Source organism: Panicum virgatum, chromosome 3K, assembly GCF_016808335.1.
Source record: "Panicum virgatum strain AP13 chromosome 3K, P.virgatum_v5, whole genome shotgun sequence".
NCBI lineage: Eukaryota > Viridiplantae > Streptophyta > Magnoliopsida > Poales > Poaceae > Panicum > Panicum virgatum.
Genome location: NC_053138.1, coordinates 28,746,460 through 28,818,548, shown reverse-complemented (window position 1 = coordinate 28,818,548; position 72,089 = coordinate 28,746,460). Strand labels below are relative to the sequence as shown.

Here is a 72,089-nt window from a genome sequence, read left to right as displayed (position 1 = left end):
GATATAGTATTTTTATTATTAGATATTAACTAGAATTTAATTATAGATATATTGTTACCAATATTATATAGAGATATTTTTAGAATCTAATTATAGATGTAGTATTTTTAGAATTTGATGTCCTTATTCAATGTACATGTAGTATTTTTTAATACTTTATCTCCCGGTGCCAAAGACTTGTATTAATGTATTTATCATGTATTTTCTGTAACTCATGTATTTATCATGTAACTCATGTATTTATCATGTAACTCGTGTATTTCTGTAACTCATGTATTTATGTATTATGAATTCTTCATTCTTAATTATGAAATCAAACACGACGCTCTCTCCTTCTTAACGACTTCTTAACGGCGATCGGTCTCTCGCTAACTCTCGTTGTCTCCTTGTCCCCGACGCTCTCTCGCTGTCCCCCCTCGACTTCGCAGAAGCCTCGTACCCCTTCGCTCGGGACCGCACGATCACGATCCAACGGCCCAGAGCCATTTGACCCGGCCGCGTACCGGTCAGCCCAGGCAGTTTTGCTAAAGAGCCCCTCTGTTTATTACAAATCAACCCGCAGTCCAGCGTAGTTCAAAAATAATTCTAGATCAGCCCAATTTTTAACGTTTAGGCCCCTGACCTTTTTAAAAATAGGAACCACCGTCCAGCCCCTGTCTTTTTGCATGTTAGACCCTAGATCTAAGGTTTAATTACATTTTAGTCCCTGGTTTTTGCGCAGAAGCCCTTGGAACCTTAGTTTTTCTCGCAGTTTAGTCCCTAGACCTAGTTTTAGCTCTAGTTTTCACGTTCTAGCTCTGTTTTAGGTGTTCTTTTTGTCCACACGATCGTTGTAACGCGTAGAATAGCTTTAGCTCAGTTTTGGTTGCCTCCTATACTCTTTTCCTCTTATTCTCTTTGGAGATACTCTACTGCTGCTCAGTTCCCGGCGACGCGGAGGAGTTCACCTAGAGCTACCAGGAGTACGAGGACTTCTAGGCGGTCGTCTCCCAGTCGACGTCCCTGTGGCGCACAGCTTTCGAGTTTCGGACATGTTTTATGCTTCCGCATACTCTATATCATAGATTTGTCATTTATGTAATAAATAACATTCGTACTCGCTTTATTATATCTTTTACGTGATATGTGCTGTGATATACTGTTCATTCTGTTGTATATACGTCTGACTTGATCCTGGCACGTATATGATTGTGACTAAGCATATAAAACTCACGCATTCGCCATCCCTCGACTCTCGACCTTGACCCTCGACCCCGACTCTCAACCCCGTCCCTCGACTCTCGACCTCGACCCTCAACCCTAGACCTCGACCCTCAACCCTCAACCCCGTTCCTCGACCCGGTTCCTCGACCCCGTTCCACGACACACACTCCCACTAACACACACACACACACACACACACACACTCACTCACACTCTAACACAATTGTATAAAGTATCGACCCTCGACACACACACACACACACTCACACTAACACACACACACACACTCTAACACACACACAAACACACCCTAACACACTCTAACACATTTATATAAAGTATCGACCCTCGACCCTTGACACACACACACTCACTCACACACACACACTGACTCACACACACACACACACTAACTCTCTATCTCTCTTTCTCTATCCCACAAACACACAAACACACAGACACACACACCCACCCACCCACACACTGACTCACACACAAACTCACTAACTCTCTCTCTTTCTCTGTCCCTCTAACATACATACACACACTCTCTCTCTCTCTCTCAAACACGCATATTCGTTCAAAGAATTGAATTCTCCTACTTCATTTAAGGATGGACACATACTCTGACACATTTTTACGGTTTCAGTTAAGGATGGACCCCTTCGGTGATGACGAGGTCGCCAACACATACATGTTGGACGCAATAAACGAAGATACGAGGGCCAACACCACCTAGCCAATCGCTAAAGAAGATGCTCGGACAGCTGATTCGTTCCTGAATATGTCTGGAGATGCCGATGAAGAAGATGATGACTTTGCGCCGCCGCTCAATCAACAGCAGCATGTTCCAGTACGAATCTTAAAACTATATGCATGGTGACTTCGGTAGATTATTTTTGCAATTAACATATCATTTCTGTAATTTAGTCGACCTCCGCATCGACTTCATTGAGCCAGTCAAAAGGGAGACGCCGGCCAACCAAGGAAATGGAGGGAAGACAGGTCGTCACAGAAGTGGACGCAGAGGGCTGTCCAAGTGCTCCAGAGGCTGCTAGCACAAAATTTGTCAACCAATGTGGGGTTATTATTCGGGCAAGAATTCCGATCACCACAAGACTATAGAAAACGAGCAAACCCGAAGAACAGCAACACGCCGTGCCTGCACATCAGAAGAAAATGCTATGGGCAGAACTCAAGGATATGTTCACTCTTCCTGAAGGAGTTGACCAAGAACTTGTGAAGAAATGTGCCTTGAAAAAGATGGCCCTTGCCTTTGCAACTTTCAAGAAGAAGTTGTACATCAATTACATCAAGAAGGATAAGGAGCCGAACTGGGACAATCTTCCTCAGGTTAAACCATACTTGGAGGAGTTCAAACAATACAAACTATCAGAGGAAGCCCAAGAAAAATCCGAACAGGCCAAGGTGAATGCAGCAAATAAGAAGTACAGCCACCACCTTGGGGCTGCCGGGTACAAGAAGTCAGTTAAAAAATGGCAGAAGATGGAGCAGGACCTTATGGATAGAGGCACCAGGCCGACGACTTGGGATTGGCTGGATAGATCCAAGTGGTGGTTATTTGCTAATGGCGTGACACTAAACCAGTTGGATGGAAGTTTGGTCGTGACTGAGCATATGCAAGAAGTGTCCCGCGATCAAGTTGCTGCAATAGATGAGACCCAATAAGGAAAATTCCAGCCTCAAAGGGAGAATGATGAGCTGACAAGGGCATTAAAGAATTCGTAACACCCTGGACGAGCCCGCGGCATCGGCGTGGTCCCATGGAAAGTTGCTTGGGCCAGAGATTCCTCTTACAAGACTCACCGAAAGAGCAAAGCCGAACAGGAAGAGAAATTTCGTGCCATACAAGAAGAGATGAACAGGAAGGTTGCGTCCTTGGAATCTCAGATGGACGCCAGGCTCAATGAGGCAGTGCAGCTTGCTCTGAGCCAAACGGCCACTGCTGGGTCGCACCCGGATGTTGTGATAAGCCCGGCCTCTCAGCGACGCAGCAGCTGTGCATCCACGGTGGCGCCCGACGTACAAGCGGAACAGCAACCCCAGATTGAGCCAACGGCGGTAGATGACCAGAGGTATCCAGTGGATGATGTCACCATGCCGACACCGTGCGACCTTCATGTGCGAGCAAGAAATATATCCATTCATGTCGCATACAGGTCAGCCCTACCCCTGAATCCTTCTACTACAATTCATGGAACGCCGATACCCCCTGGCTACACCTCCGTCACAGTCGAGCAGATAGTTGGAAACAATGAGGATATTGAGCTCGACTTCGTTGGAGGGGATGGAGAGAAGACATTGGGAGACACACTGCACGGGGTCGTTCTATGGCGCAAGGCCGACATCAAACTTACTGCAAGCACAACAGCTCCCATGCAGACCGATCATCCGTCTCCGCGGCCTCCCTCACCGCAGTCCCCACAACCACCTCCTTCACCACCGTCTCCGCCGGCGCAAAGGGCCACGAGTACTCCAACTCCTCCTGCACCAGAAAACAGAAAGAAAAAGACAGCATCCCTCCCTGTGGCTGGACCCTCAAAGAAGAAGCAGAAAATGGTCGAAAGAAAATTAACCTACGAGAAAACTACTGAGGAGTTGGAAGAGGAGACTGCTCGATATATAAAAGAACAATTGAAGCCTAAAGTCCCCTCACCGAGGGAAAAGGTACCTCTAGAACTAGGGAAAAAGCTTCTCGCAAACCTAAACAACCCACCAAAACCGAAAAGCTTACCCTCGGACTATGATCGTACTCTGACAAAGGCACACAAGGTGAGAAATCTGAAGAAAAAATGTGGCAAGACCATTCCTCAGCTTGGCACACAACAAAAAGAACTCGAGCCCCTCCGGGTGCCAGGGTTGCCACTCCTACACCCGACGAACGTACAACTCCAGGCGGACCTACAGGCCGTGATGTTTCTTTCTGAAACGGGATTAACGCTAGAGGAGGCAACGGGGCAAGTGGAGGCGAAAATCCATGTCGCTCCCGTTCTTACTCCACTCCAGCATGGGAAATCTTTTGTCAATGAGGAAGAGGAGAAAAGTCTAGGCACGCAGATGTTCAATTTGCATAGATGGTACCTGCGAATGTCGAATGACGAAGGGAAAATATTTGGAGTCAAGTATTGTGACCATGATTTCTTCCGCGGGGAGGACGACTTCTGGGTGTACTTCGAAAATTTATATCACATTTACCATTGACAAGCCCTCGACGCCTCTATCATCACCAATTGGGTTTTGTAAGTATCACTTACCTCTACATTAATACTTTTTTGTTAACAAGAACATAATTATATGTGTGCATTATAAAATTTCTATTGTATCGTTTAGACAGGAGATCCAAAGAAGCCGAAAACATGGATGGCACCATCAGATCGGCTTCATGTCTCCTTTGCTAGTCAACCAGAAAGTGCTCAACGAAAATTACAAGGAAACGTGCCAAAACATGTACGATTCGTTGACTAGGCAAAATTACAAATCCTATATATTCATACCATACAACTTTGGGTAAGCCTTGGTCGACTCAATCTTCTATTATATTATTAAATAAATACTAAGTCGTCTAATGCATGTATGTATATATCCTATCTATATCTGCAGTTATCATTGGATTTTACTCATACTTTCTGTAGAGACCGGCAATCTTATAGTCTTTGACTCAATGAGAAATCCAAAGCCCGCAATCCAACATATCCTAGACCCCTTGAACAGGTAAGTTCAGTTTGCACAATCAAATCCTTTTTTTGTTAATAACAATTCCTGAATATCAAACTTAACTTTGAGCGCAGGGTTTGGAAAATTTTTGTGAAAAATAACAAAGGATGTGGTCAATGGAGGCCCGAACTGAACGTTAACATGGATTATCCGGTATGTTGATTCATAAAGATTTGTCTAGTTAAGTATATAATTCCAAATTGTTCTAAATTGAGTAATTTATTTGTTTCTCCTTAAGTGTGCGAGACAACAACAAGGAACTGATTGGTGCGGGTACTACGTATGCGACTACTTGCACATCATGACTCCATGCGGGAAGGCTACAGATGAAGACACGAGAGTACGTCCAAACCGTTCATTAGTATATTTTCATAATTATACTAACACACATGATGTTAATCCTTTTTTCCTAAATGATAGATATCTCAAATGTGGGATGAATGTTACTCTACTGATCGGATCAACGCCGTGTGCGAGCAGCTCGCCGGATTTATTTTGAACGAGATCTTGGATCCTAGAGGCGAGTTCTACCACGACGGTCACATCCATAGAGGACTTCCATCGACCTCCTGAGGGGACCAGTAGTTGGACTACAAACATGATTTGTACATTTGTAAATATTTTTAAACGTTATGCCTTGATGTTTGTAAATTTGTAAATATATTAGGTCATCTAATTAGCTTAATTATATGCTCGCATTTCACTTTTAGTTAGTTTCAAATATTCTCTGAAAACGAACACAAACGACCAATGAACGTATAGTACTGTAGAGCTTGAGTTCGTTTAGCAATTATAAAAGAATAAACAGTAATAAATATAACAAACAAAACTGGATTTGAGAGAAAAAATAAAAAAGTCATTGGTACCGGTTGGAAAAACCAACCGGTACCAAAGGGGCTGCCACCTTGCGTCAGCGTGGCAGCCTTTTTAGTACCGGTTGGTATTTCCAACCGGTACCAATGAAAACTTAAGGCACCGGTTGAAAAACCCGGTGTCTAAAGGCGGGACCATTGGTCTCGGTTTGCGGAAACCGGTTGGAAAACCTGTGCCTAAAGGTGTTTCTAACCGATTTCATGTCGTGTTTTCTAGTAGTGCACGCTAGATACTGGTGGAGATAGATGCTAGATTCGGGTGGAGATTATAGGTTTGGTGAGGCGAGATTAAGTTGAGCTAGGGAACAACACAATAAACTAGGTAGGTGGTGCCGGTGGTAGCTCTTTATGCAAAGTTGGGTGGATCATTTCTTTTGTGCTGAGATCAGTACGTGGGCCGGCTGCGACTATGTTGCCCTCTATTGGTCGATCACTGTCACTGTCAGTAGTAAGTTCCAAGTCATACGATTTTTCGCGCAAATATACATGTGTACGGTGTTCCGGGATTTGAACCCGCGATCTCACCCTTCTTCTGTACTCCCTCCATGCTGGTAAAAGAAGTCGTTTAGGACAAAGTCTCCAAAAACATAACTTTGACCCCTTATTATTATAAAAATTTTTATAGAAAAGTGAGATATGTATAATTTTATGAAAGTATTTTTCAAGAAAAATCTATTCATATAATTTTCACATTTGCAAACACAACAATTTAAAAGTTATTGATAATTTATATTCCCAATATTTGACCCAAAATATGTCCAAAACGACTTCTTTTACCAATATGGAGGGAGTACTAAGCTACACCATCACATGTGACTACTGACTAAAGATGAGATATTTTTCTTTCCGCATCACTTTCAAATGTCTTATATGACCCATTTGATGGCCATAGTAATTTCAAATAAAAATATTTTTAACTACAAAATTATAAATCTGGTCTCGATCTACAAATTATATATATATATATATATATATATATATATATATATATATATATATATATATATATATATATATAAATTGTCCATCGGAGGTCATTTGAAAATTTTGAAATTTTAAATTTAAAACTTGAATAGTGTATTTTGGTGCCAAAATGACCTCAAATGAAAAAAAAAAATTCTACTACAAAGTTGTAGATCTGATCAAAACCTACAACTTTTGTATAGACTATTTTTTTTCCAAGACTATTTGAATTTTTCAAAAATCGCGTGTTCAAAATTTGGATGGTTGATATCAACCGGTAGGGAATGGGTGGTTCAAAATTTGGGTGTTCAAAATTGTGTGTTCAAAATTTGGGATACCCTTGAAGGCATCCTACCAGTTTGACGCGTTCTTAAGTCAAACCGGTAGGATGTATGTATATTGGATTTAGGATCTACACAGTTAATCAATATTATTTATCTCTACTCTTTATTATTTATCTCTACTCTTTCTCATTATATCATAAATTTAAGCAGCAAACTTCTAACACTTAAAATTGCTAGCCCGTGCAGGAGCACGAGTTGATGGGGTAGTTATGATGGTGTAGATCCATCAGCTCTAGTTGTGCGACTTTGATACTATTTTAAGCGCTCGGGATGCAAAGAAATCGATTTGATATTAGGACTTAGCTAATGTCATTGACCTTGAAGATCTTGATTAATAATGTACAAATTTGCTGCCTTGCTTAGCTTGTCGGTCGATCTCCTCTTTTCAAGGTTTTAAATCTTCTGCTACAGCTTTCGCTATAGCCTGCTATAGCTGTTTGAGGCATGGTAGCGCTATGTGAATTCATGTGTAATTTAGCCGTTATAGCCCGCTATAGCCTCATTTAATCCGGTATTAGCTGTTTTTTAAGTCCAGCCGCTAAATCCCTTGACCTGCTATTTAGAACCGCCTCTTTTTAACCCCATCCCCGGATGCTCTGCCGACCCCCGATTTTAAGCATTTGCAGCTAGCACCGGTTGCTAGCATATACCACCCACTCCCAAAACAAACATCTCGAAGGAGAGAACGAGGGAGAGCAATGCTTGGGGCGGACGCCCTCGTGGTTGGGCTGGCCAAGTCGGCGGTGGAGGGGACGGTGAGCAGGGCCAGGGCGGCGATCGAGGAGGAGAAGAAGCTGCAGAAGAGCGTGCGGTACGACCTGAAGATCATCTCGGACGAGTTCGAGATGATGAAGTCCTTCCTCAGCGTCACCAAGGGCCATGTCACAGATGATATGACGGGGACCTTGGTGAGGCAGGTCCGTGACATGGCCTTAGACGTAGAGGATTGGGTCGAGTTTGCTGTCCACGTTGACATGAATCCCAACTGGTGGCGCTGGACCAAGAACTGGTCGCGCCGCATGCTGCGGTCCTGCGTGGAGTTCGTGCTGCTTGCGGAGCCTAGCACGAATCTAGACATTGCTGTTGCTGATATAGAGCTGCTCAAAGCTAGGGTTGAGGCCATGGGTCAGCGGAACCTGCGCTACAGCCGCATCGGCCACTCTGGCCCTCCGGCCGAGCAGCCTGCCGAGCTGCATCAGCAGCCGGCAGCAGTGGGCAACGCCGCAGCAGCATCGGACATTCTCGCAACCGTGAGGGGGGCTGCGAGAATTCATAGCAAGCAGGTGGGACTCAGCAGGCAGGTGGGACTCGTCGAGTTGTTCAACAAGAAGAAGAATGATGGTGCCCTTCAAGTCGTTTCAGTGTTGGGAACAAGAGGCGACCTCGGGGTGATGTCCATCAAGAATGCCTATGACCATCCAGAAACCAGCGACAACTTCAGATGGCGCGCCTGGGCGAAGCTGATGCATCCCTTCAATCCCCGTGAGTTCATCCGGTGCTTGCTGGCTCAGTTCTACAAAAACTCTTGTCCGGTACATCAACAGAGTGCCGACGTCATGAAGACGATGAAGGTGACGATGGCGACAGACGACCTACTCATCAAGGACTTCAAGAGGCAAATAGATCAGAATTATCTAGTTGTCCTTGAAGATGTGTCGACCATGGTTGACTGGGAGGCAGTCAGAGCGTACCTGCCTGACAAGAACAACGGCAGCTGCATCGTCGTGCACACGCAGCAGCTTGGAATTGCAACCGGGTGCCCAGGGCATCCACACCGAGTATTGGAGCTGGAAAAGTTATCGGCTGACCATTCTGTCTATGTCTTCTTGAAGGAGGTATGCTCAAATAACCATGAAAACACACATACGTTTCGTATTATTTTCTACTTAAATATTGCCTCCGTTTCCGCGGAAATGATATATGCCTCATGTGCGACTCCATCCTGCGCCATCACCGAAGGCCTGCTCCCCGGCTTCCGGATGTGTCCACGTCAAATTCTAATTGCACCTTTGTGGTCCTTGCGATGAGACATTTGAATTTGGATGAATTTTTTTGGAACATTTTCTTTTAAAACTAGAACAATTTATTGTGAGGCAGAAATAATGGTTCTACATTCACAATAAAATTGTTCCACCCACTTAAAAAAATGTTCCACCTAAAAGATTATCTATACACACTCAAGTGTGGTCTTGTTTTAAAGATATCGTTGCAAGGATTTTAACAGTGCGATCAAAATTTTATTTGGACATCTAGTTTGAAAACTACATATGTTTTGTTTAAATCTTATATTTGCACGGGATTCTAGACGTGGGCCCCTTGTTGGGCTGTGTTCGACTGTTCTGGCGCCGCGCTGCGGGGCCACTACTGTGGAGCTGGGCTTCAGATGATTGCTTTTGCTCAAGTCGCTAATGCAATGTATAACATCCGCCACTCCGAGTGTCATTCTAGACATTTTGAAAGAAAATTATTTAGGAAGGAAAATCGTAGACGCCTCCATAATCCATATATTATATTAATGGTACCTACCATTAGAAACAGAATTGCCGGTTGTTAAGATTTTTTATTTTGGCCCTTGTGCAGTATAATTTTTATAAATAGACCCTGACAAAATAATTTTTAAAAATGAACAATTTTCTTAGCGTCGTGTCCGTGAACACCGAGATCTATGGCTCGGCATACCATAACCTCATGTTGAGATTTGCTACATCAACGACGCCAACGTGGCTATTTGGCCGACGCTCGGCATGCAACCATTTAACGCCGAGGTTAGATACCTCCATGTATGCTCATCCCACACCGAGCTACTAAACCTGCATAGAAACAACCATAACAAATGTTTCATTTACCTACCTATGTGCTAGTTTTCAAAATAAGCACAAGATGGATTCATTTTTGGAACTATACATAATTTTATGCGAAATGAAATAGACAATCATATCAAAAGGAAGTTAGTGAACACATTTTTTTTGTCACTTAAAAGCTACCTGGCCCTCCACCGCTTAAACCGTTTTAATCGAATAAATTTAATATTACAATGTATGTCAGAGCCCAAATGTTCAAAACGGAAAATACATGCATCAAACAACACATATTGAATATACTACCTCCGTCCTAGATATATAACGGAAAATGCATGCATCAAACCAAATCAACTAATTTTAGCTGCTGGCCATTATAAAAAATTGAATCCAAACAGCCCGCTGTGCAAGCTGTTTCCGTCACTTTGTAGATGCTAGACACTGCTGCTCTTTTCGTTGCAGGATGCTACTGGAAAAGTTGAGGAAGATTCCGTGGACAAGGTGAAAACGGCACGTGAATGGCTAAAGAGACATCCATTTATTGACCGTGACATATATATAAAGAATTTATCGTCTCGTCTCACCGAGTTGTCAAATATGATTGGGCATTGGCAAGTCTTATCTGTGTGGGGGATGCCTGGTGTTGGCAAGACGTCTCTCGTCAAATACATCTACTGCAAAAAACAGATTCAGCTTGAATCTAGTAATGAATTCAAGTTCGGTTGGGTGAATGTATCCTATCGTTTTGATTTGATGGACTTCGCGCATAACTTACTTTCGGATTTGAATCCTGGCTATCTCCAAGACGGCAGGACATCAATGGTGAATGACCCGATTCAAGGGTGCCGTGAGTATCTGCATGAATGTCGTGGCTTGATTGTTATCGACAGTTTGCGGTCCACAGAAGAATGGAACTTGGTAAAAGATGCCTTCGATCAAACTTTCAAAGGCACTATCATTGCCATTACCAACGACAAAAGTGTCGCCACACACTGCGCAAGGCACATAGAACGCAATGTGTTGGAGATCAAAGGTCTAGAAGTTGACAACGCCAAACTCTTCAATCAGGTTTGTTTACTAAATTTACACTGTTCTAGATCCAGTGTAGCACTCTATCTAATCCTATGGCATTAATGCAATGCCTAAATAATTTAACATCTTATCCATATATTTCCCTCCGTTAGTTTAGCTTCTTGCGCCGTTATGAGCATTAGAATATTCCATACCAGCAGAAAGATTAGTAGAAATGGAGAAATTTATACACTTCTATGAACCCTAAAAATACAAGCTCATATAGTATGTCCCTTCTCGATTCACCAATTTATATAATTCCATCAACAACTTGGATGTGGGGTTTTATCTCCTTTCCTATTTTACCCTTAGTTCAGTTATGTCTATTGAATGAGATAGACATTCACAGCCACCTCAAATAGTTTTGAATAAAGATCACATGGTAACATAGGCGTTCTACTCTGCCACCCACCTTATTTTGGGATCGCAATATTTTACTTCATGGACTCTAGACACAACTCAATACTGTAATAATTGTTGTGTATGCAACTTCTTACATTCCTTTTTTTTAAGGGCGAGAGCTATAGCTTCGCTGTAGTAATATGACCTCTTCAGCACTGAATGTCAAGTCAAATGCCCGTAGGCAAAAGTGTGATTAGTAGTTATTTTGTTCACCAAATGTTCTGCCCTTAGTCTGAAGTCTTCTTTGGGAAATTAGGGTTTAAGGCCCCCTTTGGGAGCACTTCCGTCTCCGGCTCCGCCGCTAACTCCTTCACCAGAGCCATTTCACAACGCAGAATCCGGAGCAGCCAGAGCTGAAAAAAGCAGCTTCGCATCCTCTGCTCTCACTCCCACTGTGGAGCTAGCCGCGCGGAGCACTCCCAAAGGGGGCCTAAGAATTCCTTCCTCTGATTTAGCAAATGACTACCAAACTGAATAGAAGCCATTTGAGTACATTTAAGAAGGTCTAGAATATATTATATGGGAAGGCGTGATTAACAATTCAGCGAAATAGTCTATTTTCTTGTTACTCATATTGAAGACAGGCATGATCTGGATTCAAGTTTTGATAAGATGCATTGAAAATGCTATATTTATAATTGATGATTGGAGGCTTGGTTAATTCTCACAAGATACACTAGAAAATAGCGATGAATCATAGAAATTCTCATGAAAAACAGAAACATTTGACCATCAATTTGATAGAATATAATTCTGGAAAACACTATTTTCTAGTAGTAATAGCTATTGGATCGATACTATTTTCTTAAAAAAAACATTGCATTTTTCATTATGAAAAATAGTCCAAAGTAACCCATAAATCTAAAATGTTCCTCCTTTATTATCTTCTATTCAATGATTGATATTAACAGGGTCTTGAAAACACATATTTTATTATTACATTCATGACTACTTGTGCTTAATAATAATAATATAACTGGTAGGATAGCTCGTGCAATTGCACGACTAGTACTAAAAATCAAGGTACCACAATTTTGATGTGCATGTTTCTAGAAAACAACAGGTTAATAGTGGCCGGCAATATATTGATCGGCATAGGGGTAAGTTTTGGTTAATTTTGCATAATGATAATGGAGGTAATTTATTCATACGTATGAGGGTGTTTTTAGTTATTTTTTTTATAATGGCAATGGTGGATAATTTATTGATAGGAACATGGCATTTTTTGGTTAACTTTTTCAAATGGCAATAGTGAGTAATTTATTTGTAATGAGGTTGTGGGGAATTTATTGAGTTGCATACAGATATTTTTGTCGAACTTTTCATAATGGCAGCGGCAAATTATTATTCATTGGTATAGTTGTACTTTGGGTAAATATTTTGTATGATGCCAATAGTGTGTAATTTATTGATAGGTTTAGGGGTACTTTTAGTTATTTTCTTCTAATAAAAGTGGTGGGTAATTTTTTTCTTTTTTATCTGATTTAACATGATAATATAATCTTGAGAGCAAAAAGTGAAGGCTTATTTTGTTGGCTAAATAAGAGATATAGAAGGTGGGTAATTTGATGTATCTAGGATTGAAAAAAAAAGATAGGTTAAACTATGGGGTGACAAGGAAAATTTATGGAAGGGGTAGTGGGCAAGTCGACAAAGCCTTATCTACTCCACGTTTCAATTAACATTGACAGTAGAAAGCATGGAATGAATCGTTGGAAAGCGAAACACTTTTTAGAGCGTCTATGGTACTCAACCCTGAACCTAGTACGTATGGAGTATCTCTAGGTGAGCATGCTTAGTATTTTAGACTAAAAGAAGATCTAAATCTATTAAAACTATTTTAACTAAATGGGTCTTGTATTTTGGATCACGGTTGTTGGGGACAGTCTAATAAGTAATAACTAATCCCTCCAATCCTACATATCATAAGTCCATTTGGTCTTGGGCAAAATAATTAAGTCCAGGTATACAATGACCTGCTGTCTATCAATGTTTGTTAGAGTTAACATTGATGTCAAGCTTACGGTATTGATTAGTGTGCAAATACTACTACGTAGTAGACATGAAGGAATAGGGGGGGGGGGGGGGGGAAGGTACATTGAAGTTATGAATCTTTGATGCGTTTGAGAGAATTCTAAATGGATATATATATAAATGGGACAGAAGGGAGTAATCTATCAGTGCTGGGCCCCGAGTTCTGTATTGTACACGATGCAAGCTAGATGACCTAGTACTTGACACTCCACTTTTCGTTGCAGGATAACCTGGACAAGGCGAAAGCGGCACGTGAATGGCAAAAGGAACATCCACTTATTGGCCGTGACAGAGGTTTTTTGGATTCCTTTAAGCTCATCAATCGTTCAAGTGGCGCGGTCGCCTGTGTGTGGGGTATGTGCGGTGTTGGCAAGTCGTTTTTTGTCAAACACCTCTACAGCATATGGCAGATTGATTACGAATTATTTAATAGCTTCAAGTTCGGTTGGGTGAACGTATCCCATCCGCTCAATTTAATGGACTTTGCGCGGAGCTTGCTTTTGGATTTGAATCCTGGGTATCCCCAAGACAGCACGGCATCAACAGTCAAGGACCCGATCCAAGGGTGCCGCGAGTATCTGCATAAACGTGATGGCCTGATTGTTATCGACGGTCTGCAATCCGTGGAAGAATGGGACTTGGTAAAAGCTGCCTTCGATGGAACTTTTAAAGGCTGCATCATTGTTATTACCAATGAAGAAAGTGTCGCCAAATACTGTGCAACACACAGCGAAGATGTGAGGAACGTCGAAGGTCTACAAGCTGACCACGCCATTGAACTCCTCAACAAGGTCTGCTTACTCGATCTCCGCTGTTATAGATCTTATGCATAATCTTCCCTCGTTTAATTTAGCTTCATGCACAATCGCGGGCAGTTGTGATATTCCACGCTAGCAGAAGCACTAATATAAATGGAGAGATATATACACTCCTTCTGAAGTTTTGATCCCTAATGGTACGAGCTCTAGCATCCCTCTCACTTACGCCAATTTAGAAGCCGATCAACAACGTCTTCAGTGTGGCCTTTTACCAATTCTTTCATGTTCTGTCCTTATCTTGGGTGTCTAGTCAATGGGATATACATTCACATCTTCCTTAGTTTCAACAATGGTCAATGGGCAACATAGCCATTCTACCACCTACCTTATTTCTGGCGCAAGTTCAAATGAACGAACTTATATTTGAGACAGCAAATATTTTTAATTTCAGGACTCAACAACAACGCGATACTATTTATTATGCATGCACTTCTTATTCCCCATTTTCTAGGCGGCATGCAGCTACAGATTCACTGTAGTAATATGGACTCCAGAACTGAAAGTCATGTCCAATGCCTGTAATATGTTGAAATACATTAGTAAATTTGAAATGTATATCTTAACAGCATTTCACATACAATTGGTTCATATTTAGTCTTAATTAAACTACATCAATTACAGTGTTGTTGTGGCTAAACATCAACATAAAGCACGGTGTTTCTATCAAAATTTTCGTCTATAACAACTAACCTGGTGACCTGCACAATTGCACGGCTTGTAGAAGAATTTAAATGTGCATCTATGGTTGTGTTGTTATGTCACTGTTTAGCCTAATCCTTGATAAAAATTATTGGAATTTTGGATTTTACAGTAATGACTATGATGTGTTTCATATAGATTATTCTCCATATATATATACACCTGCTCTCATTTTTATGTTATTGTAATCGAATAATTTTTGTTTGGGTTGGGAGGTCATTCTCCATCAACAATGTGGCCTACGGACCGCATATGTTGAACGAATTTACACATTAACTAAACTATATTATCTTCATTTTGGTCGTACTTGCTTTATCTTTTAAAAAATAATGATAGAGGTTGTTGATAGTAAATAATGATGTACTTGCTTTATTTTTCTCTAAGTAACATGGTAATTTCTAGACCTTGACCAAACATGGAGACTTTCTTTATTGTATGAATACTGATATAACTAGTGAGAGATGTTTCGCGCATTTGCGTGGCTAGTATAGGAAAGAGCCAATTCGGTGTATATATATCTTTTTACCGTCCTACCTTCATTATCAATTTTCATTTTACTTTATATTGCAATCTTCTTTGTACCACTTCTATAACCATTAAAGTAGATATATAGACCAAATTTAGGTCTATCACAATGATCTTTTCATTTACTTGGGCTCTACTATCATAACTTCTCCCTAATTTCATAAATATTCCATAGTGCATGTGCTTAATTTTATTTTTCTTTACTATTCCAATAATCAACATCAAGCCATCCTCTCGCCTTATTAGTTATTACTACAAAATGCAAAAAAAATCATCAGCTAATTGAACCATCTACATCTTCTAAAATAGTGAGATAATACCTTATATCAGTTTTTTTCTTCACTGACCATACACTTGTTTATTTTTCGTGGTCATAATACATCAGTCATACTTCAAGTGAGATTTTATCTTCTTTTCATTTCATTGTGTTAATTTTGCAGTAATAGCAATGATGGATAATTTTTATATAGGCATATGAGTATTAACTTAATTTTCTTGTACTGGTACCAGCGGGTGGACTTTAAATAGTTAGTTGTAGGGGGGTACTTTGGGTTAGTTTTACATAATAACAATGATGGATGATATTTTTATTAGTAGGGGTATATTTGAAGCTATTAAATAGGATAGAGAAGAACAATGAGTATAGATGAAAACATAGAGTAATTGGTAACTAAAATATATGACATCCAAATCTAATATACATACATGCCACATTGAATAGTCATATCAAGTTTCTTGTTAAGTATGTAACCCGGACCAATATTTTAACTTTCGACTTATCACATGGCGAATGAAACTATACATAAATGTGCGGTGTAAAAAAGAAAACGTACAAATAAAAAGTCAACACATATATAGTAATTGATAATTAAAGTCTATGGTAACCAATAAAGAGTATAAATATTATTAAAATATGATATAATGAAAAAGCACAAAGAGTATTGATTAACTATGTAGGCCCTAAAATTTATCCACCAACTCCTAACACTTAAAACTGTTAGCCCGTGCACGTGCACAGGTTGACGGGCTTGTAGTATTTAATTAGGGATGTGCTAGATATTAGTCACCTAAAAATGCGCTTGATTTTAGGCAACGTTCGTCAATCGTGTCAATCGTCATATGGAGATCCAACGCTGCTGGCTCTTTCTTCAACCTCCAGACGGGCCGCCTCTTTCTTCTTCCTCCCGGGTGCCTGTACGCTCCCTCACCTCTGCCCGCCACCTTCCATCCCCAGCGGCCTCCCGACTGTTGTATTTGCCACCACCATCTGCCTCCAGGCTAACACAACGGCTATCGAGCTCCCCCGCGCTACCGCTGCCCAACCGAATAGGCCCCTGCCTCCTGCGGTTGGCGGCGCCCCCGCCGTCTCGCCGCCTTGCGCCTTCGCCGCCACAGCCGCTGGCCAAACTTCCACCTTTCTTTTTCTTCTAAGATTGGAGTTGGTAAGTTTCGGAGCCCCGCGGGCCACCGCGGCAGTGGCTGGAGCAATGGAGACGTGATTTAATTATAGAATATAGCACCAATATCCATTACGAGTCTAGCCAAATATTAAATATTATTGTCATCCTCATTTAAATAGTGAGCTTAGTCAAGAGAACTACTAGACTCGAGTAGATTTGTTACAGTAACTAAATGTGTGGGTCTTAGAGATGTATTGAGTCAGAAAGTTTCAAATGAGCGATTTATTGTAATAAATGTTATACAATAATCCAGCCAAATTGTGTATTTAATTTGAAATCAATTCTACAGAACGCTACCTGCTCTGGACCTCAGAATATTTAAGGGCCCGGTGCTTTGCCTTTTTATGAGAATTTCCTATGTATTTTTCTTTATTTAAGCTAGCAATGGGGTGTGTGATCTCCTTTTTTAATAAGATTAAATCGATTCTTGTATTGTTTGAATAATAGGAACTTAAGAAGAAGAAGTGGGACATAGTAACTGACGAGAAAATGCATACTACCTTGCACCAGTGTGGAGGACTTCCTAAGGTCATACGTGCAGCAGCTGATCTTGGATGTCCGGATAACCTTATGTCTCGATTGGCCAACATCGAAGATATGAAAGATCTGTTTGCCTGGTTGCTTTCCTACTTCAGTTCCAGCCCGGATGTCATCAAGCCTTGTATCTTCTACCTGTCAGTCTTCCCTATGAACCACACCATCCGGCGGAGACGTCTGGTGAGGCGGTGGATCGCAGAGGGATACTCCAGAAACAATAAAGAAACCACTATGGAGGAGGACGGGGAGATGTCCTTTCTTAAGCTCATCAGTCTAAGCATGGTCCTGGTGCCAAGGTTTAACCAATCGAGCCTGCGCATGCGGACGCCCTTGTGCCAAGCCAATGGTTTCTTTCTTGAATACATAAACTCACAGTCACAGCGAATGGAAGACAACCTTGTATTTGCACTGAAGGGGCATTGCAGAAAGAACTGGCAGCACATAGGACGGCACCTTGCCATAGATGAGACATGGGACAGAGACGAAAATGTATTTGGGAGCATCGACTTTTCACGGCTACGGTCTTTGACGGTGTTTGGTAAGTGGAAATCGTTCTTCATCTCTGACAAGATGAGGCTGCTCCGGGTTCTGGATCTAGAGGATGCATCTTCAGATGTAACAAATGATGATGTCAAAAAGATGGTGAAGGTACTTCACAACCTCAAGTTCCTCTCCCTGAGAAAGTGCGAGGGAATCACTCGTCTTCCAGAATCTTTGGGAGATCTGAAGCAGCTCCAAACTCTCGACATTAGGGGAACCTTTGTGGTAGAGCTACCAAAGAGTATCATCAAGATAGAGAAGCTACAATACATTCGTGCTGGTTGTGGTACCAAACTACCAGCACATGATGATGACTGCAGTAGGGTATCACCAGCATCTCCTTTGCCATCACCACCACCAACAGCAGTAGCATCGTCACCACCACCTGCAGAGCCAGAAGTGGTAGCAGTAGCAACACCAGAACCAGCAATGTCAGAAGCAGCAGCACTAGCGCAGCCGCCAACAGAAGCTGCAGCTGCAGCGCCACCACCAGCAGCACTAGAACCAGCAGCAGCAGAGAGCACATCATTACTAGCAAGATGCTCCTGTGCTACTCTGGTGCCAAACTTGCTGTCGAAGTTCCGCCGTGTTGACAAATGTTGTCACCACACTGGCGTCAAGGTGCCTAGAGGGATAGGGAAGCTTAGCAACCTGCACACACTGGGTGTAGTTAATATCAGCACCGCAGGCAGGAAGGCTATCGTGGCGGAGCTTAGGAACCTTACCCAACTGCACAAGCTCGGGGTGTCCGGCATCAACAAGGACAACTGCCAAACATTTTTTTCAGCCATCTCAGGTCTTGTCCATCTGGAATCCTTGTCACTGGAGGTGGAGATCGATGGGGACAATGAAGTAGACTTCTTGAACGAAATCCTACCACCGCCGGTGAGGAGCCTCAAGTTGTACGGACTCAGACACAAGTTACCACAATGGATCAAGAAGCTCCAGACGTCTCTCATAAAATTGAGTTTACAGATGACTATGCTACCAGAAGAGGGGACACATCTCCTTCCAATGAATCTACAGTTTCTACGTCTTTTCTTGTCGGAGGTCCAGGTTCATAAACTCCACTTCGGCGGAGCAGAACATGCTTTCATGGTGGACTTCCTCGAGATTTCTTGCAGCTCCAGGTTGGAGACTAAAATAGAGTTTGACAGGATTTCATGTTTCATTAAGGTTCTGAGGATTCGGGGCAGGCATGTGCAGATCTCTGGCCTACAGAATGCACTTGGTCTGGAGCAAATCTGGCTTAGCAGGCCTTATGATGACGCCCTCAAGCAAGATTTGGAGAGTGAGATTGCCAAGTACCCTGAAGGACGACGCAAGCCTGTTTTCAGGCTGGAGGAGCCAACCTCGCCGATCCCATGGCTGTGGACCAGCTCGTGATGTTCATACCCATCGTAATTTCCTCCATCATCCCAAGCGCATTTGCAGGGGAGAGGGGGGGGGGGGGGGGGGGGTGGGGGGGTGGGGGTGGGGGGGGGGGGGGGGGGTACAAGGCTGATGCTGCTCCTCGTACCCCCTTTCTTGTTACCCCATACTGGGTGTTCAGCCTTCTCAATAATGAAGTAGTAGTGCAAGATGCATGCATTTATTCTTTCCCATATTTTGTATAACAGTCATGAGCATGCAGTACCATATGCCACTGTGAACACTGTAATAAATAGATACACTGTTGCATCATGCATGCTTTGCCTCGCAAGCTATTATATTAGCTAGAGTAAGTGTTTGGTATGGTTCAGCCCCAATCAGTGAACGCATACCGCCAGGAGGAAGTGAATATTTACCTGTGCTCTGTTCAATTCATCACTATATAGTCTTTGCTTACAGGGATAGGGGCATATATCCTCTTCGTTCTTAAGCTCTCATGCACTACTAGAAAACACGACATGGGAACCGGTTGGAAACACCCAAAGACACCGGTTTTCCAACCAGTTCCCGCAAACCGAGACCAATGGCCTCGTCTTTAGACACCGGGTTTTTCAACCGGTGCCTTAAGCTTCCATTGGTACCGGTTGGAAAGACCAACCGGTACCAAAGAGGCTGCTACGCTGACGCAAGGTGGCAGCCCCTTTGGTACCGGTTGGTCTTTCAAACCAGTACCAATGACGTTTTCCTTTTTTTTTTCCCAAATCCAGTTTTGTTTGTTATATTTACTACTATTTATTCATTTATAATTGCTAAACGCACTCAAGCTCTACTGTACTATACGTTCATTGGTCGTTCGTGTTCGTTTTCAGAGAATATTTGAAACTAACTAAAAGTGAAATGCGAGCATATAATTAAGCTAATTAGATGAACTAATATATTTACAAATTTACAAACATCAATGCATAACGTTTAAAAATATTTACAAATGTACAAGTCATGTTTGTAGTCCAACTACTGGTCCCCTTAGGAGGTCGATGGAAGTCCTCTATGGATGTGACCGTCGTGGTAGAACTCGCCTCTAGGATCCAAGATCTCGTTCAAAATGAATCCGGCAAGCTGCTCGCACACGGCGTTGATCCGATCAGTAGAGTAACATTCACCCCCCATTTGAGACATCTATCATTTAGGAAAAAAGAATTAACATCATGTGCGTTAGTACAATTATGAAAATATACTAGTGAACGGTTTGGACGTACTCTCGTGTCTTCATCAGTAGCCTTCCCGCATGGAGTCATGATGTGCAAGTAGTCACATAAATAGTACCCGCACCAATCAGTTTCTTGTTGTTGTCTCGCACACTTAAGGAGAAACAAATAAATTACTCAATTTAGAACAATTTGGGATTATATACTTAACTAGACAAATCTTTATGAATCAACATACCGGATAATCCATGTTAACGTCCAGTTCGGGTCTCCATTGACCACGTCCTTTGTTATTTTCACAATTTTTTTCCAAACCCTGTGCTCAAAGTTAAGTTTTATATTCAGTAATTGTTATTAACAGAAAAAGGATTTGATTGTGCAAACTGAACTTACCTATTCAAGGGGTTTAGGATATGTTGGATTGCGGACTTTGGATTTCTCATTGAGTCAAAGACTATAAGATTCCCGGTCTCTACGGAAAGTATGAGTAAAATCCAATGATAACTGCAGATATAGATAGGATATACATACATGCATTAGACGACTTAGTATTTATTTAGTAATATAACAGAGGATTGAGTCGACCAAGGCTTACCCAAAGTTGTATGGTATGAATATATAGGATTTGTAATTTTGCCTAGTCAACGAATCGTACATGTTTTGGCACGTTTCCTTGTAATTTTCGTTGAGCACTTTCTGGTTGACTAGCAAAGGAGACATGAAGCCGATCTGATGGTGCCATCCATGTTTTCGGCTTCTTTGGGTCTCCTGTCTAAACGATACAATAGAAATTTTATAATGCACACATATAATTATGTTCTTGTTAACAAAAAGTATTAATGTAGAGGTAAGTGATACTTACAAAACCCAAATGGTGATGATAGAGGCGTCGAGGGCTTGTCGATGGTAAATGTGATATAAATTTTCGAAGTACACCCAGAAGTCGTCCTCCTCGCGGAAGAAATCATGGTCACGATACTTGACTCCAGTCATTTTCCCTTCGTCATTCGACATTCGCAGGTACCATCTATGCAAATTGAACATCTGCGTGCCTAGACTTTTCTCCTCTTCCTCAGTGACAAAAGGTTTTCCATGCTGGAATGGAGTAAGAACGGGAGTGACAGGGATTTCCGCCTCCACTTGCCCCGTTGCCTCCTCTAGCATTAATCCAGTTTCAGAAAGAAATATCGCGGCCTGTAGATCCGCCTGGAGTTGTACGTCCGTCGGGTGTAGGAGTGGCAACCCTGGCACAAGGAGGGGCTCGAGTTCTTTTTGTTGTGTGCCAAGCTGAGGAATGGTCTTGCCACATTTTTTTTAGATTTCTCACCTTGTGTGCCTTTGTCGGAGTACGATCATAGTCCGAGGGTAAGCTTTTCGGTTTTGGTGGGTTGTTAAGGTTTGCGAGAAGCTTTTTCCCTAGTTCTATAGGTACCTTTTCCCTCGGCGGGGGGACTTTAGGCTTCAATTGTTCTTTTATATATCGACCAGTCTCCTCTTCCAACTCCTCAGCGGTTTTCTCGTAGGTTAATTTTCTTTCGACCGTTTTCTGCTTCTTCTTTGAGGGTCCAGCCGCTGGGAGGGATGCTATCTTTTTCTTTCCTTTTTCTGGTGCAGGAGGAGTTGGAGTACTCGTGGCCCTTTGCGCCAGCGGAGACGGTGGTGAAGGAGGTGGTTGTGGGGACGGCGGTGAGGGAGGCCGCGGAGACGGGCGATCGGTCTGCACGGGAGCCGTTGTGCTTGCAGTAAGTTTGATGTCGGCCTTGCGCCATAGAACGACCCCGTGCAATGCGTCTCCCAATGTCTTCTCTCCATCCCCTCCAACGAAATCGAGCTCAAGATCCTCATTGTTTCCAACTATCTGCTCGACTGTGACGGAGGTGTAGCCAGGGGGTATCGGCCTTCCATGAATTGTAGTAGAAGGATTCAGGGGCAGGGCTGACCCGTATGCGACATGAATGGATATATTTCTTACTCGCACATGAAGCTCGCACGGTGTCGGCATGGTGACATCATCCACTGGATACCTCTGGTCATCTACCACCGTTGGCTCAATCTAGGGTTGCTGTTCCGCTTGTACGTCGGGCGCCGCCGTGGATGCACAGTTGCTGCATCGCTGAGAGGCCGGGCTTATCACAACCTCTGGGTCGCACTCTGGGTGCTACCCAGCAGTGGCCCTTTGGCTCAGAGCTAGCTGCACTGCCTCATTGACCCTGGCGTCCATCTGAGATTCCAAGGACTCATACTTCCTGTTCATCTCTTCTTGAATGGCACGAAATTTCACTTCTTATTCGGCTTTGCTCTTTCTTTGAGTCTTGTAAGAGGAATCTCCGGCCCAAGCAACTTTCCATGGGACCACGCCGATGCCGCGGGCTCGTCCAGGGTGTTCCGGATTCTTTAATGCCCTTGTCAGCTCATCATTCTCCCTTTGAGGCTGGAATGTTCCTTGTTGGGTCTCATCTATTGCAGCGACTAGATCACGGGACACTTCTTGCATATGCTCGGGCACGACCAAACTTCCATCCAACTGGTTTAGTGTCACGCCATTAGCAAATAACCACCACTTGGATCTATCCGGCCAATCCCAAGTCGTCGGCCTGATGCCTCTATCCATAAGGTCCTGCTCCATCTTCTGCCATTTTTTAACTAACTTCTTGTACCCGGTAGCCCCAAGGTGGTGGCTATACTTCTTATTTGCTACATTCACCTTGGCCTGTTCGGATTTTTCTTGGGCTTCCTCTGATAGTTTGTATTGTTTGAACTCCTCCCAGTATGGTTTAACCTGAGGAAGATCGTCCCAGTTCGGCTCCTTATCCTTCTTGATGTAATTGATGTACAACTTCTTCTTGAAAGTTGCAAAGGCAAGGGCCATCTTTTTCAAGTCACATTTCTTCACAAGTTCTTGGTCAACTCCTTCAGGAAGAGTGAACATATCCTTGAGTTCTGCCCATAGCATTTTCTTCTGATGTGCAGGCACGGCGTGTTGCTGTTCTTCGGGTTTGCTCGTTTTCCATAGTCTTGTGGTGATCGGAATTCTTGCTCGAACAATAACCCCACATTGGTTGACAAATTTTGTGCTAGCAGCCTCTGGAGCACTTGGACAGCCCTCTGAGTCCACTTCTGTGACGACCTGTCTTCCCTCCATTTTTTTGGTTGGCCAGCGTCTCCCTTTTGACTGGCTCAATGAAGTCGATGCGGAGGTCGACTAAATTACAGAAAAAATATGTTAATCGCAAAACTAATCTACAGAAGTCACCATGCATATAGTTTTAAGATTCGTACTGGAACATGCTGCTGTTGATTAGGCGGCGGTGCAAAGTCATCATCTTCTTCATCGGCATCTCCAGACATATTCAGGAACAAATCAGCTGTCCGAGCATCTTCTTCAGAGATTGGCTGGGTGGTGTTGGCCCTCGTATCTTCGTTTATTGCGTCCAACATGTATTGCTTGGCGACGTCGTCATCAACGAAGGGGTCCATCCTTAACTGAAACCGTAAAAATGTGTTAGAGTATGTATCCATCCTTAAATGAAGTAGGAGAATTCAATTCTTTGAACGAATATGCGTGTTTGAGAGATAGAGTGTGTGTGTGTATGTTAGAGGGACAGAGAAAGAGAGAGAGAGTTAGTGAGTGTGTGTGTGAGTCAGTGTGTGTGTGGGTGTGTGTGTGTGTTAGTGGGAGTGTGTGTGTGTGTGTCGTGGAACGGGGTCGAGGAACCGGGTCGAGGAACGGGGTTGAGGGTCGAGGTCTAGGGTTGAGGGTCGAGGTGAGGGTCGAGGGACGGGGTTGAGAGTTGGGGTCGAGGGTCGAGGTCGAGAGTCGAGGAACAGCGAATGCGTGAGTGAGTTAGAGAGCGAATACAAACGGGTTCGAGCTCGAGAATTAATTTAAATCAATCTAAATTACAAATGCAATTCATGTAATCAAGAATTGTACAAAAAATTATTACTCGTCGTCGTTACTCGTCATTACTCATCGTCGTCATTACTCATTGTCGTCGTCATTACATTATACAGTGAAATACATGTCGTCGTCGCCTAACCATTAAATACATGATTAAATAAAATCTTTGAATGACACAATTCTCTCTCTAAATTCTCTTCATTTCCTTCTATATATGAAATAACTAAATTCTAGATAATATCAAATAATGGCAAAAAAAAATAATGACTACATTCTCTCTAACTAAATTCTCTCCATTTCCTTCTCTAACTAAATTCTCTAACTAATGTATACAAATAAATTAAATTGCGATACAAGTACATCTAAATTACACATGTAAAGACAAAGTAATAAATTACACATGCAATACATGCAATCAAGAATTACAAAATAAAATAATAAATACTTGGTAAATTGAAGTCTTTGAATACAAGTACATCTAAGTTACACATGTAAAGAAAAAGTAATAAAATTGACATGTGTTATCATTACCGGAGGGGCGGCGGAGGACGATCTCAATTATACATGTAAAGAAAAAGTAATAAAAGGACTATCCGTCATTACACATTATACATTGTAATAAAATTAAACAAGAAAATTCTCTAAAATTCTCTTAAATTATACATGAAAATTCTCTAAAGTTATACATGAAAATTCTCTAAAGTTATACATGAAAATTCTCTTAAATTATACATTGTAATAAAAAAATATTAAGTCACTAAATTCTCTAAATTCTCACTAAATTCACTAAACTCTCTAAATTCTCTATAAATTCTCTCGTATGTCTCTAAATTCTCTCTAATTTTGCATAAAAGAAAAACATTAATTTACTGTCTATAAAATTATACATGAAAATCATTGTACATTATACATTGTAATAGTATAAAATTATAAAAAAAATGAAAAAGGGGCGCGGCGTCGGCGGCCATGTCACTTACGTCGATGGCGGCGACGGGTCGGCGGCGGTTGAGTCGGAGGCGCAGGGGAGGGGGCCGCGGCGTCGAGGAGGTGGCGCCGGCGTGCAGGGGACTCGGCGGCGGGGTGCAGGGGACGCAGCGGCGGCCGTGTGCAGGGCAAGGGGCGGCGGCGTCGACGAGGAGGCGTGTAGGGGAGGAGGCGTCGACGAGGAGGCGCGTAGAGGAGGAGGCATCGACGAGGAGACGCGTAGGAGAGGAGGCGTCGACGAGGAGGCCATGTGCAGGGGGCGGGGCGGCGGCGTCAACGACGAGGAGGCGTCGACGAGGAGGTGGCGCCGTCGACGTCGGCGGCGCGGTGGAGGGGGCCGGCGTCGAGGCGGCCGGGGAAGAGCCGGAACGAGGTGGCGGCGGGAAGGGGACGGGGCGGCGGTGGCGCACCGAAGACGCGGGTTGGGCGGGGACGGGCGGCAGAGGACGATCGGCAAAGTGTGGAGGAAGAAGAGAAGGGCCACGCCAATATATATAACACAAGGCTTCGGTACCGGGTGATAAAATCAACCGGTGCCGTAGAGGGCCTAAGGCACCGGTTGAAGTTCCAACCGGTACCTTAGGCACCACATAGGTACCGGTTATAAACGCACCCGGTACCTTAAGACTCCAACGTGCCTAAGGGCCTAAGTCACCGGTTGAAAAGCTAAAACCGGTACCTAAGGCTTCTGAACCCTCTGTATTTTAGGTATTTTGCCGCCAAAATGATTGAATTCACCGAGTATCCCAGTGGTAACCCGAAATATTCTGTGCGCCACAGCCCGGGTTCGACACCTGCGCCCACCCTTTCTTTGAACGGGGTCTTTGGTACCGGTTGAATATTTCAACCGGTACCAATAGGTTATTCATCGGATTTGTGAAATGCCCAATAATTCTATTAATTGCTTCATAAATCAAATAATTGCATAAAAAACTGACAATTGCCTAATAAATTTGTTAAATGCCCAATAATTTCATTAATTGCCAAATAAATAAGATAATTGCATAAAAAAACTGATAATTGCCTAATAAATTTGTTAAATGCCCAATAATTTCATTTATTGCCAAATAAATAAGATAATTGCATAAAAAGTCTGATAATTGCCTAATAAATTTTTTAAATGCCCAATAATTTCATTAATTGCCAAATAAATATGATAATTGCATAAAAAGTCTGATAATTGCCTAATAATTTTGTTAAATGCCCAATAATTCTATTAATTACCTAATAAATCTGATAATAGCATAAAAAATCTGATAATTTCATAATAAATTTGTTAGATATTAAATAATTTTTATTAATTGCCAAATAAATCAGATAATAGCATAAAAAGTCCGATAATTTTATTAAATGCCCAATAATTCTATTAATTGTCTAATAAATTAAATAATTGCATAAAAAATCTAGTAATTGTTTTATAAATTTGTTAAATTCCTAATAATTCTATTAATTGCCTAATAAATTATTTAATTGCATAATAAATCTGATAGTTACCTAATAAATTTGTTAAATGCCCAATAATTCTATTAATTGCCTAACAAATCAGATAATTGCCATAACAATCAGAGATAATTGTCAACCTCTACTGCAAACGGAGATACTTTTTTGTCTTTTGCTTTCTATTGGTACATGGCTGCTTGTTAGCAACTAGAGTCCATAATAAATCATTTAATTGCATAATAAATCTTTTAGAATAAGATAATTGACATAACAATCAGAGATAATCATTAAGAGCATGTTCACGAAAAATATTACAAGACATAATCATTCAACTAATGGAATATTAACAATTGTTCGCTTTACAATCGTCCCTTCATTGTGATCATGGCGTGCGTAGGGAGCCTCCTCTTCGGCTAAAAGAATACTTGTGTCAACCTCCACTACGAACGGAGTCATATCTTCAACCTTGTTGTATTCTTCTTCATCTGTGACATCGTCGATTCCCACAATTTTCCTTTTGCCTGTCAGAACTATGTGGCGCTTTGGCTCATCTCCCGCACCTAGAAAACTTGATTTATTTCTGGACTTGTCCTTTCTTGGTTTGCTAGACATGTCCTGCACATAGAAAACTTGAGTGACATCTTTAGCTAGGACGAATGGTTCGTCTCGGTAGCCAAGCTCTTTGAGGTCTACCGTTGTCATTCCGTACTCGTCGATATCGACACCTTTTCCTGTGAGTTTAACCCGTTGGCAACAAAGTAGAGGGATCTTCAACGGCCCATAGTTGAGTTCCCAGATCTCTTTAATGTAACCAAAATATGAGTTCATTTGGCCACTAGAGTCAGTGGCATCTATACGGACACCACTATTTTAATTGGTGCTCTTGTTATCTTGGGCTCTTGTATAAAATGTATAACCATTAATTTCATATCCTTGGTACATCATGATTGAATGTGCCGGACCCCTGGCCAGCCAAGCTAGCTGCTCATGAATTTGATCATTGGCCATGACTTCCTTCTGCAACTAGGTGGCGAATGTATCGTTATGTTGTTTTGTAATCCATGTCTCAGACTTCAAAGAGTACATGCTTCGCACAATTTGCATGTGCTCCTCCATGTATGGAGCCACCAAGGCTGATTGTTGCAGAACTGTGAGATGTGCTTTGCTCAACGTGGCATGATCTGTGGCATTTACTGATTTTCTTCCAAGTGTGCCCTTTCCAATCAGCCGCCCCTCATGACGTGATACTGGAATCCCAATTGGGCAGAGTTCTTCCACATAGTCAACACAAAACTCAATGACCTCCTCTGTGACGTAACCCTTCGCAATGCTTCCTTCTGGACAAGCCCAATTATGAACGTATTTCTTTAGGATTGCAAAGTATCGTTCATAAGGGAACATATTATGAAGGAAAACAAGACCGAGAATACCAATCTCTTTGACCAGGTGAACTAGAAGATGCGTCATAATATTGAAGAATGATAGAGGAAATATCATTTCAAGACTGACTAAACTTTGGACAACATCCTCTTGTAGCCTGCTTAAACTCAATGGATCGATTGCCTTCTGAGAAATTATGTTGAGAAAGGCGCATAGCTTTATAATTGTTGCTCGAACATTAGCTGGTAGAATACCTCTAAGTACAACTGGAATCAATTGCGTCATCAACACGTGACAGTCATGGGACTTTACGTGTGCGAATTTCTTCTCTTTCAATTTCAGTAGCCTCTTTATATTCGAAGAGTAGCCTGATGGGACCTTGATACTGTTCAAACAGTCAAACATAATTTGCTTCTCTTCCTTACTAAGAGTGTAGCACGCAGGACCTAGATAATGACGTCCTTTATCCCTTTTTTCTAGATGTAGGGTGGCCCGTTGTTTCATACGTTGAAGATCTTGCCGCGCTTCCAATGTATCCTTTGGCTTACCGTAGACACCAAGTAAGCCTAGAAGGTTCACACAAAGATTTTTTGTTAGGTGCATCACATCAATTGTGTGGCGGACATCTTAGATTTCCCAATAAGGTGCCTAGGCTTGGAACGATGATCTGCCTTTTCCAAATACTACTTTTATATCTTTGACCATTTCAAACACCATTTTCCCACAACAGTGCCTAGGCTTGGTACGATGATCTGACTTTCCATCGTAGTGAGCATGCCTCCTCCTTAATAGGTCCTTGATTGGAAGAAATTGACGATGACCCATATACACGATCTTCCTACAGTGCTTGAGGTACGTGCTGTCGGTTTATTCTAAACAATGGGTGCATGCCCTATAACCCTTATTGGATTGTCCGGAGAGGTTACTTAGTGCTGGCCAATTGTTGGTGGTTACGAAAAGCAATGCACGAAGGTTAAAATGATCCTCTGCGTGCGCATCCCACATACGAACACCCTCCTCTTTCCACAACAATAGAAGATCCTCAATCAGTGGTTTTAGATACACATCTATATCGTTGCCGGGTTGCTTCGGGCCGGGGATAAGCACCGGCATCATAATAAATTTCCGCTCCATACACAACCAGGGAGGAAGGTTGTATATACAGAGTGTCACAGGCCAGGTACTATGGCCACTGCTCTGCTCACCGAAAGGATTCATGCCATCCATACTTAAGCCGAACCTTATATTCCTCGCATCATTTGCAAATATTGGGAATGTTCTGTCCACTTTTCTCCAATGCGATCCATCAGCGGGGTGTCTCAACATATTGTCTTGCTTACTTTCTTCTTTGTGCCATCGCATCAATTTAGCATTCGTTTTGTTCATGAACAAACGTTTCATACGTGGTATTAGAGGGAAATACCACATCACCTTGGCAGCACCCTCTTCTTGACATGCATCCCCTCAACGTCGCCTGGATCATCTCGAGGGATCTTATACCGGCATGCGTTGCATACAGGGCATGAATCCAAATTTTCATACTCACCTCAATATAGGATGCAGTCATTAGGACAAGCATGTATCTTCTGTGCCTCTAATCCTAAAGGACAAACAACTTTTTTTTGCCTCGTATGTTGTCGCCGGCAAGGTGTTACCCTCAGGGAGTAAGTTTTTTATAAGTTTCAGCAACTCCTCGAATCCCTTGTCAGACAAACCATTTGATGCCTTTCATTGCAACAATTCCAGTGTCGTACCCAACTTCTTTTGGTCTTGTTTGCAATCAGGGTACAACAATGTTCTGTAGTTCTCCAACATATGCTTCAGATCTCTCGATTCCTTTTTTGTTTCGCAACCTTCCTCAGTTTTGCGCAGCATCTGACCAAGATCATCTTCTACAACGTATCCTTCAGTATCTTCTTCAGGCTCACCCATTGCAGTGTCATTGAAAAAGACATTATAATTGGCTGCAAAGTCAGGAATCCTGTCATCTTCTTCTATATTATTATCCAGCATAATTCCTCGTTTGCCATGCTTGGTCCAAACATAGTAGTTCGGCATGAAACCACTATTGAACAAGTGACTGTGGATGGTTCTTGATGATTAGTAATCCTTCTCATTCTTACAGAATTTGCATGGACAGCGAACAAAACCGGCATACTTGTGTTTCTTGGCCGCTTCTATGAATTCATGCACGCCATCAATGAACTCCTTTGAACACCGGTCGGCCATGTACATCCATTTCCGACTCATCTGGGTCCACAATACATTTATATACATCATTGTAGTGTACAAATAGTTCATTCATATTACCAATTTATAACTAATATTGAATATGCTATTAATAAAACTGAACTACAAAATTATAACGATGCATATGGCCTTCTGACTGCATGACTGTGTAAAAACTTTGTTTTCTCTACATGGAACTTTATATTTTTGTACAAGAAACGACGCATGTGGCCTTCTGTCCTAGCTGAGCTGCGGGTCTCGAATTGGCGCATATAAATTGATAAAATATATAAACACAATAATTTGATAGTATTCACTTATCAAATAAATTGATAATGCATATAACTACAATAAAATGCTACAACTAAAAATAATTATCACATGTATAAACTAAATTACGTGATAACCGCTTCTAAAAACCAATTGCTAAGTTATGAAGAAAAATAACTAACCTTTTTGAAAAAAAATAAAAATTCGCTTCCCCTCCCCTCACTCAGCTGCCATGAACAGTGAGTTCACGGCAGCTTAGAGGGGGGAGAGGTTGGGGTATTTATAGGCGTGGCTCAAAGGCACCGGTTGGTGCTCAACAACCGGTGCCAAACATTAGCCATAGGCACCGGTTGAAGTTACCAATCGGTGCCTTTGTTGTGGGCACGTGGCGGCACCGGGTCATGGCAAAACCCGGTGCCATTGTCCGCCCTTTAGGCACCGGTTGGTTCCACCAACCGGTACCTATTCCTCCTTGTTCTTTTGGTACCAGTTGGTAGGACTAACCGGTGCCTATACTGGGGTTTTGGTACCGGGTAATGCTTTAACCCGATACCAAACCCCTTACCTTTGATCACCGCTGGCCAAAGGTACCAGCTGCTTTTGCAACCGGTACCGATGGCATCAGTACCGGTTGCAAAAGCAGCTGGTACCTTTGGTCAGGACCTTTGGCATGTTTTGTAGTAGTGATGGTGTGTAGTTTCGTATTTTATTAGGACCCAATCTATTATACACCATGTTGTATCTGTCCATAAAATTGCATATTTTTGTATGTTTTTCAAACATTTCATTGATGCGGGCTTGCCATAATTTGTGAACAATGTATATATATGAAACCATCGTGCTTGGTCTTGATGAAACCTGTTGACGCTGATCTGGTCAACACACCCAAGCGCTAGAACGTGCAGATCGCAGACGATCTTCACCAGCGAGCTTCAGACGGCGACCGGTTAGATCGGTCACGCCAACCGGTCAGACCGGTTGGACTCAGAAACACGCGAAGACCTAGAACCTCAAGCTCGGGAGGGACTTTCACACCCTGAAATTTTTGAATTTCAGGATGTGATTAAAATTAAAAATAAAACAACAATTTTCTCGTATTTTTAAATTTTTGTCAACATTTATTTTCGTTACAGGGAATTTAGTATAAAGAAAATAATCGTTTGCCTTTTAAATTAAATGAGGTTGTTTGTTGGTTATGCATTCATGCTGTCCTTGCATAGTTTTATTGTTTGTTGTTCAGTTTGAATTTGAATTGAATGTGTTTGAGTCCTTTCAAAAATGGAAAAGCCTTTCCTTTACCCCCTTCCTCTTTTCAGCCCAGCCGGCCCATCTCTCCTTTCTTCCTCTCCCTTTTTCTTCTTTCCCCGCGGCCCAAAAGTCCCACCGCCGGCCTAGTTCCCCCTCCCCGGCCCAGCTCGCGCCCCGCTCTCCCCCTCCTTCTTTCTCTGCCACGCCGGCCCTGCCCGTCAGGGCTTTCTTCTTCCGCCTCGTGTGCCGAGTGTGCGCGGACCCCTCTGTACCCCCCTGGAACTCTACCGAGCCACCGTCGCCGCCCAGTTCGCGAAACCCTAGCGCCCCCGCTATTGACGAGCTGGAGCTCGGAAGCTCCGCACCGTGCCGTCGTTCTGCCGTCCTTCTCGACGTTCACGCCGCAGAGCTTCGGGTCGTGGTGAGAAACTTCGCCGGCCCCGTTTCCCTTTCCCTCGCGTCTCCTCGCCGCCGCTCTAGCTCGCCGGAGCTAGGCACCCATGCGCCGCCGCGGAACGCTCGTTTCCTCTCGTCGTAGCGCCGAACCGAGTCCGCAATCGCTTTTGCCGCTATCCCCTATAACTCCCAGGCCAATCCGCGCCTAAATCCGAGCCCCAGGGCACCAAAAACGGTGAACTCCGGCACCCCGGCGCCGCTCGCCGCCGAGCGCCGCCGCGAAAACCGCCGCCGGCGTCACAGCGCCGCCGCCCGCTCGCCCGATCGATCCCTGGCCGCCCGATCCCGATCCAACGGATGAGATTAGATCTAGCCCGAGGCAAAATCCCAGGGTATCGGACAACCCTATCCAATTTTGCAAAAGAGCCCCTCAATTTTCTAGAAATAAACCCATAGTCCACCGCAGCTCAAAACTATTTCTGTTTTAGTCCAAATCTTTACATAAAACACCCTGAGTTTTTCTAAAATCGAGCCCGCCGTCCAAAGCTTTAGTTTTTGCTTGCTAGCCCCTGTAGTTTAGGTTTAATCTCATTTTAGTCCCTGATTTCTTTAGAGCTAGCCCCTGGAAGTTTAAATCTATCGCAAATAAGTCCCTAAAACCTTGTTTTAGTCATAACTTCTTCGTTTTAGCCCCGTTTTCATCAATTCTTGCGCTCACGTGATCCTTGTGACGTGTGCAACAGCTTTATCACTTTGTTACCCTCTGTGAGCACACTTTGTTGTGTCTTACAAATCTTTTCTGTTTGTCCTTAACTCTTTAGTTAATCGCGACTAGATCCCTGAAGCACCGTTTATCCCATAGAATCGTCATTTTAGCTCCGTTTTCCGCATTTCTTGCGCTCTTGTAACCATAGCAGCAAGCCTTGTTCTTTAGTATGCTCTTTTAAAGACTTTCTTTGTTTTGGTGTATTGTTCTTAGATGTACTTTTTGTTTGCTTTGTATGTTTGCCCGCTTCGAGTAGAAGAATCACCGTTCGAAGTTTGAAGAATCTAGTTTTCCATGCGGGCAAGAGCTGAAGAGCAGTAAGAGTAGCTTTTCGTTGGAGAAAGGCAAGTGACCCTAACCAACTTTCTATCTATGCTTATTTACAAGAGTATTATGAATTAATTGGAACATGGAGAAACACCCAAGAAAACCGTACAACCACAATATTATATGGCTCTAGTCTTGGCTGATTAATTAGAGACTCTAGCTTGTGACAATCTTACCGAAAGGGCAAGAGGGGATCCATCGACGAGGTATAGCTCGGTCCTCTTGGGGCAATTGGTATTTTTTAATGGTCCTTTGGCAAGGTACCACCTCATTAGGACAGTGTAATGACCGCTTTGGCTTAAAACCTTAGCGGATTGTCACGGGTTAGGGAATCTTTGTAAAGGCCTCGTAACATCCCTATGCAATCACACCTCGGAAGTGTGATATTGTGCCTAGCTAGCACATTGCGTGGTTGGGTTCAAAGTTCTTCGGAACTTTTAAGCGAATTGTGGTGAAAGTGTACAACCTCTGCAGAGTGTAAAACTGATATATCAGTCGTGCTCACGGTCATGAGCGGCTTGGACCCTCACATGATTAATAAACTTAAAGATGGATTTAAATCATTTTCTGGTTATTTCTTGTGGCCTTGCTGAGTAACAACCATAAGTGTACTTACCCTTGCTTACTGCTGCTCAGAAGAAAAAAGGTGTATAAAGTCTGTTGAAGATGTTGCTAAGTTCTAGGCGTGCGCAACCCCCAGTCGATTTCTTGTGAAGTTTGAAGCCTTCGTTTCCAGGATAAGCTGTATAACTCTGATAGTCTTTTAATTGTCTTAATTCTCTTTTACGTGATACTGTTACTGATTATTCACTTATAATGTCTCTATATGTATGAAACTTGATCCTGACATACATATAGTTATGCATTCGGTTTTTTTCTTAAAACCGGGTGTGACAGGTACCCCGTCGGAGCTCGAAGATCTAGGGTTGTCTTGAGGTCGGCAGGCCACCCAAGACGCCCTTGAACGCTGTAGAGACGAGCAAAGAACAGCAAAGGGGTTGGAAAAGCTAGGGTTTGGAAAATAGAGTAAAGAGAATGGCCCTGTTTGGATCGCGCTACGATCCTAGCGCGCACATTTCCCGAAAAAAGAATCTCGCATGCTTGGAGTACTAAATGAAGTCTATTTGCAAAACCTTTTCAGGGATGGGTCTAACTTTTCACGACGAATCTAATGACGGTAATTAATCGATGATTGGCTACAGTGATGCTACAGTAACCATCCTCTAATCACGCGGTCGAAGGCCTCGTTAGATTCTTTAGGGTTCCTAGCGCAGGGGTTTTGGAGTTGATTTTGCAAACTGTCTTTATTTAATACCCCTAATTAACGGTCAAAGTGCCTAGCATGAACCAAACAGTTCCAATAATTTTGGTTCGATTGTGGTTAGAAAACCCTCAATCGGCCGCAGCCTTTATATTTATAGGCCGGGGAGGACGTACCCCTTCCAAATCGGGTTACAATAGGACTCTAAATCACAAACCCTAACCCTACTCAGACTACACAGGCCCAGACCGGTCTGACCGGTCGGCCACGGTATTTGCCAATTTTGACCTCCAACATATGCCCCCCTATCTTTTTGGTGAGCTTTGCAAGCCAAAAAGCAAGTACCTAAATATGCTCTAAGAATACAGAATTACAACATCAAGCACTGGCCTAAAAATAATGCTAAGGGCGATATTCAAATATCGGCCATCTCCGTCTTCAAGCGTCTTGCCAAACACTTGGCTAATATTTCTTCAGGTATCTTCCATTCAACGCCCTTGGTAGACGTTCACCTTGCAGCGTCTCCACTATATAAGAATTTCTGAAGATGACTTTGACAATTTTGTACGGTCCTTCCCAATTTGGTGACCACTTGTCGAATTTGTTGCTTTTCATCCCAAGAGGCAGAATCGTCTTCCAAACCAGCTCACCAATTTGAAAAGATTTGGCTCTTACCTTCTTGTTGTAACCTCTAGCCATTCGAAGCTAGTCTTTCTTAATTTCTTTCAAAGCTTGCAACCGCTTGTCGCTTACCTCATCGATATTATCCATCATCAAGTCATGATAATCAACAGCGGAAATGTCATTTTGTTTAGCCAATCTAAAAGCGTCCAGATTTACCTCAACAGGCAAAACGGCCTCTTGACCATAAACAAATTCAAAAGGAGTAACTTAAATAGCACCATGTCTAGATATACGATGAGCCCACAATGTCTCGGTTAAAACCTCATGCCACCTCTTAAGATTTTTCTCTATCTTCTTTTTGATGAGTTTTATCAATATTTTATTACTAGACTCGGCCTGACCATTGGTCTGAGCATAATATGGAGATGAATTGATTATCTTAATTTGGTAAGATTCGGTAAATTCTCGCACCTCTTTTGATATAAATGATGAACCTTGATCTGTTGTCAAAGTTTGAGGAATGCCGAATCTATGAATAATATGTTCTGTAATAAACTCAATCACCTTTCTATGTGTCATATTCTTCAAAGGAACCGCTTCGGTCCACTTAGTAAAATAATCCGTCGCAACTAACACGAAGCGATGCCCCTTTGAAGAAGGAGGATTAATTTGAACAATAAAGTCCAAACCCCATCCTCTGAACGGCCAAGGTTTAACGATTGGATGCAACAACACAGCGGGCACCAACTGAATATCACCAAACCACTGAAATTCTTCACACCCCTTATAATATCTGAAACAATCTAAAATCATACTTGGCAAATAAAAATTGGCTCTCCTAAGCAACCACTTCATTTTAGGAGCCGATTGATGCGTACCACAAATGCCCTCATAAACTTCTCCCATAGCAACACGGGCCTGATCGGTACCCAAACACTTGACAAGTATATCATCGGCTGTTCGACGATAAAGTTCATCGTCAACCCAAATATATTTAAATGCTAAACGCCGAATATTTCTCTCTACACCAAGACTAGGATCCTTTAAATATTTTATGATAGGCACCCTCTAATCTCGCACTTCGGCTTCAACCTTTTGATCAGAATTTTTAGCCGAACTGCTGCTTTTACCACCCTCGGCGGCCAGATCGGTCTCCTGACCGGTCAGACCGATCTCTGTGACCGGTCGGACTGGTTCGTCCAGAACCAGTGACTTGGCTTTAATTCGCATCGGCTTTCTAATGTTGAAATATTTCTTTGCAACAGTATAACCAGATGCTTCTTGAGCTAGAGCATTAGCCTTTTCATTATCTTCTCTTGGAATATGTCGAATTACAAATTCATCAAAGCAAGAGATAATATCAAGGCATTTATCGAGATATGCGTTTAAAGCACCGTTATAATATTGACATACCTTAGATACTTGCTGCACCACCAGAAGTGAATATCCAAAGGCTTCAACGTGCTTTACGCCCATGGATTGCAAAAACTCCAAGCCAAATAGAAGTGCTTCATATTCAACTTGATTGTTCGTGCAAAATTCTTCCAATCGGTTTGAGAACTCAAAAACAGCACCACTTGGAGAAATAAGAACATTACCAATTCCAACTCCTTTCCCATCGTCACAAACCGATCCATCAAAATATAATTTTCATGGTGTGCAAGTAATATAGCCGACTTCTAGATCATGCTCATCATTAATCCGATGTTCAACAATAAATTCCGCTACAATTTGGCCTTTCACAGATTTCAAAGACTCATAGGCCAAATCATATTCTACAAGTGCATAAGCCTATTTACCGATTCTTCCACTCAAAATCGGTTTTTGTAACATATGCTTAATAATATCGGCTTGACAAGTAACTATGTATGTACTAGATAACAAATAATGTCTCAACTTGGTACAAGTATAATATAAAGATAAGCATAATTTTTCAATAAATGTATACCTCGTTTCTACATCAATAAGTCATCGGCTTAAATAAGTAATAACATACTCCTTCCCTTCGGTCTCTTGAGTCAAAGCAGCACCAATAACTCTATCTTCCGCAGCCATATATAGTATGAAATGAACCCCTCTCCTAGGCGCTTTAAGCACCGGTGGCGAAGACAAATAATTCTTGATCTTTTCAAATGATTCTTGCTTTTTTGCCCCCCAAATAAATTCGGCTTCATTCTTTAACCGAAGAATAGAAGTAAAAGAATCAATCTTCCCAGACAAATTGAATATAAATCTTCTTAAGTAATTCACTTTGCCCAAAAACATTTGTAAATCTTTCATGCAAGTAGGAGCCTCAACATGTTTCATGGCTTCAACTCGCTTTGGATCAATCTCTATGCCCTTCTCATGAATAATGAAACCCAAGAATTTCCAAACCGATACTCCAAAAGCACATTTGAGTGGATTCATCTTCAAATCATACTGATGCATCCTTTTAAGAGCCAATCTTAAATTAGCCAAATGATTACCCAAACCGGCCGATTTAATTACAATATCATCAATATAAACTTCCAATATTACACTAAGCAAATCATGGAAGATCAAATTCATAGCTCTTTGATAAGTAGCACCAGCAATCTTCAACCCAAAAGTCATGACAATCCACTCAAACAAACCAACAAAACCCGAACATCTAAATACCGTTTTAGACATATCTTCTTCGGCCATAAAAATTTGATTGTAACCCGCATTACCATCAAGAAAACTAATAACACGATGTCTTGAAGCTTCATTGATCAACATATCGGCAATAGACATAGGATATTCATCTTTAGGAGTAGCTTTATTAAGATTTCTAAAATCAATGCACACTCTAATCTTTCCCTGATCTTTCTTCTCAATAGGCACAATATTAGAAATCCACTCCGCATAATGACAAGACCGAATAATTCCAGCATCAAACAAAGGATTAATCTCTTCTTTAATTCGATCATACATAACATGATTAAATCGCCTAGAAGGTTGTTTATAAGGTCTAAAACCGGCCTTAATCGGCAGCCGATGTTCAACCAAATCACGTCTCAAACTAGGCATTTCAGAATAGCTCCATGCAAAACAATCAACATATTCTTTTAATAACTTTATTAAATCAGCTTTATATTCAACCCATAAATTTGCATTTACAAAAGTCGGCCTAGAAATACTACCATCTCCAATATCTACCTTTTCTAAAGGATCAGCCGACGTAAACCCCTGGCCTAATTTATCCATGTCTTCCAGATCTTCAATGGCCTTGCACATATCGTTCGTCCATGACCGATAGTGTTCAATCCTTTCCTGCAACCAGTCTGCGTCAGACCGGTCTGACCGGTTATAATGACCGGTCTGACCGGTCAGCTCCGCCGATCTGGTAACCAGTCGGACTGGTCTGGGCACCCGGTCTTGCCTGAGCTGCCTGCTGCACTCATTTTACTTGCAATAATGTTGTCGATTCTCCATCGGCTATAGAGTGGCAGGTACAAACCCATCTTTGGTGCAACTGATCAGCTCATAATCGGATAGATCCAAACCCGATAGACATTTAATATCATCATGTACACTAAGCGTGTTGAAATCGGCGGTTGCAATAAAGGATGAAGTGTCACCATGTACCACTTCGATCTCATCGCCGATCCGCTGAATGAGAACTTGATGCAAGGTAGAAGGCACACATTGATTGGCATGAATTCAATCACGTCCAAATATCAAACTGAAATTACCTTGCACCTCGGAGTCAAAGAAGGCCGTCGCAAGTGTCTTGCTTCCCACGGTCAACTCCATGGAAGCCACCCATTTAGCACCAATGGGATCGCCTCCACCAATGCCGCTGACCATCATATTCGTCTTAATCAGTTCTTCATCCATCCCCCCAAGCTTCTTGCATAATGAATAGGGCATTAAGTTCACAATTGCCCCTCCATCAACAAGCATGCGAGAAATCGGCCTTCCATTAATGTGGCCCCTCATGTAAAGAGCCTTCAAATGATTGTCCGAAATCCAGATGAGCCGCCTCTTCTTCTTCCGAAACAGCGTAGTAATCTTTAGAAAAAACGCACAACATTAATTTGCATGTTGCTGCGTTCCGGAGAAGCCTCATAATCCACCAGTTCCTTATCACCCGAAGCCGTAGGAACTGCTAGAACATCTTTGCACGGAGCCGAAGTAGCAACTTTGACCGTCTGCTCAACTATAGGCTCGACCAGTCTGATCGGTTGCTCTTGGCGGTCAGACCGGTTTGCAACACCGGTCGGACCGGTCGTCTGGGACGGTTTGACCGGTCCTGATGACTGCCCAGCGGACGTGGCCTGCCACTCTTTGCCATGAGGAACCATTGGCCTGTACTTGTTGAAGTGCTCGTCCCTGAGCTTCCCAGCCTCCTACTCCTTCTGCTCCTGACGTCGCAGCCGCTGCAACCTCCTCTTTTGGGAGTGGCTCAAACCCGGCGGGCACCACCTAGGTTGATGGTATTTGTTTGCCAAGATGCTGCTGCTGGCCTCATGATCATTATCCAACACAGGTTTCTGAGGATCAGTTTTAGCCGATTTGCCAAACACCATCGGCTTCTTTCCAACATCCTTGATGACCACATTCACATTGCCGACCTTTACAACATCATCGGTAGTGGTCATCCCTGAATCAACCAGCATGGGCTGTACCTCTTCCTCCTTCTGCTTGATGCGATACACTTGCTTCAGAGGGTGAGATTGGACCGGTCTCTGCTGAGACCGGTCTGGCCGGTGCAGCATGCTGCTGCTAACCAGATTGGCGTGGGCCCAAACGATCGTGCACCGGTGTCCTGGAGCCTTCCCCATGATAATGCGGTGGATATGGCATGGGAAAGCATTACATCCACACCCCTTCATGCTCCCACACAGGATTTGTAGCATTTGATGCCGGCGGCGCCCATGGTGAAACGACCCGGGTTTCCGAAAGGAGAACCCGCATCCCTGTATCGTCATGATAGTCTCTGGATCAGTAGATATCACATACAGAATTCATTTCAATTAGATATCACAGACATACAACGTTGAAAATCATCACATAAATTTATTGATGATATAATCCAGAGGATTGTAATACGATATTTCGAGTACAAACCCATTGGGCTAAAGGAAAGCAAACAGAAATCAGAAGCGGTAGCTATTCTTCTGGGGCATTCTCCGTCTTGATGTCTCCTCTCCACAGGCAGCTCAGAGTGCAGCTCTAACCATCCTTAGCTTCATCCTTAGTCTTCGAGCTTGATCCGCGAGTCGAATCCTGCATCAACCAGACTATCCCCAAGGATGGGATAGGTTCACATCACCATCCATATACATGCTTTAAGTGAATGCAATTAAGATATAAAAGTAGTCAATAGGTAAGCTGAGGTTTCCTATGCAAATATATATATTGTACCCTGGGTACTAAATACCTATTCAGTACCCTTGCCCATCCGCCGAAGCCGACCCGCGCCGAGCACACGCACCATCCGTCCATCCCCATCCGTTTTTTCCCTCACCTGGTGGCTAGTTGGTTTTTTCTTCCCAGGTCGTTTCCAGCCCCTAGTAATGGGGTTTTTACATATTTACCATTATAAGAAAGGTGACTCGCTGGTTTAGCACTCTTAAATGGACTTCTACAGATTTAGCACTACTGTAGCTGGAAATCTTACGTTTTTACCATTTTTGCCTACGTGGCAGGACACGGCGGCAGACCACGTTAGCGCCCGGTCAGCAAGGCGAGGCGAAATGTCCTTTCTACTCCTGATCTCCTCCTCTCTTCTCCCTCTCCGACAGCTGGGTCCCGCAGCTTCTCTCACTACCAGGTGGGCTCCACACGTCAGATTTGTCTTCCACCTCTGGCTGGTCCGTGCGAACCAACAAGATGGCTCTGCTCCCGCCGGTGCCGCCAGCCGCGGCCGACCCGGACGCACCGCCCCTCGGGGCCTTCCCTCTCCCCGCCGCCGGCCTTGAGCCCCTCGTGGTGCACGGGATATACCTCCGTGGTGTCCTTGTGCAGCTCCACACCATGGCCGTGCTCCGCCCCGCGGGCCGCGGGTCGCTGGCGGAGGGAGGTGGCTCCGCGGCTCGCCAACCAGGTGGATCGAGGTGGCCGGCGCTGGAGGAGGCCGCCGTACGGGGAGAGAGGGACGGGCAGATGGAGGGGGAAAGGTGCCCACGGCTCACAGGCGGCGGCGAGCTTGCCCACGGCCGTGACGACTGCTGCGGCGAGCTCGGCCATGGGCACAGGTACCGGCGCAGCCGTCATGGAGGAGAGAGAAGAAGATGGCCTGCTTCGCCGGGCCGCGTGCCGCCTGCTCCGCTTCCGCCGGCGGCAGCCTTCTCCTCCCGGCCGCGCACCGCCTCATCCCCACGCACGGCGGCCTCCACGGCTCATTGCTTCCCTAGCATACGAATTGAAAGTTCATCTTCATCTGTATACATCCCGTTGCTTCAATGCTAGCAACAACAGCTTCTGTTAAAGATTGGAAGACATGCACGTGATGAGAGCTCTAGCAGATTGGAGCTCGCTAGAGGCTGGAGCAGAGCACGCTCGGAGTGAGAGGGAGAGCAGAGAGCGAGAGGGGTGGCTAGGCCGCCAGCGAGCTCGGCCCTAGCGGCCGGTGCGGATGGCCTTGGCCGCGGGCGAGCCCGGCGGCGTGCCTGGTTTGGCTGTGGGTGCCCTCGGCCTCGGCGGTGCCTGTAGCCTGGGGGACGAACGGGGCAGGCATCGGAGGTGGAAGACGATGCTGACGACTGGGACCCACCTGGCAGCGAGAGAAGCTGCGGGACCCATCTGTCGGAGAAGGAGAAGAGAGGAGGAGATCAGAGGCAGAAAGGACATTTCGCCTCGCCTTGCTGATCGGACGCCAACGTGGTCTGCCGTCGTGTCCTGCCACGTAGGCAAAAGTGGTAAAAACATAAGATTTTCAGCTACAATAGTGCTAAATTTATAGGGGTCCGTTTAAGAGTGCTAAACCAGCGAGTAACCTTTCTTATAATGGTAAATATGTAAAAAAAACCCCTAGTAATAGATCATGGTGGATCCACCACTCCTGGTTGGTTTTTCAATTTCTCGTGAATCTAGCTCTCGCCGGTGAGGTGGGGCTCCCCTCACATCATCGGCTTCCGTGCCGCACCGGCGAAGCCCTGCACCGCCGGCTTCCGTGCCGCCCCGGCGAGCTGCAGCCACCTTTCTGAGATGTACCACCGCCTGCTCCCCAATTTATCGCGAATCGGCCTCCCGCCGGCTACCGTCTGGTGAGGCGGGGCTCCCCCTCGCCGTCCCGGCGGGGCCCTGCGCCACCGGCTCCCATGCCACACCGGCGAGGCCCTACGCTGCTGAAGACTCCCCCCTTGCCATCGCGGCGGGGCCCTGCGCCGCCGGCACCCGTGCCGCCCCGCACGAGGCCCTGCGCCGCTGAAGATCTCCACGCCGTTCACCGTTCAGCGGTAGTGTGAGACCTTGCGTCGCCATCGACCCTCTTTTTCACGTGTGCCGCCCGTCGAGCTGCAGCGCCAGGTGCAGTATCATTTGCCGCTGCGCCGCGTCCTCGACTCGTCCGCCTCTGGCTGCCGTGGAGAGACCCTCCTTCTGGTATGTAGTTGTCTCCCATTCAATGCCTCCTTCGATTCCCTTTGTGCGTTGATTGGTATATTGATTTATCTGAGATGGATGGTGTGATTTGGTCATTAATTATTTGTCAAGGGGCATAACTATAGATTTATTTGGTGATTAACCTGAACCTCTTTGCTGTTCATGAACCAATTTCTATCTGGAACTCTACTTTCAGAAACTGGCTATAAGAATTAATCTTTATCCTACCAAACATATACTGCATAAGTTGAACCTTGCAGTATCTTAAAGATTGATCGTGGTTGTGTGGATGAAAAGAACTCAGGTTTAGCAAATATTTATTTTTTAAGATTATCATAAAAATTGATTATAGTTTGCAAAAGAAGATTAAAGCTGCTTTTTTGGAGAGTTTCACTGTTGACCTCCAGGGATCTACGCACCTCTTATGTGTATTCAATATTGCCAATGAATTTCTGTTATTGCCAATTAGTAGTGCTGATTAGAAAATATGCTACCGGAGGCAGACTGAACCTTTATTCAAATGATACATCATGCTTCTTCGTTACAGTTATGTCGCTGCATTCATGTGTCATGCAACTAATCATTTTGAGGAATGTTGAGTACTCTATCCTGCCTGTGATGAGTGAATTGTTAACCGTGTGGTGTGATTGTTCGCTTGGTCTTTGGATTGCAGGTAAACAGGCGTCGAGTGTCGACGGAGAGTTGCCGTGGAGGAGCTCAGGCCGGGCGGCAGCTGTGGCGTCCACTCTTGGATCGAGGGCGCAAGCGGCGACGGAAGGCGGGTTTCTTGGTTTGCGCCACAAAACCAAGCAGGCGGACGGCGGTTGAAGACGCCAAGTCGTGGAGGCACGGGCGTCGGTCTCGGGAATGACGGAGGCGACGGGCGTTGACGGCGTCTAGGGCCTCGTTGCGGGCGAGGAGGTGACGGGCGTCGGGCGGCGTCTAGGGCCGTCAGAAGGCCGAGACGGGAACGGCGTCTAGGGCCATGGCATGGAGGCGGGAATCTTCCCGCGCGTGGAGTTTTGTCAGTTTTCTCAAAACCGGCCACCTACCCGGGTTTCGCGGAACCTCCAAAACCGCGGACCGGAGCTTCATCCACACGGCAGCATCGCGGAGAAGACTTCGACTCGAAGAAAGAACCTCGACCATCGGATGAGTCATTGTATCTTTTTCCGGTTTTGCCCCTACGGGCTTTCTAGTGTTTATTTGAGTCTAGGGGTAATGTAGTATCTTTGGGTGAGAATTGTTGGGGTTAAAAACCCCCTCACCCCCTTCCTCTCTCTCTCTTCCCTTGCCTGGCGCCCAGAGCAGCAGCAATTTTTCTCCCGTGCGCCACTTCCCTCTCACTGGTTCTTCCCCTCTTCTCCCCTAGGGTTAGGATTTTGTGATGTAAATTTGAGACCTTGTACCATAGATTCGCTGGGAAAGGAGGCCCTTTCCTCCTAGTGCCCTCCGGGCTTTTGGATTGAGTCAATTTGTGTTGATTTTCGTGGGTTTTTGCCTTTCCATTTGTCTGATCTTGCACAAGTCTTGGAAGGGTCAGGGGGCAAGGTGTGTTCTGCTGCTGCAGCGAGCAAGTGCCTGGTCGTGGCATGCGCTTGGCCTTAGCTTGGTGATGCAGGCAGGCATGCAGCTGTGCAGGAGGTGTTGATTTAATTTCCGTTCTTGAAATTCGCGTGAGTTCCTGCCTTGTTTTTCCGTGTATGCTTCTTTGTTCTTGTGTTGCGCAGGGAAAAGGGAGGAGCCTCCCTGGCTGCCGTGCTTAGCAGGGCCTGGCAAGGCACAGTTGCTAGGCGGTGCTGAGGTAGGAGCGCTGGTGCCGATCCCTCTTGGGCGCACGCACGCAGGGAGTGGCGCCCTTTGGCTTGACAACCAGAGCAGGACTGGTCGGCGCACGGCAAGCAGCGCACACTAGGTGTTCGAGAAAAATTTCCACCAAGATTTTTGTTGCACTTGTGTGTGTGCGTGTGTGGGAAATTCATGGTGCGATGCCGTTGATTTGCAGCTAGTTTCATCGACGCCCACCAAGTGTTCGAGGAAATGCTGCACAAGGGTTTTCTCTGCCAAGGTGAAGACTTTAGGTAGCGCTTGTTTCTGATTAGTGTTTAGATTAGTTTTATTCTTATTCTTGCTAATCTTTGCATGCTTAATTAAGAGAACTTTTTTGTAGTAGTCTGTTGTAATCCTTTTGCTGAGTCTCTTAATTAGCTTTTTGTTAAGCTTCGCTTCAACTAATTTTGACCTGTGCTATTCTTTATCATATCATCGCATGCTTGTTTAAGTGGAGCTTTTGTTGGTAGCTTTTGCTTGAGCTGTTTTATTCTTGCTAGCTTCCGCTTAGTCGCGAGCTTTCGGTGTTTAGGAAAATTTCGACTTCCGTTTTGTTTTGTGTCTTGCTCGAGTAAATTGCCTTTCACGTGCTTCCGCTTTACATCGAGCTTTTCCTAACCGTTCCTAGGGTGAACTCGTCACTTGTTGGCATGTGTCACCTTGACAGTTAGAAGAGAGGTGCGTCGGATTGAATTCGGGACATAGGCCTTGTTCTTTTGGAGAATTGGTATCAGAGCTTGGTTGAGGTTTTCAGTACCTTAACCGGTTCAAAAACCATTTGGCGACTATGGCGAGTCTTGGTAAGATCCCCGTGTTTGCCGGCGAGGACTATGCTTATTGGAAGGTGCGTATGTGAGCCTTCTTGCAAAGCATGGGAGCCGAGGTTTGGGAGATTACCAAGAACCAGGCTTAAGAGGTGCTTGCCGTTCGGACCACTCCTCTTCAGGTGTCCGAGCACGAGGCTAACGCCAAGGCTGTCAATGCCTTCTTCGCTGGCGTTTCTCGTGCGGAGTTCTCACGCGTCCAGCGTTTTCAGGAAGCCCACAAAGTTTGGACGTGCCTTGAGAACTACCACGAGGGCACACCTCAGGTGAAGGCCAGACTGTTCGAGACTCACCGGCGTGAATACGAGAACTTCACACAGGGGCCGGGTGAGAGCATTGGCGACATGTTCAGTCGGTTTCAATCGATTGTGAACAAAGTCAATGCGAACAGATCTGCTGATGCCCTTGAGTACACAGAGCATGAGAAGGCCCTCAAGTTGCTCTCTGCACTTGACCGCTCTATGTGGGATCTCAAGGTGAACACGATCATTGAGTCAGCAAGCTCAAGGCCACAGAGGTGGATAACCAGACACGAGCCAAGCTCAATGGTGCCCCTCCTTCCAAGAGCATCGCTCTTGTGACTGGCCTAGGTGGATCGAGCTCTAACGCTAACTTTGCTCTTGGCTATTCTCTTGCCTCTTTGCCTTCTGTTACAGATGAGCAGCTGGAGACGCTGGGCGACGACGACTTGTGCCTCCTCATCAGCAAGTTCCAGCGCATCTACCACAGTAGGCAGAGGAAGAAGAATCACGGGTGCTACAACTGCGGCGATTTGAACCACTTCATCGCCGATTGCCCCAAGAAGTCCGGCGGTGGCCAGAACAACCACTTCGACTACTACCGCCACCGCGACCGCGATGAGGGAGGCTCCAACAGGGAGCGTCGGCGCCACAAGCACCACAGTTGTGACCGGGGAGGACGCTTCGACAAGGAGTCACTCAAGAAGCGCTTCCAGTACAAGGCCAAGAAGCGGGAGAAGGCCTTTCTGGCGTAGCTCAGCGACCTCGACAAGAGCTCCGACACCGACCTCTCTTCTTCACCGACCTCCGACGACGACGACAAGAAGAAGAAGAAGCGGGACAAAGAAGCCACCGGCTTCATCGGCCTGTGCTTGGCGGCTGGTCGGCGCAAGGGTTTCTGCACCATGGCGGGCGAAGTCGATGGTGCACGTGCGTCTTCGGGTGGACATGTTACACCGACGCACGTCAACTCTTCTCCTGGATCCGAGAGCGATTCAGAGGTAAACTCCACAATCGACCTGCTTGATACGGAGGTTAGGGAGTTGTACGCCGCTCTCGACAACCAGAAAAGGCTGCTTAAGGAAGCAGCTAGAGAGCGTAGAAAGCTTAGGGCTGAGCTGGCTTGTGCTAGGGAGAAATCTAGTGAGGATGAGTGCGCTTGCTGCATATCTCACATGAACGATCTTGTTGCTCTCCGTGCCAAGCATGATGAGAACGTGGCGAACTTAGATGTTGCTAAGACTTCGCTTTCTGACGTGTCTCATGAGCTCGCTAAGGCCAAGCATGAACTAGAACTGGTTAAGGATGCTCCAATTATTAGCGATGTACTTGAATGTGACGAGTGTCCTATCTTTAAGTCCGATCTAGCTTCTTTGCAGTCAAAGTTTGCTACTGTTGTGTGCGAGCTTGAAAATTTTGAAAGAAACCAACTTTGGGTTTTAGTCGAGCCTCCACCTGCTTGTAATCCCATCGGAACGAAGTGGGTTTTCAAAAACAAGCAGGGTGAGGATGGTTTGGTTGTTTGAAACAAGGCTCGTCTTGTTGCCCAGGGGTTTTGCCAAAAAGAGGGTATTGATTTTGAGGAGACTTTTGCCCCTGTTGCTCGTTTGGAAGCTATTCGAATCTTTCTTGCATTTGCTGCTTCCAAGGGTTTTAAAGTTTTCCAAATGGATGTTAAATCTGCCTTCTTGAATGGTTTTATTGAAGAAGAGGTTTATGTGAAGCAACCCCCTGGTTTCGAAAATTCCAAGTTTCCAAACCGTGTTTACAAACTTCAGAAAGCACTTTATGGTTTGAAACAGGCATCCAGAGCTTGGTATGATAGATTGAAAACCTTTTTGCTAGCTCAGGGCTTTAAAATGGGATGTGTGGATAAAACATTGTTCCTCATGCGATCTGGCACTGATTTTTTATTAGTTCAGATATACGTGGATGATATTATCTTTGGTGGCTCTTCTCACGCTCTTGTCTCCAAGTTTTCTGAGCAGATGTCCAGGGAGTTCGAGATAAGCATGATGGGTGAGCTGCAGTTTTTCCTCGGGCTGCAGATCAAGCAAACTTCCCAGGGCACGTTTGTTCATCAAGCCAAGTACACCAGAGACTTGTGGCGGAAGTTCGACATGAGTGACTTGTCTCCTCAGCCGAATCCGATCAGCACATCGACGGCGCTTGATGAGGACTTGGACGGCGAGGCGGTGGACCAGAAGTAGTACAGGAGCATGATCGGCTCTCTCCTGTATCTGACGGCCACGCGGCCGGACATTCAGTTCGGCGTCTGCCTTTGTGCGCGGTACCAGGCTTCCCCGCGCACCTCCCACAGGCAGGTGGTGAAACGCATCTTCAGGTATTTGAAATTCATCCCTGAATTTGGTCTTTGGTACTCTGCGGATTCTTCTCTGGTTTTGGTGGGCTTTTCTGATGCCGATTTCGGTGGGTGTCGGTTGGATCGCAAGTCGACATCCGGCACTTGTCAATTTCTCGGTACATCTTTGGTGTCTTGGTCCTCTCGCAAGCAGGCTAGCGTAGCGTTTTCTTCCACAGAAGCTGAGTATGTTGCCGCTGCTAGCTGTTGCTCCCAGATCCTATGGATGAGACAAACTTTGCAGGATTATGGACTGAGTTATGATAGTGTTCCCATTTTCATAGACAACATGTCTGCTATTAGCATTGCCAAGAACCCTGTCCTACACTCCAGAACCAAACACATAGATATCTGGTTCCACTTCCTACGAGACAATCACGAGAGAGGCCACATAGACTTGATCCATGTCCCTTCGGAGAGGCAAACCGCAGATATTGTAACCAAACTGCTTGACTAGGACACCTTTGCTCACTTGCGAGGGGAGCTTGGGGTTTGAAGACGCGAAGTTGTGGAGGCACGGGCATCGGTCTCGGGACTGACGGAGGCGACGGGCGTCGACGACGTATAGGGCCTCGCTGCGGGCGAGGAGGTGACGGGCGTCGGGCGGCGTCTAGGGCCGTCAGAAGGCCGAGACAGGAACGGCGTCTAGGGCCACAGCGTGGATGCGGGAATCTTCCCGCGCGTGGAGTTTTGACGGTTTTCTCAAAACCGGCCACCTACCCGGGTTTCGCGGACCCTCCAAAACCGCGGACCGGAGCTTCATCCACACGGCGGCATCGCGGAGAAGACTTCGACTCGAAGAAAGAACCTCGACCGTCGGATGAGTCCTTGTATCTTTTCCCGTTTTGCCCCTACGGGCTTTCTAGTGTTTATTTGAGTCTAGGGGTAATGTAGTCTTTTTGGGTGAGAGTTGTTGGGGTTAAAAACCCTCTCACCCCCTTCCTCTCTCTCTCTTTTTTCCCTTGCCTGGCGCCCAGAGCAGCAGCGCTCTTTCTCCCGTGCGCCACTTCCCTCTCACTGGTTCTTCCCCTCTTCTCCCCTAGGGTTAGGATTTTGTGATGGAAATTTGAGACCTTGTACCATGGATTCACTGGGAAAGGAGGCCCTTTCCTCCTAGTGCCCTCCGGGCTTTTGGATTGAGTCAATTTGTGTTGATTTTCGTGGGTTTTTGGCTTTCCTTTTGTCTGATCTTGCACAAGTCTTGGAGGGGTCAGGGGGCAAGGTGTGTTCTGCTGCTGCAGCGAGCAAGTGCCTGGTCGTGGCATGCGCTTGGCCTTAGCTTGGTGATGCAGGCAGGCATGCAGCTGTGCAGGAGGTGTTGATTTAATTTCCGTTCTTGAAATTCGCGTGAGTTCCTGCCTTGTTTTTCCGTGTATGCTTCTTTGTTCTTGTGTTGCGCAGGGAAAAGGGAGGAGCCTCCCTGGCTGCCGTGCTTAGCAGGGCCTGGCAAGGCACGGTTGCTAGGCGGTGCTGAGGCAGGAGCGCTAGTGCCGATCCCTCCTAGGTGCACGCACGCAGGGAGTGGCGCCCTTTGGCTTGACAACCAGAGCAGGACTGGTCGGCGCATAGCAAGCAGCGCACACTAGGTGTTCGAGAAAAATTTCCACCAAGATTTTTGTTGCACTTGTGTGTGTTCACGATTGCTTTGCAGGTCTTCGTCAAATGTGTGCGTGTGTGGGAAATTCATGGTGCGATGCCGTTGATTTGCAGCTAGTTTCATCGACGCCCACCAAGTGTTCGAGGAAATGCTGCACAAGGGTTTTCTCTGCCAAGGTGAAGACTTTAGGTAGCGCTTGTTTCTGATTAGTGTTTAGATTAGTTTTATTCTTGTTCCTGCTAATCTTTGCATGCTTAATTAAGAGAACTTTTTTGTAGTAGTCTGTTGTAATCCTTTTGCTGAGTCTCTTAATTAGCTTTTTGTTAAGCTTCGCTTCAACTAATTTTGACCTGTGCTATTCTTTATCATATCATCTAATTTTGACCTATGCTATTCTTTATCATATCATCGCATGCTTGTTTAAGTGAAGCTTTTGTTGGCAGCTTTTGCTTGAGCTGTTTAATTCTTGCTAGCTTCCGCTTAGTCGCGAGCTTTCGGTGTTTAGGTAAATTTCGACTTCCGTTTTGTTTTGTGTCTTGCTCGAGTAAATTGCCTTTCACGTGCTTCCGCTTTACATCGAGCTTTTCCTAACCGTTCCTAGGGTGAACTCGTCACTTGTTGGCGTGTGTCACCTTGACGGTTAGAAGAGAGGTGCGTCGGGTTGAATTCGGGACATAGGCCTTGTTCTTTTGGAGAATTTATTAAAGGCTCCCATTCACCCCCCCCCCCCCCCCCCCCTCTGGTCGCCTGTCCGGTCCTTCACATTTTAGGATTATCAATATGAATGGAAGCATACCCTTGATTTCCTGAGTTAGCTCTATAAACGATGGAGGTTTTTTCTTCTTGACAAGGGCACATGCAGCTTTAAGCTCTTTTGTAACATTGGAGACTATTCATGAACTTTGCACTGCCCATTTTCTCACAAAAACTGATGCAGAGATGAGCTTACTTGACTAGTAAAGCCAGCTTGTGTTTATAACTTTATATCCATACAAAAGATACTGAATTCCCTGATCTATACAGCACGCTAGTGTATTATTAGCTTGTATTTACCTATGCTCATACCAATGCCATCACGGTTGTTTCTGAGATGTTGGAAATACTCATTGGCTCAGATGTGCTGCAGGTGCCAGGACCATAGACATGAGGACATGGAACAGCTGGTGTATGATTACGAAGTTGGTATATGATTACTGAGACGAGCCTTGCACAAAGAGGTCAGTGGAACTGGCTTCTCCGATTGTTTGCAAGTGACTATCCTCTCCTAACCATGATGATTCCACTATCCCATCTTTGTTGCTTGTGTTGCTTAATTTTCTGAATGTACCTGAAATATGGATTTCTTGTTGACTCTATAGCCTCATATCCTTTCTGTTGTCTCTGCAAGGCTGATGGATAATGGATGACCGGATTGATCCTACTGCTGAGTGCTGACAGCCATTTTAACCAACAGGAAGCGAAAAGCGGACAATGAACCATGTGTCGTGAATCCAACCTCTGCTGGCTCTGACCTGACCTCACCGTGTGGAGTATCCTCTCTACATGTCTTGAGCTTCAGGACCATCTTCTCGCGAAACTTCCATGACCTGTCTAATGTGCATGTCGTCTAAATTGACATTGTTAACAAGTTTTAGCTGCAGGCTGGCTAATGTGCACGTCGTCTTAATTTGACATCATTAAAAAGTTTTATCTGTCGCTGTTAGTCTCGTTGCATTCAGAAGAAACAGTTTGGACTATTCTTTTTTTAATGAACTTATACTCTGTAAATTAATTAGTTGTTTACTTTTAGTCTGTGCCTGCACATTTACTTGTTGATACGTTTGTTAATATCCGCTGATATATTCCATCATGAGACCATTACTGCTGCTATATCTGCAGAACTTTTTGAAGCATCAGCATTAATTATTGTCACATTCCTTTATTATCAGGTACATCGAACAGAATGGGTTGAATGCTTATTTGAACAAGTACAGAATTAAGCTTGACCCTCAGCTTGAAGCTCTTGTTTGAAGGTACAATATACCAATATATCATGGCTCACCAGGCCTTTGATGCAAGATAATTATTTATGTGAAGTACATTTACATCCTTTTTCTGGATGCATGCATAGCAGGAAATCGTGGCCGAAGTTTATTAACGCGGATAACCAACACCTAGTATCTCCTGAGATGTGGCCTAATGGCTCTTGCATTTCAAATGTACTTACCTAGGATAGGTAGTTCTTGCCTCTAGCTTGATTTCTTTGTTTATCTGTAGGCCATAGATTTCCTCGACAAGCTTCCGCGTTATGATCACCAGGACAGGCTTACTGCACGTGAAGCAATGGTAAGTGTCTTTATGCTAATTTTGGTGTGTGACAACTCAATTGAAACTGCATGCCTGCACGCTAGTCTAAACATTCATGTCATATATGTCTCCGTTGTTGTGGAAATAGAATTTTTAGCCTGAAAGCTTGCCACAACTTTGTGCAGAGCGTGACTTGCACCAAGCAAAATCTAACAGACTCCATTGCTATTATTATTTTGCAGATGCCAAGAAGAAAATCCGGGCATTCGCTCAAAATGCTCTCGCGTTGGTGTGTCACATTGTCACAGCAATCAGCATTCGGGGTCATTTGAAATCCCACGTGGTGGTGCTCACACAGCAGAGTACGATTTGTCAAAAGGACGAGCTTGCATTCTATTCCTTTCCTCTGATTGCAAGGATGTAACTCCACCGAGATAGCATATTGTACTGTTCTGTTTTCATATGTTTTTTTTACTCATCATACAACAAATAGGTCGATTTTGATGTGAGTACCAGAAAAGAACTTTGGTTAATGCTCTTGGATGATATGTCCATGAAGCTTTCATACACTTGTCTCCTGCACTGAAGAGCATTCTCTGCATCAGCTTTTACTTTTACCATGGAGATGAAACTACTACTGGAGGGAGCATTATACTTGTGTGAACCTGGTATCCAATACAAGAGTGTTTTGTTGCTTATACTTGTGATAATATGGTATTATCATGCATTTTCTTTTCTCTTCTCTTAGCGGCACTAATGAAGATAGTGATGAGAGGCCTAACTACTGTACAGTCTGTACTGAAGATAGTGCTGAGAAGCCCAGCTGCTGCACAGTCTATACTAAAGACAGTGATGAGAGCCCAAACATGCTTCATTGCTTTCTATTTCTTTTCAAATTAAAAGGAAATAACATGCACAACATATTTCATATGGGAGCAATGGGAGCTTGTAACTATCATAACTAGTCTATACATGTACATCAAGGTAAAATATCTTTATACTACTCAGCACTGCACAACAAAATCCAAAAAAAAAAGACCTCCCAATTGTTTGGTTGTAATCGAGCATATCCATTGCTACTTTGCCTTCTTTGTACAAGGAGTCCATCGACGTCGAGAAAGTCTGAAGCAACATCTCCAACCACAACAGCCCTCATCTCCAGTCCTTGGCCATCACTACATCCATAGATGATGGATTCAAAGGTCATGAAGCGTTGATCTGCATCAAGAATCTAACTATTTCTTGGAGCCGCAGTGTATCAAGCTTGCCAGCTTCACCCTGGGCTTGGAGTACTCGCCACTCATCGCGACGCGCGAGCTTGGCAGCAAGCCCGCTGCTGAAATCTGTGAAGTGCACGCCGTCCCAGCTGATCACCTTTGCCTCCAGCGGACATAGATCGCCACATCCTGGCTTCCCTGGCTTGAATTTGTTCGGAGGCCCGCCGGTGCCGCAGCCACCATGAACGGACACTCAATCTCTAAAGTCTGAATAACAACTAAAACATAAGCCAACTCTGGCACAATATCAAGAATATAAGGTCTGAAGAACAACTAAAACACAATATCACCATCGATACAGACAAAGAAACAAGGAGAAGAGGACGTGCTTGCATCAGGCTTAAGCTAGGGAGGGTAACAGATCGATTTTACCATATACCTCTTGTCATCACTAGTAGTTCCAGTCAGTTCAATTGTCACCCAAATTCATTGCAATTCAAATTCAAACATCGGCCAGCTAGAGATATCAGATCGTATTAGACATGTACAATTTCTGTTAAAAGGAAGCTGTATAAAATTTGAATCAGGAAAATAACAAGCACCAACGCAAAGCTGGTCTAATCTCATGTCTCAAACTAGGCTAGATGAGCAGAGATTTGTTAAGATGAACAATGTAACAAGGGCAGTACGTAATCAACACCCAGGGCGCTGATTTTGTGGAACAAAGACGGACCTTGATCATGAGACGGCCACGGCGAAGTCTCACGCGGCCCCGGCGGCTCGCCCCTGCAGCTCGCTCAGCCTCCTCTCGTGCTGCTCGAGACGGCCCAGGCGGCTAACTTCTCGTGCGGGAGGCAGCCACCGGCGCGGGTCACGCGCGTGGATGAAGCTGGCGGCGCGCGGACGGGCTGTGTCGCGGACTCGCGGTGCCCTACATGGGCTGGGCTGAGCGGGAGTGCGGACGGGGCGGTGTCGTGATCGATGAAGGCGCAGCAGCGCAGGGCTCCTCCCGCCTGCTCGATCCGTCGGTGGCCCGGCTTCACCGGCCGCGGTTCTCGCTCCGGCGGCTCCTCCTCGACGGCAATGTGACCGGGCTGCAAAGGTTTCTCGCGGACGGGACTCGGTGGTTTCCAAAAGAAAAAAACCGGGGGGTGCCACGTGACTCGGAAAAACCGGCCGGGGGTGCGACCGTACTCGGCGGCTCGCGTGGGCTGTCGTAGGACGGGATGGCCGGGTGCTGAATAATAATATTGAGTACCCTGGGTACCCATTATATATATATATATATATATATATATATATATATATATATATATATATATATATATACACACACACACATAATAGGTATCGTCTCTTTTTGGGCATCCATAATAGGTATTGCCCCTCCTCGTCCCGCACCCGCCACAGGACCCTCAGGATGTGCCCAATCCACATCCCGGCCAGCGCTTGCCACCGCTAAAAAGCCCTATCACGGGCTCCTCATATGGCGGATCTTCATGCATGCCAAGACTATCATATCACGGATTCCCATACCCATTCACTCTCATAGTAGCCAAAGCATTCAAGAATCAATCAAGGTATCATAGGTATGCAAGGAATACGGTAAACAAATAGGCCATGCAGGTTCATCTCACATACATAAAGCAATATCAATTCTAGCAAGTAATGCCTAGTAGGAATTCAAGTCGTAGATGGGCGTGAACCTGATAACTCTTCATAGTCTTCTGGAGTCTTGAGGGCTTCTCATAGTCTAGGACGTCCTCCTGGGTCTTCTGGGCGTCCGCGGCGTCGATCAACTCCTTCTTGCAGGGACCTAATCGTAATTACATATAAAGATAGGGACAAAAGTATAAAAATGCACCAAAACTGCTCAAATAAGATCCAACCACATAACAAAACCTACTCTAACGGGTAGAGCATGATTTTAGAAGAATTATGAAACTAGTTTCATAATTTTCGGAGCTCCGGTTAATTTATTATGAATTTTCTAGTGTTAAATCATTTTTTGAAATTAATAAATAATTTTTGAAAAAGAAAAACACACGGTCAGTGACACGTGGTAGCCTCTGGACGTGCCACGTGGCATGCTGACATCAGCATCCGGTGTGCTGACATCAGTAGTAGGCCCTGCTGACGTCAGCGTTGACCAGGTCAACATTGACCGTTGACTGGTCAACGGGTCCACAGTTCAGGGGCCCACACATCAGCGACATAGTGAGGTTGACGGGCGGGTCCTGCGTGTCAGTGCGGTGTAAAAAGAAAAAGGAAAAGAAAAACGCCTTGACGGGCCGAAAGGGGCGCCGGGCTTCTCTTCTTGGGCTCGTTGGGCTGAATCCGGCCCAATCCTCCTTCTTCTCCTTTTCTTTTCTTCCTCCTCCTTCTCTCTGCGGCTGACACCTTGGACCCACTTGTCAGCTTCTCTAGGATCCCGTGCGATATTCTCCAGATCCGGTGCGGCGCAGGCAAGTGTGTGCGTGTATGTGTTAGCCGGTGTGTGTGTGTGTGTGTGTGTGTGTGTGTGTGTGTGTGTGTGTGTGTGTGTGTGTGTGTGTGTGTGTGTGTGTGTGTGTGTGTGTGTGTGTGTGTGTGTGTGTATGTGTTAGCCGGTGTGTGTGTGCACGCGCGCAAGGCGCTCAACGAAACGCCCCAGAGACCTAGGCGCGCTGCGAACACGACGTCGTGGCGGCGTTCGCGGGCACCAGGGTCATGGCGAGGCGGCGGCAACGGCGTGCAACGGCGAAGGCGGCGAAGCACGATGGCAGCGGCACACCGGACGCGGGCCAAGGAGGATCGGCGGCGACTGGGTGCGGCGGCGCAAAACATGGGTGGTGCAGTGGCTCGGTTCTGCACCAAGGCAAGGCAAAGTCCTGGCCCTGGGCACGGACGCATACGCGCACGCGCGAACGCGCGCATGGCGAAGCCATGGCGAGACTGCGGCGGGGACAGGGCGGAACACAGGAAACGCCAGAGACCAAGGCATGGCGGCGGCCAAAAGGGCACGGCGCCGGCATGGCCTCACACGGAGCAGGGCTCACGCACATGCACAAGCATGCGGTGGAACGCGCTCAGCTCGAGACGGCGCCAAGGCGGGACTAAGTTATAGCCTCGGGCACCGATGCGCATGCGCGCGCGCGGCGGACGTTTGGCATAGCCATGGCGAGGCCGTGGCAGCGGCGACAGAAATGATGGCGGCGAAGCTTGCCGTAGCGCACCAAGGGCAGCGCCCGGGGCTTGCTCGGGGTTGGGTCGCGCGCTCACGTGCGGGCACCTGGTGTCCCAGGGCCGCAATGTGGCCGGGGCCGGCTCAACGGTGACGGCAGCGCAAGGCAAAAAGGCGATGGCGGGTTGCGGGTGAACGGCGGCGCGGCGGACAGCTTTGCGGCCGCAACTGGGCTCAAAACCAACTACAACAAGAGCACTATGGTTCCTATGCATGTCTCGGCTGGTCTGACGGAGGAATTGATTCAAATCCTTGATTGCAAGCAAGGGGCGTTCCCCCAAACCTACCTGGGGCTACTGCTATCCAACACGAAGCTACCGCTATCTGCCTTTGCTCCACTGATCTACAAATCAGATAAGTATCTGAGTGGCTGGCAGGCTACGCTCTTGAACCCAATGGGGAGGATAGTTCTTGTGAACTCTGTTATGGACAGTCAGCTGGTGCATGCTATGTCTGCCCTGCTTCTTCCCCAAGGCGTCCTCGACGCGTTGGACGCACGACGGCGCAGTTTCCTCTGGGCCGGCGACGAGAAAGTTAGTGGTGCTCAGTGCCTCGTCGCCTGGGGGAAGGCTTGCCAACAAAAGGAACAAGGCGGCCTTGGGATCAAGGACCTGGCCATGCAGAACAAGTGCTTGTTACTGAAGCTCCTACACCGACTTCAGACCCCAGGTGACTCGGTTTGGGGGCAATGGGTGCGCGCCAAGATCAACCTGGTCACGATGGATGGCGAGGTCGTGGGCGCACACTGGCGTGATCTTGCCTCCCTGCTGCCAATGTATCGAGCTGTCACAACTTGTGAGGTGCGGGATGGGCTCTCTACAGCATTTTGGGAGGACCGCTGGCTCTCTATGGGAACACTGAAGGATCTCTTCCCACTGCTATACACACACGCCACCACCAAAGACATCACGGTCGCCATGGCTGTGGAAGACGGCCTCGAACGCTACCTGGTTCCGCGCCTCACTGCCCGGGCGGCCGCAGAGTTGGAGCAGCTCCGCCAAATTCTGACTCAGGTGCGGCTCCGCCCCGGTGACGATCGCAGAAGCTCGCCACTCTGCGATGCCGAGGGGGTGCTGCGCGCTGGACCTGCCTATCAGCTATCCATGGTGGCGGCAGGGGCGCCATCGTGCGACTTCCACGCTTTCGTCTGGGGGAACAGAGCTCCCCCGAAGGTCCAGTTCTTTGCTTGGCTACTCGTGCAAGAACGCATATAGTGTCGAGCAAATCTCCTGAAGAAGAATGTGGTGCAGGACGCAACCTGTGAAGTATGCCAGGCCGGCGTGGAAGACTGTGACCACCTGCTCTTCAGATGCCCATTCTCTTCTAGTGTCTGGACATCGCTTCATGTCGACCCAGCGGGGTGCAGCGTGAGGCATTTGTGGTGTGTCCCTCGTCCGAACGCTGTGCCGGAGAAGTACTACAACTGCTTTATTCTCCTCATATGCTGGCAGCTGTGGAAGCACCGCAATGGTGTGATTTTCCAAAGCTTGGATCCCTCCCTCACTCGTTTCTGGGCGGACTGCATAGAAGAAGCGAAGCTCTGGCCGAGCAGGTGGCCGCGTGCAGATCGCTGTGTAGCTGAAGCCTGGTGCCAATCCCTGTCTCCCATGTAGTACAACCACCATGTATTTTTCAGTTTCTCTTTCAAAAAATGCTCAAACTTTGATGTAAAAGCATTTGGCTTGCTCAAAGCCCCCTAAATATATCAGGTGGGGACGCTCTCCCCCCCCCCCACGTTGACCCTCAAAAAAAACGGCGGCGCGGCGCGGGCGAGGGGCTCCTGTAACACGCACAAAAGGAGGACAGTGATCCTAGGGCTGTGCTACGGATGGTTCCACGGTAGCCAGAGGCACGCCGGTGCAAGAGATGGGCAGGACAGGGTGGCGGCGCTCACCGGCGGGCTCGAGGTCGACGGGGCCTGGGGCAGCGGGGAGGCGACGCAGGAGGCTCGGTGCCGTGCAGGAAGAGCCACGGCGTCGATGTAGTCGTGCGATGCAGGCCTAACGGAGCTCCGGCGGTGGCGGCGGCTTCTCCTCCCCCTCCCCCTCCTCTGCTTCTCCTTCCCCCTCCTCTGCTCTTCTCTCTTGGCGGCGGGGAAGGGGAAATCCCCGGGCGTTGGGGATATCCGGTCGGAAGCTAGACGTTTTATAGGCGGGGCTCTAGGGTTTAGCGGCCGCGGGCGGGCATGGATGTCAAGGATTGACGCCGACCGTGGGGGTGCGTGCGTAGGGGTACTTGGCTGCCATCCGGGCTTCTCCTCCTCGCGTTCGGAGTCGCGGGGTGGTCGTGGCCGGCAAGCGGGGTAGGCGTGGCGTCAGCGGGCAGCGCGAGGCGCGGCGGCGGTTGCGGGCCTCTGTCGTGGAGCGGGGGCGGCATCGCATGGTGCAGGCAAAAGCAAAAGCAGAGCAGGCGGCGTCCACGCGAGGAAGAGGAACAGGGGTAAGGGGAAAGCTGCGGGCGGGCCCACCTGGCAATGGCGGCGGATGAAGGAGGTGGAGCGGGCGGTGCTGGGCTGACGCGGGGGTTTGGTGGCAGGCCGGCGTGGCGGTTTTTTTATTTTTATATTTTATATTTTCGTTTTTTACAAAAATATATTTTCGATTTGGAAATTTACAGAAATAAAAATTTGTATTTTATTTGAATGGCCTTTTTCAAAGAAAATACCACACAATTCAAACAAAAGAAATTCAAATCACATGAAAACAAGGTAGATTCAAAAAGGATTCAAATAACTCCAAATATTATCATACTAACATTTAATTCCCTTAACTCAATTCAAAATTCTAATTTACTAGGAATTTGAGATGGAAAAGAATTAAATCCTTACATTATTTCTACCTATTTACACTTACACACAACAAGTTTTTGAAAGTTCACATTTTTGGGGAATATAACATTCCGTAAAAATACGGGATGTTACACATGGCATGGTGGCATAGACTTTCTGTGGTGGGAACATGGGGTGTACATCACCCCTGCGCTTGCTGGGCCCTCCCGTCAAAACAGGAGAACCACTCCGCGGAGGTGACCAAGATCTCTTTTTTAGTGGCCGATCTTGTTGAACGGCCTTTGTGTTCTTGTTCAGAAGCTGGCCAAAGGTTGGTCTTTTATTGGCGAACCTCTCTTGAACCTTTGGCTCATTGCTCTTCCAAGTACCCATTTCTGGGCGCTAGGGCTTGAAGGTCTTCAGTCGGCCCTGAGTCTGACTAGTCGGTGAAACCGGTCTGACCGGTCGGTTCTGGACAGCAGGCCGTCTGATGGAAGAAGAAGCACATGAGCTTTGATAGTAATTTTTATTAGCTCCCTGCCATCCGGAGCTTTCTCCAACACCACTTCCCTGGATAAGATTTTGTCATCGGCGTTATTTGGTCTTTCTTCGCTGATAACTATATTCTTGCCTTTTGCACCTTCGGCTTGTTTAGGCCGAAGCAACACCTTTGCACTATTTAGATCAATGGTATGAGTGTTGGTGTGCACAGGGAAAGGTGTTTTGTTAATCTTCATCTCAGGAAAGATCTATCGTCCTTCATTCATGGCCGATTGAACCTGGCGATTGAAGACATTACAATCATTAGTCGCATGAGAATGTGAATTATAAAATTTACAATATGCACACCGCTTTAATTCCTCAAGCAGCGGTATAACATGTGTAATCTTAATATGCCCTAAACGCAATAATTCATCAAATATATGATCGCATTTAGAGACATCAAACGTAAATTTCATTTCTTCTTGCCGACTCTTTTGAGTCGGCTTAAGCGATGCACAAGAACAAGGTTTAGCCGCCGATAGCCAAACAAACTCAATAGTGTAAACCTCTTTATCCTCATCGCTCGATGAATCAGAATCATATTCAACAACATGAGTATTTGAACGATGAGGCTTATATATCTCTTCAGAATTTTTAAATTTAGTCTCTTAGCTCATAGCTCGAAGTTGCAAACCATTAATAGAATAATAAACAAAGCCTTCAAGTTTTTCTCTAAGATGCGAACGTAAACCACCAAGAGCTATATCAGTTAAATCTTTCTCAGCAACAGTTAAATTAAAACATCGGTTTTTAATTTCCATAAATCTTTTAAACTAGTCCGAGACAAGTTCATCTCGGTCTTGAGGCGACCTATCGCCTCCTCAATCGACATGGTGGAGAGGTCCAGCAGAGACTCGATCGAGCGAGCGGTCTGCCTGTACTTCTCGGGGACGCATCGGAAGAGCTTCTCGATAGCTCTCTCCTCGTCGCAGGTGTCGTTGTCGAACATCACCATCTTTTGCAACAGAATGTTAAGACGGAGAGCAAAGTCATCGACTTCTTCACCTGGCTTGAAGGCTAGGTTCTCCCACTCCTTGCGAAGTGCCTACAATGTGGACTTGCGAGCGCGGTCGCTGTCGATGCGAGCCACAGCGATGGCGTCCTAGGCCAACTTGGCAGTCTCCTTCTGGGAAAGCGAGAACTGCATCTCGGGAGGAACTGTAGCGATGCGTGCATCCGGCGCCCGACGATCTTCGTCGTAATCGACGTCGTTGTACTGGACAGCATCCCACATGTGCCGCACCTAGAGCCTTACTCTCATCACCGCAGCCTACTCGACGTAGTTGGTCTTGGTGAGGGTTGGCCACCCGCCACTGGGACCAGTGTCCCTGACCACTGCCTGGATGGCGTGGTAGCCGGGGGCGCCGCCGCCGCCGCGCGCGCCCCTACCAAGGGGGCTGCCGTCGCCTCGCCCCCCCCCCCCCCCGCCAGGGGTGTTGTCGCCACCACGCATGCCCCCACCAAGGGGGCTGCAGCCGCGGCGCTCCAGGCCGCCACCACCGGGAGCACGGGCCCTCAGGCCGCCGCCACCAGGCGCGCGGTCCTTCGGGCCGCTGCCACCGCCGTGGGTGTGGGGGTGGGCTGCTGCCCACCGTGCCATCCGCTCCCGCGCCCTCTCCCTCGCCAGCTCCTCAAGGTACCCGTCGGCAGTGATGTCGCTGGCGATGGAGCCATTGATGCTGCTGCGCAAGGTCTCAACCTCAACCTCCGCCGCACGTGCTGCATCTTCTGCCTCCTCTGCTTCCACCTCCGCCCTGGCCGCCGCCAAGTTCGCTATTGCCAGCCTGACCACCCTCGCCGCTGCTGTAGCAGCCTGTGCCATCGCTCGCCTGTGCTCTTCTGCCGCTGCGAGCTCGGTGTCCCGCTGACGCCGTGCGCTCGAGGCGACTGAACGCCGAGATTGTTCATCGAACTTGGCGCGCCTCCAGGGGGCTACTGCATGGAGAGGGGGAAGGGAATGGGGAAGGAGGAGGAGCAGCCGGTGCTGCTGCTGCTACTGGCTGAGTGCTCGCTCGAGCTTGGGAAGGTGAGGAGCAAGAGATGTCCAACCTACAGGAAAGTACGGCTTTGATACTAGTTGTTAGTAGTTCAATGGTTACTCTCATTGATGAGAGGATGGCACTCAAGTTGGGGCAAATTTTCTGGTTTTCTTCATTCACACACTCAAAGCCATACCATTCAACGGGAGGGGTGGCCACACATATATATAGCCAGTCAGGGCATAAGCTAACTGACTAGTCCAAGATGCTCCTGCTGTCCTAGAAAAGTAGATGCTAACTGCTGCTGTCCTACTAACTGCAACTGTCCTAACAAACTGAAAATATGCTAAAGGAATAGATGCTATGGTCCTTGCAAGGACCCTATGCCTTATCCATCCATCACAGACAAGACTTATCCATCATCCAGCTCACCGAGAGATCTTTTAAATCTAACATCCCATACACCCTCTCGCCAATAGTCAGCTACAAGGGCATCACTCTTACTACACATCCCATATAGCTTTTGGAAAGGTGAGTTTCAAGGGAGTATCACCGAGCCGCACATCCTCCCAAAAGAGTGTGTTATGGCCATTGTTCACTTTGTTGCGCGCACCCTATTTGAAAAGGTGCTTAACCTTGTTCAAGCCTTTCCTGAGTTGGGATCCTCCAGTGCCCTTACACTGAAAAAGTGACTCATGTCGCAAGTATATGCGTTGTAGCATCTGACAGCAAAGATCTCCCACTTCATCACCAACACTTCATTCATAGTTTTGGTATTCAAGATACCCAGTCCCCCATAGTCTTTCGGTCGGCACACACTCTCCCACTTAACCATATTATATTTGAAATCTTTCTCAACCCCTTGCCAGAAGAACCTCGACCTAACGACGTCCATTTGTTGGTGTATTGAGTCTTACAATAAGAAGATACCCATGGTATATATAGGCAAACTACTAAGAGAGAAATTGGTCAAGATAAGTCGCCCTCCGTACGATGTAAGCCTTCCTTTCCAGGGAGGCAATCTGTTCCTCATCTTCGTTACTACCCCTGCAAAATCTTTCACTCTTATGGGCTGATAGCTTATAGGCATCCCTAGGTATTGCATTGGCAACTCCCCCACTTTACAGTTGAGGAGGTGGGCAATTCTTTGCTGTTCTTCCATATCCACCCCTATCACCACCACTTCGCTTTTGTGATAGTTGATTTTAAGTCCAGTCATCCACTCAAAACAGTATAGTAGGAACTTCATATTGGTAATGACCTGGTCATCCCAATCCATGAGTATTACTATGTCATCCGCATATTGCAAGTGTGTCAAACCCCCTAGAAAAACGTGTGGCACCATGCCCCTCACATGACCCGCAGTTTTTGCCTTTGTGAGGATGAGATCTAGAGCATCCACAGCCAGATTAAACAGGATGGGGGACAAGGGATCTCCTTGCCTCAAGCCCTTGTAAGTTTTGAAATAGGGACCATTCTCGCCATTTATGTTAACACACACTTTGCCCCCTTCAATTGTTGACAGTGTCCAGTTAATGAATTTCTAACAAAAACCTTTTCTCTGCATAACCTCCTCCACAAATCCCCAATTTATGCTATCATACTCTTTCTGGAAGTCAACTTGGAAAATCACCCCCTTGTCTTTACTACGAGAAAGTTCATGCATAGTCTCATGTAACATCACCACTCCACCCAAAATAAATCTCCCTTTGATAAAGGAGGTTTGGAGTTTACTAATAATCTTATCCTCCAGATCACATAATCTACCCACCAATAACTTTGTGAATATTTTGAAGCTCACGTCCAGCAGGCAAATCGGTCTGAATTGTTTCACATTGTTTGCTCCCTTGATCTTTGGTATTGGAGTTATAACCCCATAGTTTAGTCTTGCCAGATCCAGATTTTCTAAATAGAAGTCATTCGCCATCCTCATGAGGTCTCCTTTAACCAGCTCCCAGAAATGTTTGTAGAAGGTTATACTAAAGCTGTCTGGGCCCGGAGCCGTGTCATCTCTCATTCCAAATACTACCTGTTTGATTTCTTCTTCAGTAAAAGGTCTAGTAATATAGGAATTGTCCTCCTCACTAATCCTGCCTAGGCTACTCCAAGTATCCTCTGTCAATTTCACTGTCCTCTCATGGGGTTTACCAAACAGCCCCTTATAATAGCTATAAATAATCGCTTGGATTCTAGCTGGATCGGTAATTAGTTCCTCCCCATCCATCATGGCTACAATTGACTTTTTCCGTTTCCTACCATTGGCTTTTAGATGAAAGAATTTTGAGTTGGTATCACCTTCCAATACCCATTTCTCATTCCCTCTTTGTTGCTAATACATTTCTTCTTCATTCAAATTTTTTTCCATTTCCCCCTCCAGTTGTCTTCTTGTCTGAATAATTTCAGTTGTAACCTCTCCCCCCCAGGACTCTATCAGCATCCTTAATTCTTCACAAGGTCTCCTCTTTCCATCGTCTAAACAAGCCTCTCATATTATCTCCAAAATCCCTCAAGAAGTGTCTCAAGCCAGCTGTCAGCCCCTGCCATAAATTCAAGGAATATACACCCTCAGGAGATCTAGATCTTAAGTAACCCCACTTCTGTAATACCTTGTCACTGAAGCCTTCTTGCTGGAGCCACTATTTCTCAAAAGGAAACTGAGATGTCTTCCTTATAGTCATCTCACCAGTATCAAGGAGGAGGGGGTTATGATCAGAACCTACTCTAGAAAGGGCAATCAGAGAGGCCAAAGGATATTTAATTTCCCACTCCACCGACGTAAGGACCCTATCTATGTTGCTGTAAATCGGTGTAACCTGATTATTCGACCACATGAACTACGACCCCCCTTTGTAAATCTCCCTGAGGTTGCAATTCTCAATGAAACTGTTGAAGGCGTTCATCAGTCCTACATCGTCATTCCCAGTGCTAATATCATCTACCGACCGAATAAGATTGAAGTCACCTCCCAAAACAATCGGCAAAGATACCTCCGAGATCCTTTGCCTGAGTTCCCCCAAGAAGTCAGCTGACAAGTCATGGTTAGCTGGACCATAGATCACCCATAACACCCATCTTACGTTGGTTAGTCTATTCCTGATTGTAGCACCCCACAAAATAATCACCCGTACTCTAATCTTCAACCTCCAGTATATCTTCCTTGACCCCAAACAGCACCCCACCTGAGTGGCCTCTGGCAGGAATCCAATCCCAGATAAATTGAGCATTTGTCAGTGAATAAAGCTCATTCCTAGTGAAGTGTTGCTTAATCGTTTCCTGAACCCCCACCACATCCAAATGTTCTTGCTGTATGTAGTCCTTAAGCTGCCTCCTCTTTGCTTTCTTCCCCAACCCCCATATGTTCCAAAACAGGATCTTCATTGGATACTAACCAAGTCTCCTGAGCTCTCGGCTCAGGCAATCTCCTTGTTGCTTCGGCCTCTTTCCTTTGCTCTCCCCAGTACCAAACCCCCTTTGGTCATTTCTAACTGGCTCAAGATTCAAATTTTCCCCTTCCAGAGCGTTAGTTGCTTCCTGCTCTCTTTCCTGACGAACTCTATATTCAACTTCAGCCACCGTGGCTCTACGCTGCTCTTCTAATCTCATCGCTGTCAAAGTATTGTCTATCTCACCCTGGTAATCCCCTAAGGAGATAAAACAGCTGCTAGCTATCTCTATTAGATCATCATCAAAGCATGTATTCAGAACTGTAAAGGGATTTAGTCGAGGATTCATACCTGACAAGACCGGTTGAACACAATGCGAGATCCCCATGGTATGGTCACCCTTAGCTGCTATCCTTGAACTCTTTCTAGTTGCAAAAACAGCTCCTGTCACCGCCTTGGATTGCCACCTTGAGTTTGTTTTGTCACCGCCGAACTCATGATACAGTTCCACATCCTTCATCAGAGTTTCCTCGTTTACCCCAAGCCCTAGCATTACTAGTGAGGTGTCTTGTTCCTCAGAATTAGCAGCTATCATTGAACTTTGAGATAAGGTCAGTGGAATCTCTTCCTGGCCGACAGGCTCCTCATCCCCACACCTGAGTACCGGCCATTTCTGGTGTATCAACCTCAGACCATACTGAACTTCCTTTTGTCCTACAGAGAGTGAAGACATTACAGTCTTCAATTTCAGTTTATCCACCTTCACACCCACCCAATCATCTTCTGAGATTTTAGCAGGGGCACTTCCAATGTGTATGACTTCCCCAGTTTCAGGAAATGCACATTGCTATCGGTTGGGCTGCCTGGGGATTGACATTTTCTTCATTCATCACACCAGAAACTTGCTTCTCCCCTGCTTCCGCCATGATCATTTTTTGTTTACCCCCTAGTACTGTTTATTCTCAGAGGTAGGAGCAGTGGTTTTCCCCGAAGTTTCCTATGACAACATCCTCTTGTTCCACTCCTGCATTTTCCTTCCACCCCTGTCCTCATCCTCATCTTCAGATATATCATCTCCCTCATTTGTATTTTTCGGTGTTGGAGTAGCATGTTGCCCTTTATTCTAAACCTCAGGGATAAATTGGATGTCAAACCCCACACCCTTTATGAAGATTTGAACATATCCCTTGATCTTGCTAGCTTCCCTCATCCTCATTTTCACCTTGACCAGGCCTTCTTTGATAAGAGATAGTTCATCCACCAGAAGTACTTCCCCAGCCATCCCTGCAATCACCGTCACAGCATCTTAATTTCTTGCATCATCAGGTACATTATGTAAGGCCACCCACCCAGCTTGTAGCATTGACGATGCTTGAGGATCCGCATCTGAGATAGTAAGCTTAGCAACGATGTTATACAGTGCCAATTCTATCCCCTTTTATTTTGAGAAGGCTTCCAGAGTGCCTCTCTTGGGAAATACAGCAATATACTCATCTTTAGGGACTTTCCTAACTTTCCAATCCCACTTTGCATCAAAGAGATTCTTGAGTTCCTCCTCAATTCTAGATACCATGGCCCCACGAGACACAATTGTAATCAGACCCACATGATCCCACCCCGGCATCAATCGCCCTCTTCTTGAAGTAGGGATCTTCCCACTATCGGGTACCAGAAGAAGACTGACCTCTTGAGCCGGGGTGATCTTGAGAAAGATCCTCTCGCAGCTGGTCCTCCAATCTGTATCACTCAGCTCTTCCCCCCCCCCCCCTTTGCTGAAATCTGTCGCCGGCTCCCTCCATCTCTGGTCTTCTTAGAACCTATGCTTCTTCATGCCAGGATTCCCCCTCCGCATCAGATCCTGGCCTCCCCACCTCGACGTCTCCCTAGACATCATTTGGGAGAGCGCAGCAGCAAAGGTTTTGTGGAGCGGCGGCGGTGAATGAGACCTAACCAGATGACGAGCTCTCCACCCCCATATTCTGACTTCAGCTCTGGTAGCTGGGAATTCTGGGCCTCCTTCAACTATTTGCTTGGGTATCCAGACCCACCTTTCTTGGGTCTCTGGTCCCCAGGAATGGGCAAAAATATCAAACAAGGATCGTCCATACGGCCCATGACTGTACCCCTGATCCCCCTAGCAAGGTCTTGTCAGGAATTGGTCCCCTCATGTCAGGAGCATCTCTATTTGGAAACTTTGGCGCTTGGGGGATTTTTGCAATAGCATCAACAAGTTCTTCCGCCGCAGTTACCATCAAGCTCATGCACTAATCCAATTGCTGATCACTCATGCATTCCAGATCATTCTCCCCAGCACTAGAGTCTAAATCATTCCCATCCCCTTGCACAGACCCCGCAAAGAGGTTTCGCTTAATCTCTTATGCTTCAATCGCCAGCCGTTTCGCCTGATTCCATCCTGAATCTGAAACTAGAGCAGAAGAGGCTCCTCTTTCATTGATTCACCTGATCTGTTTCCCCATTACAGTTCTCCCGCTACAGAATCAACAAACTCGAGAAGGAACGAAAAGTAGTAGGAAAAAAGCAGATCACCTTGACCGCCGTCGGATCCTAATTCGATTCTCCTACTTTTGGTACCCAGGGGATGGTCGCTACGGTCAGAATCCTCGCTGGACCACCGCGTCGGGCTGGTCGCCGCCGCGTCACCCTTCGCGTACCACATGTCTGCTACTAATAATGAAAAAATCAGTTTCATGAATCTATTATATCACTTTCATCCCAGCTCAAGCTACATCACTGGTTTCTGCTAAGCTATCATTGAAACATACAAGTTTAGATAATACAAGTTCCATGAATCGGGAATATATTGATATTCCAGACTCTGCAATAAAAATATGCATGTAGCTACCATTATTACAAAGGAAGGCTCCATTCCTAATAGCACACAAGCCTAGGAAAAAAGAAGCAAACAAAAAAGAAAAGAAAACATGTTTTCTGCAGCTGAGTGTCCACCAAACAAATCATTACCTCCATGTGATTACTATCACAACAAAAAGGCAGAAGGTCTAGCCTGAACCTCAGTTGCATCATAACTGGTTATCACCATCTTCCCACCATCTCCAAACCGCCATCACCACTAAGTCCTGTCCAACTTATCATTATGAACCATCTTCTGTGTCCGTCAGCACAGAACAACACATCGGTGTTCCGCGCACCTTAGCCCATGATGAAGATCCGCACAGCTGCTTCGGCGGTTCTCCAACGATCGGATTTCAAAATTCAAAAAATAAAGCTGAAAATACGGATCACGATTGGATTCTTACCTGAACCTCAGTTGCGTCATAACTGGTTATCACCATCTTCCCACCATCTCCAAACTGTCATCACCACTAAGTCCTGTCCAACTTATCATTATGACACATCTTCCGCGTCCATCAGCACAGAACAAACATCGGTGTTTCGCGCACCTTAGCCCATGATAAAGATCTGCACAGCTGCTTCGGCAGTTCTCCAACGATCGGATTTCAAAATTCAAAAAATAAAGCTGAAAATACGGATCACGATTGGATTCTTACCTGAACCTCAGTTGCATCATAACTGGTTATCACCATATTCCCACCATCTCCAAACTGTCATCACCACTAAGTCCTGTCCAACTTATCATTATGACACATCTTCCGCGTCCATCAGCACAGAACAAACATCGGTGTTTCGCGCACCTTAGCCCATGATAAAGATCTGCACAGCTGCTTCGGCGGTTCTCCAACGATCGGATTTCAAAATTAAAAAAATAAAGCTGAAAATACGGATCACGGTTGGATTCTTAGATCGGAGTATCGGACCATGGTTCGGCTCGTGTTAAGCCTATAGGCCGAGTTTTAGTTGTGTTCAGTGGGACCAACATGATTCAACACAGCCTCCCACCTGGTAGGTCTACTATCAAGCCCAATCGCCCAAACCCTATCCTTCGATCTCAAGTGCAGGCGGCGGAGAAAACCATATCTTTCTCTCGGCAGCCTAGTTCTCTATCGTACGTGGAGGTCGTACGAGCGGAGCCGATCACGGAGAGGAAGGGCCTGACAAATTGGAGACTTCAGCAACATGCAGTGAAGGACAGTGCGCGACACATCCGGCACGGCGATGGCAAGTTCGTTGGCACCGGCACCCGGTGTCTACTGACACGAGCAACACTTGTGCAGTCAGTTAGCGGAGCATGCATGTGTCCAAATAAAAACCATCAAACCTGTTTTGAAGGAGGCACCACGCTGGTCATGATGGGCGCTCATGCATTTTCTCCAATCATGGGTCCACGGAACTAGAAGTAGGGCTTATGCGGTCCAATAGCATTGGCGCCTTCTCTATTCTGCATTGTGCTCTGCTCAGTCTTCTACAAACAAAACAGAGTGATCCGGAGGAAAACATCGTCAGCATGAACAAAGAGGAGGCCTCGGATTGAGACACAGTGACCCAGCGGAAATTATAAGATAGCTGGTGTACACCTTCTCGCACGTTGGATTCGTCCCGGAACAGCGAGCACTGCTGCAGCCCAGCGTCGGAGTTGAGCGACCGCGCTTTGGAATAGATTTGGGCCGAGAGATGCGGCTGGTTACGGCCTACTACTGCTAGGCTGCAAGGCCCATGTAGTCTGGCGCGTCCGCACGTACTCGTCTTTGTCTGACTCGGCGAGAGAAGATCGAGCCCAGCTTCCTAGCCAGGCAAGCAACCATGGAAACAGCGGCTTCATGACAAGGGCGAGCCTACCACCGGTGCTGGCGTCGTAGCGCGGAGAGTCTTTGCATCCTACCAACGCAGCCGTCCTCCCCGTCTCCCCGGGGCCCCGGCCTCTGTGAGACGCGGGCTCCATCCTCCGTCAGAGCCGCCGCCACATGTGGTAATCCCTTGCTTCATTCGCTGCCAACTGACACTACCGTCCTTCCTATCGGTTTGTTTGGAACTGGTATGGGAACCTCTTTCCATGCATATTGGTAATACCAACTGAGGGGTGTTTGGATCCCAGGGATAATTCTTAGCCCTCACCAATTTGCCCTAAATTAGCCCTCTTGGATCAAACATGTGGGCTAAACTGCATTAGCCCCCCTCAAATCCTTAGCCTCTCCAAGAGGTGCTAATAGGGCTAATTTTCTGTGGGGCCCACTAAAAAGAGAGGTGAGAGATGGGGAGAGAGAGAAGAGAGGGGATATATTAATGCTCATTAGTCCATGCATTAGCCCCCATGGATCCAAACACCCCCACGAGGGATAAACATTAGCCTACCAATTCAAGACTAAACATTAGCCCTCAAATTATTCCAAGGGCTAAGTATCCAAATATGACCCTGGTAGAAAGAGTATTAGTTAGTGTTGTAAACCGATAGAAATGGCATCCCTACCGGTTTGACTTACGAACGTCAAACCGGTAGGATGCCTCCGAGGGTATCCCAAATTTTGAACACGCGATTTTGAACACCCAAATTTTGAACCACCCATCCCCTACCGGTTGATACCAACCACCCAAATTTTGAACACGCGCTTTTTGAAAAATTCAAATAGTCCTGGATAAAAAAATAGTCTATACAAAAGTTGTAGGTCTCGATCAGATCTACAACTTTATAGTAGGAAAGTTTTTTCATTTCAGGTCATTTTGGCACCAAAATACTCGACTCAAGTTTTAAATTTAAAATTTTCAAATGAGATGGACAAATTATATATATATATATATATATATATATATATATATATATATATATATATATATATATATATATATATATAATTTGTAGATCGCGACCAGATTTACAACTTTGTAGTTAAAAATATTTTTATTTAAAATCATTATGGCCATCAAATGGGTCATATAAGACATTTGAAAGTGATATTGAAAGAAAAATATCTCATCTCTAGTTACATGGATGGTGTAGCTTAGTGGAAGGAGGGAGCAGGATGAGATCGCGGGTTCAAATCCCGGAACACCGTACACATGTATATTTGCGCGAAAAATCGTATGACTTGTAACTTACTACTAACAGTGACAGTGATCGACCAATTGAGGGCAACATAGTCGCAGCCGGCACGCGTACTGATCTCAGCACAAAAGAAATGATCCACCCAACTACGCATAAAGAGCTACCACCGGCACCGGGACAAAAAAGCTGCCACCTACCTAGTTTATTGTGTTGTCCCCTAGCTCAACTTAATCTCGGCTCACCAAACCTATAATCTCCACCTGAATCTAGCATCTATCTCCACCTGTATCTAGCGTGGCTTCCGCATGCTATCATCATCTACGGTATTGGGGCCTAGTTGGTATAATTTTTTTTAAAGCACCCATAGCATTGGAGGGTCATGCAAAATTTTTAAATGTCCACACTGACCGGACTCAACACAGACGAAGCTGTCCGAGTAGTCTTGAAACGAGCCATACCAAAACTTACACACACTCCACACACACGCACACACGCCAGCACACACGCACACAACCTCGGCACCAGGTGCGGGACGGGGGTTCCAACCCCGCCGGCAGCCTCCCATCTTCGGGAGTTGCCACTGGGCCAAAGGCCCATCCGCAGTTGGTATAATAGGATGCCCACCTGCTACCGCGTTTAGTTTGTCTCCCATGCTCTTAATGGGGCGGATATACAGTAGAGTACTTGCTTGCAAGTTGCCACCCACATGGCATCGATTGCTGCAGGCTGTGCGGCTGCGCCTAGTTCAGTGCACCCTAAGAGCAATTATTATGGGCGGTGGAGAGCCGGCTGCGTCCGACGTGGGAGAGAGAGAAATTAGGAGAGAGAAGAGAACGACCGTCTCGCGAGACGCCGGCTGGGAGCAGGCGCATGCAAGCGCGCGGAGCTCCTATTCGCTGCGATGCTGTCACGCTCGCTGCTTATTGGCCGCTGCTGCTTGCACCGCTTGCTGCTGCTGCCGCCGC

The 72,089-nt window shown here is 45.8% G+C and overlaps 2 protein-coding genes and 2 long non-coding RNA genes across 5 annotated transcripts; 2 read left to right on the top strand and 2 right to left on the bottom strand.

Annotated features, from left to right (window-relative positions):
* Positions 1–7,757: 7,757 nt before the first annotated feature.
* LOC120698839 lies at positions 7,758–19,422 on the top strand. Its single transcript, XM_039982592.1, has 4 exons — positions 7,758–8,952; positions 10,378–10,983; positions 13,647–14,213; positions 17,372–19,422. Exons 1-4 carry the CDS (start codon positions 7,816–7,818, stop codon positions 19,385–19,387), a joined length of 4,326 nt encoding a protein of 1,441 aa, XP_039838526.1. The 5' UTR covers positions 7,758–7,815; the 3' UTR covers positions 19,388–19,422.
* A 22,980-nt stretch (positions 19,423–42,402) lies between these two features.
* Positions 42,403–52,749, top strand: LOC120698838. 2 transcript variants are annotated; one of them, XR_005685033.1, is made up of 5 exons: positions 42,403–42,957; positions 50,936–51,026; positions 51,197–51,821; positions 51,923–52,134; positions 52,338–52,749. It is a non-coding gene; the product is annotated as an uncharacterized LOC120698838 (long non-coding RNA). The 2 variants fall into 2 exon arrangements; XR_005685034.1 differs by having other exon boundaries at positions 42,404–42,957; positions 52,066–52,134; positions 52,338–52,747.
* Positions 52,750–53,025: 276 nt separating this feature from the next.
* Positions 53,026–54,439, bottom strand: LOC120701383. The gene is made up of 2 exons (XR_005686073.1): positions 54,046–54,439; positions 53,026–53,579 (listed from the first exon to the last, which is right to left on the bottom strand). It is a non-coding gene; the product is annotated as an uncharacterized LOC120701383 (long non-coding RNA).
* Positions 54,440–61,115: 6,676 nt separating this feature from the next.
* LOC120700805 (glycine-rich RNA-binding protein-like) lies at positions 61,116–61,667 on the bottom strand. Its single transcript, XM_039985027.1, has one exon. The coding sequence runs from the start codon at positions 61,665–61,667 to the stop codon at positions 61,116–61,118; it is 552 nt and encodes a 183-aa protein (XP_039840961.1).
* Between the last annotated feature and the right edge of the window lie 10,422 nt (positions 61,668–72,089).

What these genes read in the sequence shown, in the direction of transcription:
- LOC120698839 (XM_039982592.1), top strand. Translation starts at nt 7,816, where the DNA reads ATGCTTGGGGCGGACGCCCTCGTGGTTGGGCTGGCCAAGTCGGCGGTG. An exon ending in ACGCCAAACTCTTCAATCAG is followed by an intron (nt 10,984 to 13,646) that starts GTTTGTTTACTA and finishes TTTTCGTTGCAG; the next exon opens with GATAACCTGGACAAGGCGAA. An exon ending in CCATTGAACTCCTCAACAAG is followed by an intron (nt 14,214 to 17,371) that starts GTCTGCTTACTC and finishes TTTGAATAATAG; the next exon opens with GAACTTAAGAAGAAGAAGTG.
- LOC120700805 (XM_039985027.1), bottom strand. Translation starts at nt 61,667, where the DNA reads ATGGCACAGGCTGCTACAGCAGCGGCGAGGGTGGTCAGGCTGGCAATA.